The sequence below is a fragment of the Molossus molossus genome, unplaced genomic scaffold (assembly GCF_014108415.1).
Source record: "Molossus molossus isolate mMolMol1 unplaced genomic scaffold, mMolMol1.p scaffold_m16_p_20, whole genome shotgun sequence".
NCBI lineage: Eukaryota > Metazoa > Chordata > Mammalia > Chiroptera > Molossidae > Molossus > Molossus molossus.
This window is the reverse complement of record NW_023425356.1, coordinates 41,208,265-41,265,554: the sequence shown is the minus strand read 5'-3', so window position 1 is coordinate 41,265,554 and position 57,290 is coordinate 41,208,265. Positions and strand designations below refer to the sequence as shown.

The 57,290-nt window shown below is 38.6% G+C and overlaps 1 protein-coding gene and 1 pseudogene across 1 annotated transcript; both read left to right on the top strand.

Annotated features, from left to right (window-relative positions):
• Window positions 1-8,248: 8,248 nt before the first annotated feature.
• RNF2 (ring finger protein 2) lies at window positions 8,249-53,858 on the top strand. Its single transcript, XM_036273316.1, has 7 exons — window positions 8,249-8,330; window positions 39,966-40,054; window positions 43,379-43,539; window positions 44,145-44,360; window positions 49,360-49,632; window positions 50,670-50,841; window positions 51,367-53,858. The coding sequence occupies exons 2-7, from the start codon at window positions 39,968-39,970 to the stop codon at window positions 51,466-51,468; spliced, it is 1,011 nt and encodes a 336-aa protein (XP_036129209.1). The 5' UTR covers window positions 8,249-8,330; window positions 39,966-39,967; the 3' UTR covers window positions 51,469-53,858.
• Window positions 10,682-15,891, top strand: LOC118636989 (annotated as a pseudogene).
• Window positions 53,859-57,290: the final 3,432 nt, after the last annotated feature.

Sequence of the window (57,290 nt, the reverse complement as noted above, 5' to 3'; positions counted from 1 at the left end):
TAGGTCCTAGAAATATTTTAAAGGGTTGCTATTTGAGGGATCTATGATCATTGGTTGGTTCCTATTTAGCCTAAATTCTTACTAAGTAGGGTTGGGAATGTTTATGGAATGGTGATTGAGGTCTAGTAATAAGCCATTTGAATCCTCGATTTTCAAGGCCACTGTACCACTAGATCTCTAGAAACAGAGTAAAGAATTTTCAAGAGTTTTTCCTATGTGTTTTGGCTAATGATGCTTGATCTAGAACAGCTGTATTCTTTACCTCGGTCCTTCATTTAACAAGGTAGATATCTGCTGAAATGTTCACTCATTTGTTATTAGATTTTTATGTAATTGTGTCTTTGCTGCTTTCATAATAAAATATTTTATTCCATTACGAAACATTCAAACAATACAAAAATTAAGAAATAGTTTAGAAACTAAAAGTCCTCACAAGTTCTCCTTTCCTTAAATATATTCCCTCTTAATCATTTGGTGTATATTCTTTTGAACATTTTTGTGTTACAGAAATGGGATATAGGGTACATATTGCTGAGAAACTTGATTTTTTACTTGATAATATATCATTGATATCTTCCTACATTAGTACTTGCTGCTCTCATTATTTTTAACAGTGATGGGTATGAATATACCAAAATTCTTTAGCCAAAAGTGTGGGTTATATTCAGTTTTTACAAACACAAGCATTGCAAAAATTAACATCTATGTATATATTTCTTTGCGCACTTGTGTGAGTACTTCTGTAGGATTCATTCTTGGAACTGGATTTCTTAGGTTAAAAGATAGAGACATTTAGAACTTTGAAAGATAACTACCAAATTGCCCTCTTAAGAGGTTGTGTCATTTTTCATGCACATATCCTTGTTGATATATGCAATATCCTTGTTGATAAACATTGAGCAACAGTGAATATTTTGATTGCGTGAACATGGTAGGTAGAAAATTATGTCTGTTCAAATTTACATTTTCTAAATGATATTTTATGATTAAACTAGATACCACTTTGTAAAAATTTAAAGCAGGTATTTTTAGTGACTGCCTTAAAAATTGTAATTATTATAAGTACTTAAAGGCATACCAAATATATTCTAGGAGCAAAACAAATAGTGTGTATACATATATATTTAATACCTTGTGCCAATTGCTGGGGCCTATATATAGATGAATAATGACTGATGTTGAAAGATGAATAATGATCTAAGCAAATAGATAGGAGAGAAACATGCTAAACATAGTTTGAAAACTAGTCAAATTTCAAGTTCCAGTTGGAATATTAGGATTAATATATAGTATTTAAACTTTTATTCGTGGCATGAAATGTTAGTGTGTTTTGACAATAGTCTTTAAAATCAACATCCAAGTACAGTTCCTCCTGAAAGTACACCAATAATGAACTTTCCTGTTTGTCATCATTTTACTTTGGGAGCTGTGACAATATCACATGACATTCCTAACACGTGGGTTCTCCTGACCCAAGATCATTCCTGGAGTGTTCAGTATCCAAGACAGCAACCTTATTGCTTCTCTGTTCTTTTCCACTAAAGAACTCTGTATCCTCTGTGCTTGTTGATAGAGCTGGCTCTTTTTCTGTACCATGAATGGCAGGGTGTCTACAAGTTGTGTTTGTGACATCTTCTTATAATGCAGTTTGTTTTCACTATGTGTCAAGCTTCAAGCTAAAGGCTGGGTGAAAACATGGCCAAGCCTAATTAAAGAGCTAAGTCAGGAAATGAATAGATTGTCAGATAACTAAGAACTGGATCATGTGGAAGAAGGGACAGTGGTGTTGAGGTCAGACCCACAGTAGTCGTTCAGATTTTAGGAAAAGGTCAAACCAGAGCAGCTGATGCAATGAAGTACAAGGGGGCTAAGGATGTGTGAATGTCAAGAAGTCAAGGAATTGAAAGTCCACTAACTATGAACATCATACTGTTGAAGAACAGTTCACTTTGCAGCTACATTTATTCCATCTTACTCCCTATGTGGCAGACTTCATAATTCTTAAGGAAGCACAGTCCATTTGGATTTTATAAGCACGATCTATGAAATGTGTTTATTTGAAAAGTGATAAAACAGCCCTGGCCAGTTTGGCTCAGTGGTTCGAGTGTCAGCCCAAAGACTGAAGGGTCTTGGGTTCAATCCCCATCAAGGGCATGTACCTGGGTTGCAGGTTTGATCCCCAGCCCTGGTAAGGGTCGTTTGCAGGTGACCAGTTGATTTACCTCATTCAGATATGTGTTTCTCCACCCTCCCCCCCTCTAAGAAACAATGAAAAAATATCCTCCAGTGAGGATTAACAAAAAAAATAAAAATTAAATTAAAAAATGATAAAACAATTTTTCTACAGACAAGAATCCTTAGAATATCGCTCTTCCTGGATGTAACACATAAAACCCGAGTTTTCTAGGTTGACCAAAATGATTTTCAGGTTTACCTAAATCAGTGATTTTCAACCTTTTTCATCTCATGGCACACATAAACTAATTACTAAAATTCTACAGCATACGAAAAATATACTTTTTACCAATCTGACAGATAAAAAATAGGTATAATTTTGATTCATTCACCAGATGGCTTTTGTTGTGTTGTCTGTTGTCATTTTTTATTTGACTTTCAAAGAGAAAAGAGGTCAGTGACCCTGACTATCAGGTATTACATGTTGTTGTTTTAATCCTCACCTGAGGATATTTTTTCCATTGATTTTTAGATAGAGTGGGAGGGACAGGGGGTGGGGGGAGGGAGAGGGGGTGGGGGAGGGGGAGAGAGAGAGAGAGGGAGGGGGGAGGGAGGGAGAGAGAGAGAGAAACATTGATGTGAGACACATCGATTGGTTGCCTCCCGCAGGACCCCAACTAGGGCTGGAGATTGAACTGCAACTGAGGTACGTGCCCTGGACTGGAATTGAACCCTTGACTCTTTGGTCTGCTGGCCAACACTCTGACTGCTGAGCCAAACAGGCCAGGGCAGGTATTGCACGTTTTTTTTTTATCCTCACCTGAGGACATTTTTGCATTTATCTTCAGTTAGAGCAGGAGGGAGAGAGGGAGGAAGAGAGAGGGAGAAACATCCATGTGAGAGAGACACATCGAGTGGTTGCCACCCACATGACCCCAACCGGGGCCAGGGACAAACTGCAACAGTGGTACGTGCCCTTAGCAGAAACCAAACCCAGGACTCCCGGGTCTGTGAACCAATGCTCCAACTTCTAAGCCAAACCAGCCAGGGCAGGTATTGCATGTTTTAAAAATTCTTGTGGCATACCAGTTGAAAATCACTGACCTAAATTGTAACCTACTTTAGTATGCTGCTTAATGTACATTTAAATGGTTTACTTTTGTGAAGTACAAATTGCTAATGAGTCAGATGGACACTGCAGAGGTTTCCAGATCTTGATGTAGTCTAAAATAAAACGAAACTTTCTTTGTATTGGTAGGATTTGGCAGTTCTTTTAAATTCTTTACCAAAAAAATTTTTTCTAAGAACTGTGTTAGTTAAGAGATGTCTTTACCCTCCAGTCTCTCACCCACAAACAACATTCTGGCCCCACGTTTGCTTTAAATGGGAAAAACTGAAATGTCCACAAAGGCAGTCTGAGCAAGCTGTGACTCGATTGAAATCTTTTGTACTTTCCCTCCGGGATCTTCCAGCCTTCTTTCCCATCTGAGTTCTGGATTTCTATCTTAATTATCTACTCCTTGCTAGTTCCCAGGGTGATTCTTGGTGTTACTAGATCAATGCCAAGGCACAAGCTCCATCTCTTACAGTAAACACTTTGAAAGGAAAAACCTACAGAGTTTGAATGGAGTAAACTCTCTTCATATTAGAAAACTAAAACCATTCATTGTTAAATTGTACTTTATTTTGTGTTTGACATGTGATATCACAGTACTATTTCCCGTTTATGTACTCCATTATTCACTGCCAAAACACAGTCGACTATTCGTGCGACATCAAAATGAAAAATTTTATTCATTTTTTTGTCTTTTCAAACACATGCTAGTTCATTATTTTAATAAAATGCACTAACAGATGTTAGACAGAATGTGGCCACATCTGGGACATATAAAAATACCATTCCAAGTCACCATACGAGGGAAATAGCAATATTGTTTAGTTCTCCTCAAAAGTCTAACTAGCCCATCTTATTTAATCTGGTTTACTCCTTTAAACTGGATAGTTAAGAGTAGCAGCAATTATTTTGGTTGTCTTGGGAATATAAAAAGGAACAATGAGCCAAAACACCAAGGGAAGTGTCACAAAAAGAAATATACTGTGTTGAAACAAATAAAACTTAACTAAAGCTTGTGGCTAGCCCTATATATATTAGCTGAAGAGGTTGTAAATCTGGAGTTGTCTGCTTCCTGAAGCCACCTTGAATTACAAGTCTGCTTAGGCCTTTTTACAACGTCCCTACTTAACTTGACCCTTTCAAAGAAAGCATAACACATCTAAAGATACTAAATAAATATATGGTGATTAAATCCCAAGTTATTCCAGCTTCTAACCTACCTTTTGGTTTTTGTTTTGTTTTCTTAAAGCAAGTTTTCTAAAAAAAAAACAAAAACCTGCCAGGTTTCTGTCACTGGATCAGATTCATAACATCATCTTAAGCTTCTTGACAATTGACCACACTGAGGTTTGGAATAATAACTAGTGCTGAGAGGAAGCTCTGGAGATGTTTGTCTCACATACTGCTTACCAGTTGGAAAGAAAAAAAAATGCTGGAATTGTGTCTGCAGCGTGGAGCTAGAAGGCACATACAGCTTAATAGAAAGTATCTTGGACTTGTAGTCAGATGACATAGGTTTAAACCTCAGCTCTGCCACTTTGAGCTCAATGTGACAAAAGTCACATTTCCCTTGTCTATAAAGTCAGAATAATACCTTGGAGAATTATTGTGAAGATTCGGTGAAATAACAGATATAAAAGTGCTCTCTCCCCTGGCCTGTGTGGCTCAGTTGGTTGGAGCATTGTCCCATGCACCGAAAGGTGGCAGGTTCGATTCCCAGTCAGAGCACATACCCAGGTTTCAGGTTTGATGCCCAGTTGGGGCGAGTGTGGGATGCAACTGATGGATGTTTCTCTCTCTCTCCCTCCCTCTCTAAAATCAATATAGTTCTTTGAAAAAGAAAGTGCGCTCTAAAATGATTTATATACATAGCTTATCTATTGGTGGCCTGCAGTCTTCACCTCAGAGGAGCAGACAACAATGAGATATTTGGAGCACAGCTGAAAAGAAATCCATGTGGTGGATATAGAAGAGGCAGGTGTGAATTTCCATTTAAGACACACTGCCTAAATAAAGAAAGCCTCTGCAATCTTGATAGAAATTTCTGCTCTTAGGTAATAACAGTGAAAGGCAAACCAAACTCATTCTATTTCATATACACACTGGGATAAAAGATTCCTAGTCTTTCATTCTCTTAATACCTATTTCTTGAGCATCTACTATATGTGCCAAACATCGTGCTAGTCTCTAGGTATATACTGACAGGCAAGATTTCTGCTCTCAAGGAACTAATATCCTAATTACATAAGCTACACTAATATCTTTACTCCAAGCATTTGAAAAAGCGTAGGCACATAATAGATGCTCGATAAAAGTTGATTGAGCTGAACTAATCTAATTCTGTAGCATTACACATAGCAGACAGCAAGTAGAAAGGTGATTTTTGTGATCAGAGATGCCTACTTAATTCACTGTGTGATTAACAGGGTATTGCTTCTAAAGTTTTGAAGAAGAAAAAAATTTTAACTAGAGTTCATCTAGTCATCCACCTATTAGTGCTAATGCAGTTTTCTTACTTAAAATATGATTATCACTTCTTAGTACCTTTAACAGTGGGGCAGAATGTTAGTATAAAATGTTTTTCACAGTGATATCCCTAATGTCAAGTAAAAAAAATTAGCAAAAAAGAGAATAGGCTGGATATGTCAAGTCACTATTGACTATGGACTTGACTTTGATTTACTATACAATTAAAACAAAGGGGAAGAAAATGGAAAGTCCATTCTATTTACACAATAGTCAACTCTTAACAAGTATAGAGAGTTTATTTTTGAAAGCATAACTTTCTGGAAGCTACTCAAGAGATCCAGTGTTATGAAATAAAACTTCTTGGAGTTTTTTCACAATACCAAGGAGCTGAATGGGGAGGTCTGGGTGGTTGACTTTGGTATTGTTCATCACATCCCCACTTCTCCTAAACTTGGTTTAAAGACTGGGTTCAAGGATTCAGTCCCCTTGTAGATGGGGGAGGCTATGTAACTAGTTTTGGCCAATGAAATGTGATCTGTTTCCTTTCCAGGCTAAGGCTGAGAATAGCTCATGGGGATTCTTTAGTCACCTTCTTTCTTGCCACAGAAACTCAGTTGTTACATTCTAGGTGAGGCAGTTTCAAGATGGCAGACCCCCTGTCTGTCCAGACTGAGTCTGATCCATATGAAGCATGAGCAAGTAATAAACGTTTGTTGTGTTATGGCATGGAGATTTTGGACATGTTTGTTACTACACTATAACATAACCTTTCCTAATTAAAACTGTTAGGGAAAGCCCTTAATATTCTCATAGTGCCAAGTTTTTGAGTAAGAGATACTATAGGTAATAGGAGTTCCATAAGTTTGTCAGTAGTATCTTCCATATTAAGGATGCTAGCCTGAGGTCTAGCTCTTTAATCACATTTAATCCAGATATCCCTTAAGTTTTCCATTTTCCGACTAATTCTCCTGAGAATCTTTTTAAAGTACTATATTTAACTTTCATCCATAAAATTTCGGTGCTTTCTACAAATAATCACTTTTCTCAACATTAATTGAATTTCTTAATCTAACCACACATCATTGTTTTCATAAACATTTTGAATAGAGCAAAAGGTTCTGAATTATGAAGATCTTTAATTGAATTACACATGCAATCATAAACAAAGACGGGAGATGCTTCTGCAATTGCACTCTGTCTAGAAAGTGGACCCTTACCAGAAGGAAGCATTACTGATTATTTTTCTTTCACGTTGGAGGAAGGGTTTAACTTTGAAGGGCTTGTAGAATCTGAGAATTATAATTTCTTATTTAAAGCTATAGTAGGTGAAAGTTTCCAAGTCACTGAAAAATAATAATGCTTTGTTCTTGTTTAATGGATTGACAGGTAAGACACATAATGCATTGTCTCTAATATTTTAAACACTTAAATCCTCGCTCTCCAGGAAATCTCTGAACACACCAGCTGGAATTGATCTTTTTCTTTTCCAAAGTCCTGAGTAAATTCACATCACTTATTTGGCATTGCGTGTAGAGAGCTTTAGAGTTCCAGAGCTGGAAAGGACCTACGAATCCTTCAACACAATCCCCTCATTTTGCAAATAAGAAAAATAAATCCAGAGGAGTTATGTAATTTACTTAAGTCACACAGAGACCCACACATTGGAGGCTATAAATCTCTTGAGATTAGGGAACTCTTTCACTTCTTCAGTATATAGCTTATTTTTTGATGCATTTTATATATATTTTTGGTCGACTAGATTGCTGTGTTTCAGCTAATGCTTACATGTATTTACTCCATTAACACAGTCTCAAATTCGGGAGGTAATACTGGAGGAGGCCAAGGAGGGTAGGAGTCAACCAGCAGCCAGGTCAATAAGAGCTGATGAGAACAGTCAGAACGCTTACAGACGTCCAACAATATACTTGGAGAACTGAAGGTCATTTTCTCCGGGGTCACTGGACCTTGTAGGTTCCCTGTGCAGGGTGGAAAGCGTGCCTTTGTTGAAGGGGGAGGCAGGGGGCGAAGTTCAGGTGAAGTCCCGGAGGTGAATGCCCACGGAGCCCTTCGACCCGGCGCGAAGGGTGTAGGAGCTGGGGGCGGGCACGGAGGGCTGAACTCCGGCGCGAACCCCCGCCGGCCAGGGAAGCGGAACGGTGTGCGGAGGCCGGCTCGGAGCGCAGCAGGCGCCGGACGGAGAGGTGGCGCCGCCGCTGCCGGGCGTTGCCGGGGGCTGCGTGGGCCGAGCGCGCGGGGGCGGGGCCGCGGCGGGGCGGGGCGGGGCGCGCGGCGGGGCCTCCAGGCGGCACGCGGAGGCGCTCCCGCGCCTAGCACGTCCCCGGCCTGCGCCTCCGCCCCTCGCTCGCTGCTTCCCGCCCTCCCCGCAGCACTGGCCGAGCCGGCTTCCCCTCGGTCTCTCATGAATATTGAGTGGCCCCTGTTGGATTTCCCGAGCTCCATTGCGGAAGCCGAGGCTCGCCATATTGTGCGGCGGCGCCGGCGGCCGCGGCGGCTTGTCCCCGAGTCTCGCTCCGGCCGCGGTCCGCGGAGTCCCGGGCTGGGGCAGGAGCCGGTGAGCGGGGCGGGCGGAGGCGAAGGGTGCGGGAGCGGGGCCAGGCCGGGATGCGGGCGGCTGACGGCGGCGGGGCCGGGGGTGTGTGTCCGCGGGGGTGTGAGGGGAGATGGCGTCGCCGCCCCCGGCCGCTCTCCGGGCGGGGATGGCGGCTTCTCATTGTTCCCGTTTCTTCGAGGGTCTTGGCGGCGATGGTGAATCGGGCTTGTGGAGGCCCCCGTGGGGAAAGCTCAGGGATTCCCTCCTTCGCCCCGAACCCCTCGAACCCCTCGCGCCAGCTTCCCAGCGGGCGCGGCCCCGGCCCGCTCCTCCCCGGCGGGGCCCCTGCCTCTCTGCCGGGCGTGGAACGCGGGGTCTCTCCTCCCAGCGGCTTGCAGCCCGGAGCGGGTGTCCACCCGTGGGGGCGGGGAGGGGCGCTTTGTGCAGACGGCCCCTTCCCGCGGCTGGAGTCGGGGTTCGCGGGAGCGCTCGGGGGGCCCGGGAGACGCTGGCGTGGACGCATTCCTGGAGCGCCGCCAGCCTGCCCGCGGCCTGGGAGGATCTGCTGCTGCTCTGCGGACGCGTCGCCCGAGGAGGCGTGGGGGAGGGGGCGCTCGCTTCGCGCTGCCGGGAGCTGCCGGGTTGGGATCCTGTCCTGTCCGCGGAGCCCTGGGGTAGCCCGTGTGCCGGGGAGCCCTCCACCGGCTTGTCGGAATCCTTTCCCTCCTTCCGAAGCCGCCTCCCCTGCTCCCGGAGCTACTGGTGGTAAAAACTGGTCCCCGACGACTTGCAGGTTCATTCCCGTTACTTGTGGCTAGAGCCGTAATCCTGATGGCTCATCTCCTGGCAGGCTTTTGGGGTCCCTCCTCCAGGCCTGTCAGAAGTTTTCGAGGACGTGTGCCCTTACGTGGGCAAACGGTGGGAAAATGTCAGGTCGCCTTGCGGTGTGCAGAGAAATGTGCTGTGGAAAGGATAGGTTTGCATTCAGTTATTGTAGTACCGTGCTTTATTTCTGTTAAGAAATTTGAGACCTGGTTTCCCTGTTTTAGGACCGAGAATCGGGTTGAAAACTGGTGTATGAGTGATTCGTATTACATAATCGACTTGGTAGTTCCGAGATGATGGGCTGAAATATTTAGTGTAATGGGGAGGTAGTCTGCTTTCCCCGCTTGCCTTAGGGTATAGTTGTTGAATATTTTAGTAGCGTAGATGGGTGTTAGATCCCGGTTCTTAAAATGAATATTTGATCCTTTGATTTATAAAGAATTTAAATGGCAGCAACATGACTCTTGGTTATTCCTCCCCCCCCTCCCCCGAAGTTTCTACTTGTCACAATCAACAGGTATTTTTTAAAATCTTGATTGTACACTGAACTCACTTTTTAGTAAAATAGTGGGTAGTTATACAAGACTCCATTTTCCAGGGATAGCACAGCAAATATGGCCTCTCACTTCTAGGGATTTGAGTTATTTCCTTCAGGTAACCTTGTGGAGCCCACATTTGAGGTTATTATAATAGGTGTAGAAGTGAAATGGAGAATTTATGAAGGAAAACTGCCTGAGAAGCGTAGCCCCTTTGAGTATTTGAAAAATATGCTGATGGTCCTTAAATGTGCTGCATAGAAAAATTTCACATTAGAACCACTAACATAATGCAGACAATGCAGACAGGAGAATTTTGAGTTTTCCTCTGCCTCTGGGGAGCACTCAGACAGCTAGCTCCTAGGTTTGTGTGGATAGAAAGATAGAGCAGGTCCCCAAACATCTTTGGATGTCAGATCTGTCTCTTTAATCTGATTTATTCATGATTTGTGTTTATATTATGCAGTCATTGGAGTAAAGGTGATATATATGTCTAATGAATAATATATAACCAGATGTTTCAGTGACAGTTTCATTTCTATACATTAGCAAAGAGCCATAATTCTTTCCAGCCAAGAGAATTGAGTTAACATTAAAAAGCACTTTATTAAAATTATGACAGCATTTCTAGTATGACTTAAAGCATCTCATAATGTTGTAGCGGCTCATTTATTAAATCTGGAGAAATTAAACAATGCATCACAATTTGCAGTTTTGAAAAAAGGAAAAACACTTTGAGATTATGTATATTTTGCACACATACAGATCTGTGCTTGATTTTTAATTAGTATTCTTTATTACACATGCTGTGGGAGACATACATTGTCATCAGACACCACCAGTTATTTAATTTCTTGATTTTTTTTTCACTTCTCTGTAACTTATTGAATGTTTAGATCCCCATATAATTTGGGGTACAAAAGCATAGTAACATTTACCCTTTCCATTCCCTGCAGGTCCATATATCCTGTCTATTCCCCACACCCAGTCTTTTCATCTTTTCTACCTAATATGCCAAATGGGTTCTCTGGTGTGTCTTGTAAGGAGTACAGTTTGGTTGATTTTTACATGGATATACTGACTGGTAATGCAACTCTTGGCATTGAAATAGAAGCTGGGGTCCATAGGCAGGAGGTAGGTGGGCTGTTACTCAGCTTTATGCTGTGTGGAGGAACTCCTGTGGAACTGGATGTACATTTTCAAGTTTGAGATTCTTCTCTTTTGTCTTACAGATGTTAGGCAGCTGAAGTGGATTAGTAAATGTCTGAGCCTAGTGATACCTCTTGTTGGATGCTTAGCACCTACATACATTACTAAACATTCTTAGAAAGAGTCCTGTTTTTTGAATTGGCCTCCCATTTTATTGAGAAAATGGGTTTACAACATGTTTGCTGCTTCTACATATCCGTTTTGTTATACTTTTAAAAAATCAGTTTAAATACAATAATGAAAAATTATTTTTGAAATTAATCTCAGAATAAATTGTTTAATGAAGCCATCTTATTAAGTGAAGTAATAGATCATATGAAAAATATCGAAGCATTTTGGTCATTTGCTTTCAAAAGATGTGTTGATTGTGGGCTCTTTTGCAAGAGGGATTTCTTTTTGTTTCTGCTATAGAGTGGAATTGTATATTATGAATAGGTTAAATTCTGAAGTCAATGTGTAAAATGAAAATCACATGTAGGAAAAAATTGTGCTTGAAAATCTCTTCAGAATGGAAAAAAACATACCAATAAGTTCAGCTTAGCTTTAGTATTGGAACAGATTGCTGTTTCTTTTGTTAAACACTAGATGAAGTAGTTAGTTTGCATGTAGGGGCCATGTTGAACAGCAAAAATAAATAAATACATCTTTAAATACAAGAATTACACTCAGAATAGTATAATGCTCATACTGGGAGACACTTATGGGAACTGAGACCATTGAGGTACAGCAGATCAGCCCTACCGTCTCCTATTTTTCCTAGGATATGTGCTCTAATACAAGGAGGTGGGTGTACATGCTTGGAATAGCTTGCACTCTTTACATATTTCTCATTTCCTCTCTGTCTTTTCAAGTTGGATAGTTTAAATCACAAAAGTTAATAATTTTTGTGTTGCAGTTTAACAGGCACAAATTTAAAAGGTTTTGAATTATCCTTTATAAAATAGATTTTATCCATAGGAGTAACTCCAAACTACTTTTTCCTTCAATGAAGCATCAAGTAGGTATTGCAGAGGAGAGCGGTTAGAATCACTTATAATAGTGTATTGGTGTCCATCCAGTAAAGAAAACAGAAACCTCAATAGGAATTTCAAGTGGGGATTTAACATAGGGAGTTGGTTTAGATAGGTGTAAGAACGAAAAGAGAACATTACAGTAGTCAAGCTAAGAGCTCAGAGAAGAGGTTCCATGGGCCTGGTTCCGAACTTTTAAGGTCAGTGTTGTTCAGTGGCTGATATGGCTAGTTCTAGGAGTGTAGAAAGAAGCTGGGGCCTGGAACCAGTTGCTACTGCCAGTAGTTGTGAGGAAGTCCCCTCACCCCTCTTCCTTCTTTCAAGTCTTCATTTACTACTTCCACTGGCAGAGCCTCACAAGAAGTCCACTGGCTGAAGAGTACTTAAATATAGTTGCACAGTCTTAGTTACAGCACCATAGATCAGAGGCTAGAATTATGGTTTTGAAGTTGAGAATCAGTGACTTAATGACCTGCACAAATTGCTTAGGTTTAAAATACAATAATTTAAATAGGGAATCATGTCGTTACCTTGCCTGTTCAAAAAACATTTACAATCTTCTGTGTGCCAGACCCCGTACTAAGGATTAGGGATAGAAAAGTGAATTGAACAAGATTTCTGTCCTTGAGGAGTTTACAGTCTGAGTGGGGATGACAAATAAACTGCTGTACAGTGTGTTAAATGCAGTAACAGATGAGTGATGTGCTTTGGGAACCCAAAGGATATAGCAACCTACTCTGCCTAGCTAAACTTAGTGACTCCTCTTTCTTTTGTCTCTTGATCAAATCCAGTTCTGTTCTCTCTGACTCCTATTCTGCCCTGTGCTTATGAAAGTTATTTCTGAGATGGCTCAATTTTGTAATGTAATCATCATCATTATTAGTTAAGCATTTCTCTGTGCTATATTCATCTGGATTACAAAAATCGTCACTTCCTCTTCACTTTTAGCCTAGCCAAGTACTGTGCGTATAGATGTTCAAGGAATATTTATTTTTGTAATGGGTAATGGGAAATAGGAATTAAAATATTGATCATTACCTTTGCAGACGTTGTTTACTTCTTCCAAGGTCATAAAAAATAGTTTGGGTAGAGTGTCATTTGATTTACAGATATGAGAATTTAAAGAGTAAATAATTGCCCTGGCTCATGTGGCTCAGTGGTTGGAGCATCAGCCCTGGCACCGAAGGTTGGAGGGTTTAATTCCCGGTCAGGGGCATGTATCTGCAACTAGGTTTGATCCCCAGCCTGGGTTGAGGTGTGTGCAGGAGGCAACCTGATGGATGTCTCTCTCATCATTGTTTCTCTCCCCGCCCCTTCCACACACTTAAAAAAATAGGGGAAAAAATTCAAGTGAAGATTAACAAGGAAATAATAAAAAATAAATAATTGGTTAATTCAAACTTCATAGTACCAATAGCTGATCTAAAAACAGGACTTTGAATTTCTAATGTGCTATATTCCAGAGCCAACAACTTTGGCAGTTATTTTATTTGATGGCTAACTAAAATCCTCTTCTACATCATTTATTATAGTCTAATGTTCTAAAATCTCAGTTATTCTACGGGGAAAGAAAAGACAGAAGTCCCTCATTTTATTTCCTAAAATTAGAAACATCATATAGTTTCTTTTTACATTGTTCTTTTCAGTTGTCCATTCTTTATTTCCTTTTTTCCTACTCCCTGTATTGTTTACTGCTATCTCTATTAACTATTATAAAATGTGCAAACTGCAGTACTTCGTTTTGACTTCTTTTTAGAAGTGTTCTACTTGTTTCCCCCACCATATACACACTATGCTGATTTAATTTAAAATCAACCAGTTTTTCACTTTTCAAAAGATATATGCTTCCATGCCAGTAATTGCATTAAACTCTCACTGTTTATACTACTTACTATATAGAGTCTAATTCAGTCTGGGACGGCTGTCTTGGAATCTAGCCAAATGTTTTATAGAACCCTTTACTACATTACAAAAGGGGTAGTGTTGAGTGTAGTAGAAGGCAGGAGATGTCGTTTCTAGGTCTGGTTCTACTACTAGCAAGAATGTTGGCTTTTCTGTTAAAAAGAAGAAGAAGAAAAAGTACCCGGTGGATGAAGCAATCATCATTGACATGCTAACTAAGAGAAACAATGCACTGCACAGTGTCCACAGATCAAAGTGGTATATCTCCAGGGAAAAGGAAAGCCCCTGGATGAAGCTCTGAAGAAAGTCCTTCCAGGTCACTTCCAGGAAGTTGCTTTGGTTCTAAAAGCCTCCAGCTCAGTTGGATACTGATTAACTCTGTGCTATCATTAAGAGTGATGAAGACACTCTGAATGAAATTTTGGCATCAAGAACTAACATAAATTAAGAGTCTAGAGAGAAGTACTAAAGAGAGACCTGGCTAAAGATATCACCCCAGACACATCTGGAGATTATCAGAAGGCTTTGCTTTCTCTTGGTAAGGGTGACCGAGCTGAGGATCTTGGCATAAATGAGGACTTGGCTGATTTAGATGCCAGGGCATTATATGAAGCAGGAGAAAAAAGAAAGAGGACTTAGGTGAATGTGTTTAATGTCATTCTCACCACCAGAAGCTATCCCCATCTTCTCAGAGTGTTTCAGAAGTACACCCAGGTACAGTCAGCATGGCATGAACAAAATTCTGGTACTGGAGATAAGAGGTGATGTCAAGAATTGGTTTACAGCCCTGGCCAGTGTGACTTGGTTGAGCATCATCTTGTGCTCTGAAGTGTTGCTGGTTTGATTCCTGGTTCAGACACATGGCCTGGGTTGTGGGTTCGATCCCTGGTCAGGGTGTGTACTGGAGGCAACTGATCTGTGTTTCTCTCTCACATCGATATTTCTCTCTTCATCTCTCTAAAAATCAATAAAAACATTAAGAAAAAAAAAAAAGAATTGCTTAACAACTGTCATGAAGTGCACCACAAACCCAGCAATCTTTTTTGCTGAGAAGCTTTATCAAGCCATGAAGGGTGTTGGAACCTGTCATAAGACATTGGTCAGGAATATGGTTTCTTGTTCTGAAATTGACATCAATGATATCAAAGCATGCTATCAGAAGTTGTTTGGTATCTCTGCCAAGTCATCCTGGATTAAACGAAAGGAGATTGTGGAAAAATCCTTGTGACTCTGTGGAGGACAGCAAACATTCCCTTGATGATCTCAAGCTTTTTGAAATTTTTAAAATCATGTAACTGTATTTTCATTCCATATTGTAGACTTAAATAGGAAAGTTTCTTCCTCAGAGTTAGTCTAACTGCTTTATGACAACTATAACCTATAAATCATTTTTATATCACAACTTTGTATAACATAAGTTTATTTAAAAAAATATTTACCCCAAACTATAAAAACAACAAACAGGTGGTTCTAGTAACATTACCTGAGAAAAATGTTTATGTAACAAAATTATTTTACAGGGGAAAAAAAAGAAACAACCTTGCTGACCTTACAGGTTATTTGTAAAGACATAAGAGGTGGTTGCCCTGGCTGGTTTGGCTCAGCGGTTAGAGCGTCGGCCTGTGGTCCAGAGAGACCCGGATTTGGTTCCTGCTAAGGGCACGAACCTTGGTTGCAGTTTGACCCTGGCCCTGGCTGGTCATGTGGGTGGCAACCATTTGATGTGTCCTTTTTACGTCAATGTTTTTCTCTCTCTCTCCCTCCCACCTGAACAAAAAATGGAAAAGTGTCCTTGGGTGAGGATAAAAAAAAAAAAGACATAAGAGGCGGTGTAGGTAAAAGAGGTTTTGTAAACAGCAGAGCACATTATAAATATAAGGGGTGTAGGTAAAGAGAGAGAGAGAGATTGGTTGACTTATGGCGTGGATCCTGGGGATAAAATTTCCATATGTAAAAGAAAGTTGTTAGGGTGAAAATAGTGTGTGGGAGAAGTTGTGGATGTTCTGTAATCCTGCTTTGCCCATCTGGTGATAGTGTAGTATTCCCTCCTGCAACAGGTATGAGGTGATTGCTCATTGTGGTTTTGTGTTTCAGAGGTGATTTGAGCATCTTTTCATGTACTTGTCCATCTGTATGTCTTTGAGAAATGTCTATTCAGATCTTCTGTCCATTTTTTAATCAGTGTTTGTTTTTTTGCTGTTAAGTTATGTGAGTTCTTTACACATTTTGCATATATGATTTGCAGTTATTTTTTCCATTCAGTAGGTTGCCTTTTCATTTTGTCGATGATTCCCTTTGCTGTGCAGAAGGTTTTTAGTTTGATATAATTCCAGTTGTTTTGATGTTTTTGCAATATAGATATATATTAATTGCTAATAAGATCTGGATGTCCATTAGGGCAGATCTTATTAGCAGTTAAAATACATATTTAAATATATATATATCACCTAAAATATGCTCATTTTATAAAGAGATTTAGATATATTGACTCAAAGTCATGTTGATTTCCAGTTTATATGAGCTACATCAAATTTTTGCTGCTTTCGTGAACCTAAAATTTATGCTAATCTTTAGATTTATCAGAGCTATAAGACATCTTTCCATCCTTAATGTTTTTGTTTTCTTTTCCATGCTTCTTCTAAGACCCTGACCTTTGAAACTGCAGGAACTGTTTTTCCAGTTTTAAACTTTTGATCTGAGTTGCAGAAACCAGGGGACAAGAAAGTCCTAAAGAGAAAAAAAGATTAAGTCACTTAACCTTTTGGAATTGTTTCAAAATTCCCCAATGAGAATGAGGTCTCCTGAATCCCAGTCTGACTGCTATTATTCCCCATAATAGTTGATTTTCTTGGTTTGCAAGAGAAAATCTCTACCCCATGTGACAGAGGCATAGTAGAAACACATTCTTCACTCCTTGATTCTTATTTATTGTTGTCTTAAAACTGTAAGGTAAAATCTGTGCTTATTATAATATGGTAATAATGATAGGAGTTGAAAATGGAGGGAACCTTGCTTCCCCACAAACTCCAAACATCTGTTACCTTGTAGAACATAAAACTTTTACATAGCTATAATTGTAGCATATATGCAAATTAGTGGCTTCTCTCATCACTTTACCTTACAGATATTACTAGTCATTGAATATGGTATTAATTTGTTACTTTTAATGATTGAAGAAATGTCCTGTTATTGATGTTGCACCAGATGTCTCTATGTTGATGGCATTATTATTGTAATAGTAATAGTAACTGTATGTTTGGTACAGTGGTTAAGGGCATTGTCTTCCTAGTCAGACAGACATGAATTTGGGTTTTACCTCTGACACTTAAAAGGTCTGAGCCAGTGGGAGATCACATCCACAGCACAAGGCCAATGTAGAGCAAAATGGCTTTATTGCATGCGCCTGTGTGCAAGCAGGCTGAGTCAAAAAGGGTTCAGCCTGAATAATGGTTGGGGTGTAGGTTATATACTCTACTTTTAGCTTCTTACAGTTCCTGCTAGCATACTCTGCCTGGCCCATTGTCCACTTTGCAGTACTATCTGCTAGGTGATTCATTGCCTTGCGGATAATCCAGATAGTCTACTCAACCGAAGGCTGCGCAAAGGTCATGCAAGCAACACAATTTTCACAGTTTCCGCCTTTTGCAAGCTTTTACCTTTACCCTTTAAAACATTACTGACCCTTTCAACACTAACTGCGAGACCTTGAAGCAAGTTGCTTGTTTTATTTATATTTTGGCTTGATTTTCTTATTTATTAAATGAGAGCAATTATAGTACCTAGTTCATAGGGTTTTTAGAATTAAGATTTCATATAAAGTGGGAAATATTGTTAAAGTTACATATTATTAATAGCATTATTTTCTAGGAATAACTGGGTGAAAGAGTATGAATATTTTTATATATCTGGAAATCAGTTGTCTGGCTGCTTTTTAAAAGGGTTATTTTGGTTGCAGTTAGGAGAATGTGGAGGCATCAGCTTTCAGCTTTTTTATTTTTCTTAATCTAATTATTTGCTTTTTGTGTCAACTGCCTCACCACAAATTTTTCAATAGATTATTCCCTTACCAAAAATATAGATAGATCCCATGTTGGTATTTGTATTTTCAGTGACAAAAGGGAACATTGCTGTGGCTTCCCTACATTGTTAGTTGGTAAAGCTAACGTGTGTTCATCAGCACTTCTGCTGCTTCTGGCTGAAATCATCTACACTTCTCTTCCCAGGAAAGGATACCACTTTTCTTTTTTTTTATCCTCACCCGAGGATATTTTTCCATTTTTTTGTACAGATAGAGTGGGAGGGAGAGAGAGAGAGAGAAACATCGACGTGAAGGGACACATCGAGTGGCTGCCACCCGCACGACCAACCAGGGCCGGGGACAAACTACAACCGAAGTACGTGCCCTTAGCGGGAACCGAACCCAGGTCTCTCCGGACCGCAGGCCGACGCTCTAACCGCTGAACCAAACTGGCCAGGGCTCAGTATACTACTTTTCAAAAGTTAACTTCTGTTCTGGCATATGGGGCTTTGGACTGCAAGTCACTAGTTACTAGATTTCTTTTTTTAGCTTTGTCATTAATGATATGCTTATGTACATCTTTAAACTTTGCTTTATGCCTTAGTTGTATTTTACATATCCCTCTCAAAGATAGAGTTACTGTTCTGTCTGTGCCATTAAATCTGCAAATATTTATTGGGAGCCAACCACGTATGCTGATGCCATAGAGTCCACAGCAAATAAAACTGATTATTGCTACCACATCAATATGCTCTCATGTTTACAGTTTCCTATAATCTGGGTAAAGATGTGAAATGAAGTTGGTAGCCTCCCTTGCTCTAATTAGGAACTCAGAATTTTTCTGCTTTGCTCAGGAAATGATCTCATTGCTCTTTGTGTCTCTTGGTCTTAGGGCACTGGGAAAATTAAAATAGTCCTTCTCTAAGTATGTGGTTTGTTTGTGGTATAGAGTTGGTGTGTGTCTATTCAGGGCTGAGAGCCTCGATTTTACCAAAGTCTGAAGTCTAAACTAGTGAGTCAGTAGTTTGGTAGTAGGTCACTAGATTGAAATAATTTGATGGAGTGTACTAGAAACCCTTTAGGCAAGCAGGGTTAAGACAACTTTAGAAGTTACAGTCTAGACTGGTAGTTGAGAATCGGAAGTATAGTACCTAGTGTAAGGAATGTCTTGTCAGAGAGACAGATGATTTAGAAATCAGGATATCAACAAAAATGAAAACTTCTGATCAAATGGGGCAAAAAATAAAAGCACAAGAGAAACAACCCCATCCCCAGATGTAATTTTCTAGCACCAGGTATACCAGTTCAGAGGAAAATCTGTAGCTAGCTTATTATTTTATTTTTTTTATCCTCACCCAAGGACATTTTTCCATTTTTTGTTCAGGTAGAGTGGGAGGGAGGGAGAGAGAGAGAGAAACATCGACGTGAAAGGGACACATCGAGTGGCTGCCTCCCTCATGATCCAACCAGGACTGGGGACAAGCTGCAACCGAGGTATGTGCCCTTAGCGGAAACTGAACCCGGGTCTCTCTGGACCGCAGGCCAACGCGCTAACCGCTGAGCCAAACCGGCCAGGGCACTAGCTTATCATTTTAAATATAGATATGCAAACAAGCCAGATGGACATAGAGAAGTATAGTTTCAACAATTTTCTTCAAGACAAAGTGCAGAAAATCTTGGCTTTGGTTTGGAATGATAGATGTTTGAACTTGAATACACAGTATGCCTCTTTTTTACCTGCTTTGAAAAGATTGGAGGAAATGATTGGTTGTGTTTGGTTGAATTACTCAAGTTAAAAGAAGTTGCTAAAGGTAGAATACCTACTTAGGTCAAGAGGAAAGGAGTGTCTTTAGGTATTGTAGTGGTAAGGATCTTTTTAAGCAAGCTTTTGATCCACAAAATATTAGAGCTAAAAGGGCTCTTGATGCTACTTAATATAAGTTTTTATTTACAAATAAGGAAACCAGATGCTCAGATAAAGTGATTAGCCCCAGTTCACCCAAGAATTTAGAAGCAGAGCATTTTTACCATGTGTATATATTTGTTGAAAATTTGTGGCCAGTAACCAATATTCCTGTTATCAAATTGTCTCCACCTAGTGGCAACAGATATTTTGCAGGGCTGAGTACAAAAGGGAAAACTGTTAGGGTGAACTTTATTTGAACACTACTTTTGAAGAAGAGTCAGCCTGGTGGTAAGTTGTGTTGCCTTTGTAAAAGGAAAAGAGGAGACAGTATGCCTAATGCTTATTTTCATATTTCATAACTTTATTAAGGAATTTGTAAATTCTACAGTTATATCTGAGTTAGGCAGCACATCATTTATTGTTGACAGTGTAAGAAGTTGATTTGTTAAGCTTGTATTTTAGAGTTTTCACACACACACACACACAAACACACACACATTATATAAGCATATATGTTACATAAGCATATGTATATTCACATGTATAATTTTTTCTCTTTGTTATGAGTTATAAGATACCATGGTAACTTCACCAGTGGAGAGGAGATGAGCTAAACAAGAAATGATGCTGGGATCAAAATCAAGGTTTTGGCAAGTCTGTGTTCCTTCTGGAGGCTGTAGGGGAGAATTCATGTCCTTTCCTTTTCTAGCTTCATCACCCTCTTAACTTGTGAGTTCTTTCTCCAGCTTCATGGCAGCAGCATAGCATCTTCGTATTTCTCTCTGACTACTACTCTTGCCCCTTCATCACATCCCCTTCTCTTTTATCAAGACCCTTGTAATCACACTGGGCCAAATCCAGATAATCTAGGATAATCTCCCTATCTCAAGAGTCTTAATCACTTTGGCAAAGTCCTTTGTGCCATGTAAGGTAGCATATTCACAAATTCTGAACATTAGAATGTGGACACTTTTGGGGGCCCATTATTCAGCCTACCATTAAGTTGGAGACTTAATTCAGAAGGCCACCAAAAATTTACAAATGGAATATTTTAGTGTATTTTAAATTGGTGTTATATTGTAGCCCAAAGTAAATTAGCTTCTGTATAGTAAATTATGATTAATGTTTACTACCTTTCTGGAACAGTCTTCAGTTTTCCCCTTATTGTTAGAAATGTGGATTGGATAGGATAGGCTGACTTTTTAAAAAATTTTTTTATTACAACAATTGTAGCTATCATATACTCTTTATAGAATCCTATAAAATAGGTATATCATTTCAACTCTGCAAGATTTCATACTTTAATTTTTATAGTGTCTCTTAAGAGTAGTTGATATCACAAAGTGGAGGTTTACTGATAGATTTCTTTCTGTCTAGTAGTATTGCTGATGAGTTGTTTTTGAACTAGATAGAAATAATCCCTAACATTGATACATGGTGGGATAATTTTGAATAGTACTCTTCCTATAACCTGTGGTTTAGTTAGCAAGCCAAGTTTCCTTTAATTCTTATTATACATTTTCTTTTTACACTGCATGTTTTTTTCTCTTTTAGTTTTGATTACTATAAGCTGAAATTTCCCATCAGAATTTTTCATGCTTCAGATGTGTTTATTCTTCTGGATCATCTGCATGTATTTTATATGCAACAAGTACAAAACTGAATTCAGCTTCTCATCCCTTTCTAGAAAAATGCATACCATTTCTTGTTTAAAAACATTTGAAATTTTTTTATTGTGGTAAAAATATATATAACATAAAATTTACCATTTTTAAGTGTACATTTCGGTGGCATTAAGTACATTCACATTGTTGTGTAACCACCACTATCCATCTTTAGAACTTGATCATCGTCCCGAACTGAAATTCTGTGTTCAATAACAGTAAACTTCATGCCACACCAGCCCCTGGTAATCATTATTCTACTGTCTATGAATTTGATTATTCTAGGTACTTCATATCAGTGAAAGAATACAATATTTGTCCCTTTGAGTTTGGTTTATTTTACTTAGTATAATGTTTTAAAGGTTCACCCGTGTGTAGCATATGTCAGAATTTCATTCCCTTGAGAGGCAGAATAATATTTCACGAGATGTATATACTTACTACATTTTGTTTATCCATTCATCTGTTGACGAATATTGGGGTTATTTATACCTTTTGGCTGTTGTGAATAATGTTATTATGAACATGGGTGTACAAATAATCTGTTTAAATTTCTGCTTTCAATTCTTTTAGGTATATACCTATAATTGGAATTGCCAGATAATTCTATGTTTAATTTTTTGAGGGACCCGCCATACTTTATTTAAAAACTGCCATGCCATTTTACATTCCCAGTTTATTCATCAGTGCACAAAGGTTTCAGTTTTGCCACATCCTTGCCAACACTTATTATTTTTTGTTTTTTGATAATCTCCATATAGCCATTCTCAGGGGTGTGGTATCTCATTCTGGTTTTGATTTGTATCTTTCTAATGAATACTTGAGCCTTTTTTTCATGTGCTTGTTGGTCATTTGTATGTCTTTGGAGAAATGTCCGTTCAAGTCCTTTGCCCATTTTTGAATTGAGTTGTTTGGTTTTCTTGTTGTTGTTGTTGTAGTTCTTTATATATTCTGGATAGTAATCCTTTATCAGATTTATTGTTTGCTAACATTTTTTCCTATTCTGTGAGTCACCTTTTCAGTCTCTTGCTAGTATCCTTCAGTGTACAAAAGTTTTCTTTTTAAATAAAAGTCCAGCCCTACCCAGTTTTGTTCAGTGGTTAGAGCATCGGCCTGCAGACCAGACAGTCCCGGGTTCAGGGTTCAGTTCCTGCTAAGGGCACTCAGTTGCAGTTTGTCACCGGCCCCGGTTGGGGTTGTGTGGGTGGCAGCCAGGCAATGTCATCTCCCTCACCCCCACCACCGCTCTTTCTGAAGATAAATGCAAAAGTGTCCTCCGTTGAGGATAAAAAATAAATAAAAGTCCAAGTTGTCAGTTTTTCTTTTGTTGCCTGTTCCTTTGATGTCATATCTAAAATATCTTAGCCAAATCCTAATATCATGAAGAATTTCGTTTATGTTTTCTTTAAAGAGTTTTTATAGTTTTAGCTCTTACATATAGATCTTTGATCCATTTTGAATTACTTTTTATATATGGTGTAAAGTCAAGGTCTAACTTCATTCTTCTGCATGTGAATATCAGTTTTCCCAGCACCTTTTGTTGAAAAGACTGACCTTTCCTGGTTGAATGGTCTTGGTGCTTTGTTGAAATAATTGACTGTATATGTAAGGATTTATTTCTGGGTTTCTATTCTATTCCGTTGGTCTGTCTTTATGCCAGTACCAAACTAATTTCATTATTGTAGCTTTACTTTGTATTATGCTTCGAAATCAGGAAGTGTAAGTTCTCTAACTTGTTTTTCAAGATTATTTTGGCTATTTGGGGTCCATATGAATTTTAGGATGGGTTTTTCAGTTTATGCAAAGAAAGTTGGGATTTTGATAGGGATTACATTGAATCTGTAGATTGCTTTGGGTAGTACTGTCATCTTAATAATATTGTCTTCTGATTATGAACAAGGGCTGAGATGGGATATCTTTGCATTTATGTCTTTAATTTCTTTCTGCAGTGTTTTGTAATTTGCATTGTATAAATCTTGTGCCTCCTTGGTGTTAAATTTATTCCTAAATATTTTTTTTGAGACTTTTGTAAATAGAATTGTTTGCTTGAGTTCCATTTCAGACTGTTCATTGTTAATGTATAGAAATGCAGTGGGCTTTTGTGTGTTGAATCCATTCCCTCTCATGACCCCCCTTCCCCACCCCTGGCTCTGCACAACTTTTATGAATTCATTTATCAGTTCAGTATTTAGCATTTTTTGGTGCAATCTTTAGGGTTTTCTACATGTAAGATTGTCATTTTTAAACAGAAACTTTTCCAATTTGGATGCCTTTATTTATTTGTTTGTTTGTTTGTTTATTTATTTATTTATTTAATCAATCCTCGCCCGAGGACATTTTTCTATTTTTTGTTCAGATACAGTGGGAAGGAGAGAGAGGAAGAGAGAGAGAGAAACATCGAGGGCCCGGGACAAACTGCAACCGAGATGCGTGCCCTCAGCGGGAACCAAACCTGGGTCTCTCTGGACTGCAGGCCGATGCTCTAATCACTGAGCCAAACTGGCCAGGGCCTTTTATATATTTTTCTTGCCTAATTGATCAGGCTAGAACTTCTAACAATAATATGATGAAAAGAAGTAGTGAAAATAGCGCTGGCTGATGTGGCTCAGTTGGTTGAGTGTCATTCTGGGCATCGAAGAGTCCCTGGTTTGATTCCCGGTCAGGGCACATGCCCCATTTTCAGGTTTGATCCCTGGTCGGGTACATGCAGGAGGCAACTGATAAATGTTTCTCTCACATTGATGTTTCTCTCCTTTCCCCTCTCTCTAAAAGCAACAAAAACATATTAAAAATATCAATTTTTTATTTTGCTATCTCACTTTTTTTTAAGCATCGACCACTAGACAGCAACAAACTTGGGAGCTTGTGGCTTTATTCTCCTTTTTTCTCACTTATTATATCCTATGTATTTTACCTTTTAAGTATTTTCCAGCTCTCCCCCCTCCTAATATATACTTATTATTAACAGACCCATTTTATTTGGATTATTGTATAGTTCTTTAGCATTTAAAGTTTAGTTGGTTAACTTCCATCCTCCCCTGTTGCCAGAATTGATCTGTATCTCTCAAATGTAAATCTGATTTTGTCATTCTGCTGTGGACTTTTCCCAACACCTTTGTGTGGCATAGTAGGCCTCCCTAATTTGGTCTGAATTTAATTTAATTCTTTAGCCTCTGTTTTACTCCCAACCTCCCTCTTTTCTGATAACCTAAAAATAAAAAGCCAGAAATGAGAGGCAGCAAGCATTTATTTGGGATAAAAATAATTGCAATTCTGGAAACACAGATTCAGAGACTAAATAATGTCCTAATTACAAGGTGGGGGCAAGGAATTTTATGAGAAAAGGAAGGGAATAATTACATGAATAGAAGAAAGAAATTTCTATTGGTGTCAACAAACTAAGTTAACTTTTCAGTGCTACGTGGCTAATAATTGATTCTGTCTTAAGAAAGAGAGTCCATAAGCATGTTTTTATGTTCAGAAAAGGATGTCTCCTTTTCTGTTGGCTTTGCGAATGGTTGTTTGTAAGACAGTATTGGTTTTGCCCAGTCTAGAGCTTATTTTGCCCAATTCAAACGTTCCAGAGATTCAAGGACCAAAACATGCAAAGCACTTCTTCTGGAATGGCTAACCTGGCTCCATTTTTAAATGGCTTCACTTATATCAGCTTCTCACATTTCACTCATTTAATAGTGAACTACTTGGAGTTTCACAAACACCCCATGCTGAGTTGTGCCTTTGCTTATTATGTTGGTCCTTCTAGGCTGTTTGCCTTTCTTCAGTTGGTTAACTTCCACTTAACCTTAAATGCTCCTCTTCCAAGGAGAAGTCTCTTTCTCTAGAAAACCTTCGTGATTTCTGCTTCTCCTTTTGACCTCTTTTTTTTTTTTCAACCCTCACCCAAGGATATTTTTGTATTTATCTTCAGATAGAGTGGAAGGGAGATAGAAGGAGAGAGAGAAACATCGACGTGAGAGGGACACATCGACTGGTTGCCTCCCGCACAACCCCAACCAGGGCCAGGGACTAACCATAACCAAGGTATGTGCTCTTGGCCGGAATTGAACCCACGACTCATTGGTCTGTGGGCTAATGCTCTAACCACTGAGCAAAACTGGCCAGGGCTCCATTTGACTACTTCTTTGTGCTTTTGTAGCATTTACCAAGTTGTGCGGAAAACATGTTCAGGGCCCACTAGCCAATAAACTCTTGGAGGGTCTCATTTCCTATTATGTAGTAGCTCCCAGTAAATGTTCCCTAAACTATTAAACTCAACTGGTTTTCATTATAGGTCTGTTAGTATCTAATATAAGTAGACAAAGGGCCAAAAGGAAAACAAGGCCGTTGCTTGTTATAATTGGTGTTGACTAATATTAGACCTTGATAGGTGTATCTAAAACACTTTCGGGAAAGACTGAATTGGGCCATTAAAAAAGTGTCTGTGTCTGTGTGTGTGGGTGGAGGTGGTGAAGGAATAGTGTTAGAAGAGCTGAATAATAGTGAATGATGAGAAGTATTGTAAGAGGGCACAGATGATCTAGATCAGCGGTTCTCAGCCTGTGGGCCATGACCCCTTTGAGGGTCGAACGACCCTTTCACAGGGGTCACCTGAGACCATGGGAAAACACATTATTTCCGATGGTCTTAGGAACCGAGACACCTCTGTATCCATCTCCATGTGAGTCCACCCACATGCAGATACACCCACATACAACATGAGGAACTGTATTAAAGGGTTGCGGCATTAGGAAGTTTGAGAACCACTGATCTAGACTATCTAGGTCTGCATTTTAAATGGTATTTAAAAAAATCTTATCCCTGGCCGGTTTCTAGACTATCTAGGTCTGCATTTTAAATGGTATTTTAAAAAATCTTATCCCTGGCCGGTTTGGCTCAGCAGTTGGAGTGTTGGCCTGTCGTCCGGAGAGACCCAGGTTCAGTTCCCGCTAAGGCCATGTACCTTGGTTGCAATTTGTCCCCGGCCCTGGTTGGGTGTGTGGGTGGCGGCCACTTGATGTGTCCCTTTCGCATCGATGTTTCTTTCTCTCCCTATCTCTTCCTCCTACCCCATCTGAACAACAAAAAAAATGGAGAAATGTCCTCAGGTGAGGATAAAAAATCTTAGAACATTTATTTTTTCTGTAACAATAACTTAATCATATAGCAACTAGAAAACATTTATGTCCATTACCAATACTCAAAAACTGAAGACTGGGTAATGAAGATCTGGTAATTCACCTTTGAAAGGTTTCTGCTCTGTGTTGCACAACATGGGAAAAATATAATATAATCAGGAGTTGATCATATTATCTTTTTAAATGAAGCTATTAGGTTAGCAAAAATAATTTAGTTGAGTATTCCAGATGTTTAGTATAATTACAACTTTTTTGTTTCAATAAAGAACACATTTTTGTGTGTCTTTGCTAGGGGTGGGGAACCTTTTTTCTGCCAATGGCTATTTAGACATTTATAATATTGCCCTGGCCAGTTTGGCTCAGTGGTAGAGCGTTGGCCTGCGGTCCAGAGAGACCCGGGGTGGTTCCCACTAAGGGCATGTACCTCGGTTGCAGTTTGTCCCCGGCCCTGGTTGGGTCGTGTGGGTGGCAACCACTCGATGTGTCCCTTTCACGTCGATGTTTCTCTCTCTCTCTCTCTCCTTCCCCACTGTATCTGAACAAAAAATGGAAAAATGTCCTCAGGTGAGGATTAAAAAAAAAAAAAAAAAAGATATTTATAATATCATTTGAGGGCCATACAAAATTATCAACTTACAAATTAGCCTGCTCTATTTGGTCAGGTTAATTTGGTGAGGTTTGTGATGTTAGCAGGATTGATTTCGCGGGCCTTACACTGCCCATTCCCCACTCATGCGAGGTGCTTACACAAATTAGTGTCTGTTTTACAGCTGTAGTTTCAGATTGATTAAACTGCTGCAAGTGGTTTTCATGAGGTGATACTGCAGGCAATGTTATGCTGACAGTTGGAGTGCTTATTCAGAATTTATTATTGCTCCCTGGTTTGCCTAGTCTTGAATATATTTCTAAAAGCTTAACACCTGTATTCTGTAAGCAAGCAGAGTTTTGATTAAGGAACAAATCATGTGATCATTCACCTGTTGTGTAATACAATGAAAGAAGAAAAAAATGCTGAAGTTTGGAAGAATTAATTTGATGTGACATTAATTTATGTTTACAGGGGACAATAATCATGGAAGAAAAAGATCAATTTATTACAGAGAGAGAGAGAGAGAGAAAGCTTCTTGGTTTTGTTTCGTAGAGCTTAGGGAAGCAAATCTCAAATAAATGAAGAAAAATGCTTCATAGGAAATAGGATAATCAAAGTGATTTAAAAGTGATTGGGCCCTGGCCAGTGTGGCTCGGTTGGTGCAGCGTCCTGTACACCAAAAGGTGGCAGGTTCAGTTTCCAGTCAGGGAGCGTGTGGGAGAATCAATAGATGGTTCTCTCTGTCTCCCTCTCCCTGCCTCCCTCTCTCAAATCAGATTTTTTAAAAAGTGATTATATATCTGATATATATTTTACAGTCTAAAAAAACAAATTAAGGGAACAAATCATATACAGGATAGACAAAGTGTTTGCTATGAGGAGTGAGGAGTCGGTTACAATTACTCTTACTTTTGGCAAGTGTGGTAGGCTGAAAAATAGGCCCTCAAAAAATTCCGTATTCTAATCCCTGGAATCTGTAATGATACTTTATTTTGCGGGGTTTGGGGGTGGAGATCTTTGCAGATATCTTTAAGTTAAAGATTTTGATATAAGGAGATTATACTGGATTATCTGGATGGGTTCTAAATACCATTATATGCCCTTATTAAGAGATAGGCAGAGTTAGATTATTTCCACAGAGGCAGAGGAGGCTGTGATCACAGGCAAAGATTGGCGTGATGTGACCACACACCAAGGAATGCCAGCAGTTATTCCCAGCTGGAAAAGGCAAAGAACAGTCTCCCTTAAAATCTCTGGAGGAAGGACATCCCTGCCAACACCTTGAATGTGGCCTAGTGATACTGCTTTAAGACTTCTGGCCTCCTGAACTGAGAGAGAAATTTCTGTTTAAATCACCAGACTTGTGGTGACTTGTTACAGCAGCCTTAGGAAAGTAACACAGCAATCATTTTTCAAAGTGTCAGTGGACATTTCTAATAACCCCATTTTCCTGAACTCTTCTTGGGGGGGGGGTATAATTTATAGCTCACTCATATTAGATTGTAGTTGTATTTCAAATAGTCTGAACAGACCTGGCAATTTTTATGATTAAAACAACTGGTAAACATTTTCAGGCATGGAACTCTGAGGTTTTAACTAAAAATAAGTTATATTTCAAGCTTCTTTTTTGGAGGGAAAATGTTTTATCCAGTGTGGAAGCTCCCTCATGGCTGCTTTCTTATAGCTACACTCTGGTAAGAGCACAATTTAGACTTCTAAAGTTTTATAACACAGTATCAGCCCATTTGTTTGCGTGTGTGCTGTTTAACATCAGTTTTTCGTTCACCCATACTATAGGAGATGTACACTTGAGGTTCTTATTATTGAGAATTGAGTTATGAGTTCACTATACCCCAGCATGTGCCAGAATCTCACTTGAGACTTTGGTCTATTGCAAGACTGACCTAAGGATAAAGGCCATATAGGCTCTTTTACACTTTACCCCTATATTTTCAATGATCAGAGAACAGTGTGCTTGGCCTATATTGTCTTAATCCTCTCAAAGATGATATATGGAGAGATAATCCAAGAAACATCTATTTGAATGTCTCTGAATGTTCTACAAAACTATGGTTCTAGATGCCCTTCCTTATGTCATCTAGTACCCCACTTATAAAGAATCCATGGTTTCTAATGGAATTTGAACCAGAAATATCTCTATACAATATTTCTCCTTTTCCCTTTTAAGATTCCAGGAAGTACACTTAGTATTCAGCCACATATAGGTTACTAGCAATAAACAACTGACAAATCTGCCTTTTCTGGCAGTTTTTGTTTGTTATAGAAAAGGCCTTAGACAAGTAATCTTAGATTAGCCTACCAGTTGATTTTTTTAAATCACATGAAACACATTAATTAATATTCTTATGTTCCTTTCTAAAATAATTTATTCTTTTTGAAGGGGATTGATGTAAAATTTTTATTTTATTTTATTTTTTTTTTTATCCTCACCCGAGGACATTTTTCCATTTTTTGTTCAGCTAGAGCGGGAGGGAGAGAGAGGAAGAGAGAGAGAGAGAAACATCGATGTGAAGAGACACATCGAGTGGCTGCCACCCGCACGACCGACCAGGGCCGGGGACAAACTGCAACCGAGGTACGTGCCCTTAGCGGGAACCGAACCCGGGTCTCTCCGGACCGCAGGCCGGCACTCTAACCGCTGAGCCAAACCGGCCAGGGCAATGATGTAAAATTTTTAATAAATTAGGGAGTGGCTAAGTACTTTTTTCCTAGTCTTTTACATATGGGGTGGTGCTGGGAAATAAGAATATTTATTGAAATAAAGGAAATTCTATCCTCTCAGTTTTATGGCTGTTATTTATGGAATGTGCAAGGCATTTCATCTGAGTATCTCATTTAACTTTGCCAAGGACTCTGAACATTTTTGTCATTTTCAGATTAAAAACAGCCTTGAGAGCTGGAGAAATTTGCTTGTGGATTCATAGCCCGTAGCCAGTAACTGGCAGCACTGCAAAACTCAAGCAGATCCAGTTCCAGAAATCACTTAGGGTGCTTTGTATTTGTCTCATTTGTGAGCCACAACATAAGGATATCCCTAAAATGTGAAGTATTCTGCCCTTATTCTTGAGGAATTTATGGTTGAATGGATCTATTTTTCCTTCTAGGGGAGCTAGAGAATAGTTTTGGGAGCAAATGCATGGCCCATTTAGGGGATTTGAGGGTCTTTAGGGTCTCAAAGAGTTGGATGGGAACTGTCAATTAGTATTGCTTTCTATTTTTCTCACATGAAACCTGTTCTTTGCCACATCTAACCTTTGTAGACTTGACCATGGCTTTTTTTTAATACTCTCCTCAAACAATTTAAGGGTTGGTAGCTTAAGAGTGATTTAGAAATGGCACTTTAGACAACTTTTACATTACTTGTTTGCCAGATACTATTAAGTGAATATTTACTTAGAAACTGTTATAAGTGGTTAGGTCTCTTGACTAGTCTTCAAAAGACTAATCCATAATGTAATTGAACCTACCATACAAGTACAAATATTTCAGACACATTGCTTAAATATATTATGTTTTCAATGGAAAAACTTAGAATGGAAATTTTATTTTAGTTTTATATTTTTATTTAACTATAATTGGTATAAAAGATCATATTTTGCGTATACAGTATAGTGAATGAACATTTATGTACCTTACAATGGAATCACCACACTAAGTCTAGTAATGATCTGTTACCATGCAAACTTACCACAATATCATTGATGAGTGGACATTTTAGTTTCTAAGTTGGAGACTTAACATACTTTTTGTTAGTCTTCTTTTTTTCTTTACAAACAGATCTGTGCTCTTCAAAGGGGAGCAAGGTTTTATTTTTATTAATTTTTTTTGAAAAATTTTTTTCTTTGATTTTTAGAGAGAGGAAGGGAGAGGGAGAGAGAGAAATATTGATGAGAGAGAACATCAGTTGGTTGCCTCCTGCATGCCCCCAACTGGGGATTGGGTCCACAGTCTGGGCATGTGCCCTGACTGGGAATTGAACCTACAGCCTCTTGGTGCATAGGTCGCCTCTCAACCACTGAGCCACACCCAGCCTGGTGAAAAAATTTGTTCGTCTTCTTAAACCCTAAATTACAGGGTAGTGTTAGGAACCAAATTCTGTATTTTAGAATGATAAATATTTAGTAGGTATATTTATTCACATTATCCTGAAAGTAGACACAAAATTTCTGGAACAAGGATAGGTTAATCATTACAGCAATATCTGCATCAGTTACCCTTTTCCCTGAGTCGTCTCCCCCCCCCCCCGCCCCTCTTTCAGCAATGCAGTGAGAACCAGATGTTCATTTGATTGGTGAAGAACCTAAAAAATATGAATCTGGGAGACGGTGTACTTGTTACTCACCTTACCTCCTGAGAGGTGGGGAGAAATGTTTGCTCCCTAATGTAAACACATTCCCCTTAGTTGAGAAGGGGAGGATCTTGGCTTCTTAATCTTTGGAATGTAAGTGAATTTTTCTGGTTGGGAGAAGATCAGACAAGTCTCAAAATTTAAGCCCCCTGGAATTTCTCCATAGTCTCATAGTCTCATCCCTCTTGAAATATAAACACATAACTTTTAGAGAGATCTGTTATCTATTCAGTTATCTTTGTGTTTTAAGACTTATCCTTTGAAGGACAGATTTATTTATTTTTTTGCTTAGAGCCCTAACCATGCAAGAACATAAAAATATTTTTTCTATGCATAGAAAATACACCCAACTGATAAATCTTTCTTTTGTTTTCCCTTTCACATGTTAATTTGAAGTGACTTTATTTTTGTTACGAACATGTGAAACACTGTTAAGATTGCCTAATTTGAGCTCCTTTGATTTAATCATTACCATTGTTCAGTTCTTCAGCAAACATTTATTGAATAGCTGCTATGTGCCATGCACAGTGCAAAGTAATGGGGTGTTAGGATTACTGTTTTAATTGCTAAAATAGGATCGTGATAAGCATTTTGCTCTACAACTTGCCTTTTAAAAAATCTTAATGTCTTTTGTGTACATATGTTGAATACCATGTCATACAGCTACATAGTATTCTCTACTATAGATATATAATTAGCCATATTCTTATTGACAGACATATATAGACTTTTAGGATTTTCTTGATATAAATAATGCTGTCAATTTTTGTACATATATTTATTGCATATTTGCATGTTAATTTTTGTTGTTAATCCTCACCCAAGGATATTTTTTAATCGGTTTTTAGAGGCGGGGGGAGAGGGAGAGAGAGGGAAACATCAATGTGAGAGAGACAAATCAATTTGTTGTCTCCTGCATTACCCCAACTGGGGCTGGGGATTGAACCAGCAACCCCGGCACATGCCCTTGATTACCTTGACTGGGGCCAGAGATCTAACCTGCAACCCTGATACGTGCCCTTGACCAGAATTGAGCCTGAGACCCTTCAGTCCACAAGCTAATGCTCTAATCATGGAGCAAATTGGCCAGGGCATACATGGTAATTTTTGTTGGATAGATTTCCTAAGAGAACTTCTCATCATGAGGTCAAAGCTTAAGCTTACTAAAATTTTTGACAGATGCTACTCTGAAAAGCGAAGATTTAGCCAGTACAGTACTATGAATATTATTTTTTGAGTTGGCTGAAGAGTGGATACGTTCTTTGGTGTATTCTCTTCATTAGCATCTAATTTTCAGATACTGTCTTTTCATTCATAACTTTATTGAAAAAAATTTTTTAAATCCTCAACGGAGGACATTTTTGCATTTATCTTCAGACAGAACAGGAGGAGGGGAGGGGAGAGAGAAACATCGATGTGAGAGGGATACATCGAGTGGTTGTCACCCACACAACCCCAACTGGGCTGGGGACAAACTGCAACTGAGGTATGTGCCCTTAGCTGGAACTGAACCCAGGCCTCTCTGGTTTGCGGGCTGATGCTCTAACCGATAAGCCAAACCGGCTAGGGCTTATTGAAATTTTAAAGGCTAAATAAATGGGATTATTTTAGAGTTAAAGGTACCTGTTTGTGTTAAAATACACCTTGTACTGAATTCTAGGAGCTGATGTGTCTACTGTTACACTTCTAAAGAACATAGATAAAATACTGACATAAATTTTTTCTTTATTGATTTTAGAGAGAGAGGAAGGGAGAGGGAGAGAGAAACATCGATGAGAGACAACATTAATTGGCCACCTCCTGCATGCCTCCCACTGGGGTTCAGGCCCACAACCTGGGCATCTGCACTGACTGGGAATCGAACCGGCGACCTCTTGGTGCATGGGTTGATGCTCAATCACTGGGCCACACCGGCTGGGCTCCATTACTTAATTATATGTTGATCAGAGCTAATAAATTAAAGAGTGCGGAATACAGTTCCATAGAGATTTCCATTATAGTCCTATGTGGCTTGATTAAATCAGTCTCCATGTCAAGGAGTACATTTCTAAAGCCAAATACTGTATATTGTGCATTAAATACCAAATCACTCTGTCCTGCATTAAATACCAAATCACTCTGTCCCCATAACCATGCCGCTGTACACTTCAGTGATTTGAGAATTCCTGTTTCTGCACATCTAACACCGGATAGTCAGTCATTTTAATTTTTGTCCATATCACAGACCATAAAAAGAGCATATTAATAGGTAGCATTGTTTTGATTTGCAATTTAGTGATTATTAGTGAAGCTAAGCAAAATTTAATTTTATTGGCCACTAGTATTTTTCTGTTAATTACCTGTTCATCATTTTGCCTGTAGTGAGTTGTTTTTTATATTTTTAAATTTTATTATTTTTATTTTATTTTATTTTATTTTTATGCATATAAGTTCTTTGGTTTATTTCTTCCCACCCCCCAACCCCTTTCCCTTTGAGGTTTGTCAGTTTAGCAACCAATTTGTACTTCTTAATCCCTTCACTTCTTTCACCCATTCCTCCAAACCCCCTCCCATCTAGTAACCAACAAAATGTTCTCTGTATCTATGAGAATGTTTCTGTTCCGTTCATTTTGTTTGTGGATTCCATTGTTGATAGATATGTATTCATTGCCATTTTGTTTGTTCATATATTTTATCTTTTTCTTCAAAAAGACCCTTCATCATTTCATATAATAATGGTTTGGTGGTGATGAACTCCTTTAACTTTTTCTTGTCTGGGAAAGTCTTTATATGGCCATCGATTCTAAATGACAGCTTTGCAGGATAGAGTAATCTTGGTTGTAGGTTCTTGCTTTTCATCACTCTGAATATTTCTTGCCACTCCCTTCTGGCCTGCAAAGTTTCTTTTGAGAAATCAACTGACAGCCTAATGGGAACTCCCTTGTAGGTAATAGCTGCCTTTCTCTTGCTGCTTTTAATATTCTCTCTTTGTCTTGAACCTTTTGCATTTTGATGATGATGTGTCTTGGTGTGGGCCTCTTGGGGTTCATCTTGTTTGGGACTCTCTGTACTTCCTGGACTTGTATGTCTGTTTCCTTCACCAAGTTAGGAAAGTTTTTTGCCATTATTGTTTCAAACAGGTTTTCGATTTCTTGTTGTCTCCTCCTTCTGGCACCCCCAAGATGCGAATGTTGGCACGCTTGAGGTTGTCCCAGAGGCTCCTTACACTATCCTCATTTTTTTGGATTCTTTTTTCTTTTTGCTGTTCTGATTGGGCATTTTTTGCTTCCTTATCGATGGTTTGCTCCTTGGATTTACATACTCTATTATTGAAGCTGTGTAAATTATTCTTTATTTCAGTTAAAGCGTCCTTCGTTTCTAACTGTGCATCGATCATTTCTGACTGGTCCTTTTTTATGCTCTTGAGGCCCTCACTGAGTTCATTGAGCATCCTTATAAGCAGTATTTTGAACTCAGCATCTGTTAGGTTGCTTATCTCCATTTCGCTTAGTTCTTTTCTTGGGATTTTGTTCTGTTTTTTCGTTTGGGACCTGTTTCTTTGTCTCCTCATTTTCGCTGCCTCCCTGTGTTTGTTTCTGTGTATTACTTAACGAGCAGTATGGAGCTAGCTGAGACCAGATGCTGCTCGTTTGAAAAAATTTAGGAAAACCTGAAGCAGGATCCAAGTCAGGCCAATCCTATTGTTAAGCAAGTACCAACAGCTTGGGTGGGCCTGAAAGTTGGGTGGGGCGGGGCAGGGCTACCAGTGTGAGCCAGGTTGCTGGAGTCCCAGATATGGTGGCTGTCTGCTGCCCCAGGGAAGGGCTCACCAAAGGAACAAAGGCCTCTTACAGCACGTTTGTCCCGGACAAAGCCCCCTCTCCAGCCCTGCTCCAGTGCCAAACAGCTCTTCCCTGTATGTCTCTGGTTCCCCTCGAGCTGCCTCCCCTCCAAGCTTAGAGGGAGAGAGTCCGATAAGTCCGTGCGTGGGCCCTTTAAGGAGCTGCCTGGGGCTCCAGCCGGGTCAGCTTCCCTGAGCCTCAGTTCCTGCTGGTTTTTCCAGCCAGAATTTATGGGGATTCTCTTCCTGGCACTGGAACCCTGAGCGGGGCACCTGGTGTGGGACGGGGACCCCTCAATCCTCAGGAAGGACCTTCCCAGCCGAGGTGTCCTCCTGATTTTTATCTGCCACACGTGGGTGTGGGACCAGCCCGTCGCGCCGCCGCCCCTCCTACCAGTCTCGATGCAGCTTCTTTAATTCCGTAGTTGTAGGACTTTCATTCAGCTTGATTTCAGGTGGTTTTGAATGATGGTTGTTCTGTAGTTTTGTTGTAACTTGGATGTGGTTGTGGGAGGACGCGATACTGCGTTTACCTACGCTGCCATCTTGACCGGAAGTTGAGTTGTTTTTTAAATTACTTTGGGGGAGGTTATGCATATTGGCCTTTGTTTATAATATATTGCAGATATTTTCTCCCTATCTGTTGCTTATCCTTTAAATTTTCTTATGACATCTTTTCTTGTTTTAATACATTTCTGAATGGTTATTCCTGGTTTATAGGAGATATATGGCTTTTGGGGGGTATGTTTTTCATTTGATTCTACTAGATTTTCTAGGTTATGTTATTTGTAGCTGATATATTTTTTTGGGGGGGGTACATACCCTTAGCTGCTAGGGCCTAGTGGGAACTGAACCTGGAACACTCTGGTCCGCAGGCTGACTCTCCAACCCCGCTGAGCCAAACCGGCCAGGGCTGTAGCTGATACTTTTGTCATTTCTTTTTCCAGTGTTTCTCTCTCTTTTTTTTTTTCAATCCTCACCTGAGAATATTTTTCCATTTAACTTCAGATAGGGAGGAGGAGAGAGAGAAACATTGATGTAAGAGAGACATATTGATTGCTTGCATCTCACACGACCCCAACCAGGGCCAGGGACTGAACCACAACCGAGGTATGCGTGCCCTTGACCGGAATTGAACCCACGACTCTTTGGTCAACCAGCCAGGGCTCTCTCTCTTTTTAAATTTTTGGTGGAGTTATTTAAGACTTTCACCAGAATGTTGTAGGGCAGTCTTGTTTTGCTCCTGACTTTTTAACAAATAGGAATCTTCAAAAATCTTGCTTTTGTGAACAAGTCCATTTGTTTTTGTATTTTGTTGTTTCTATTTGCTTTATGCTTTTATAGTGATCATTTCCCCCTTTAGGTTTATATTCTAATTTCTGTGTTCTTTTTTTTTTTTTTTTTTCAATCTTTATGGTTTTATTATTTAAAAATTGTTATATTTTTAAATAAACAATTTAAAAATGAGGGAGATTTTGCCCGGCCGGTGTGTCTCAGTGGTTGAGCGTCGACCCATGCACCAAGAGGTCGTCAGTTCAATTCCCGGTCAGGGCACATGCCCAGGTTGTGGGCCAGATTCCTAGTGGGGGGTGTGCAGGAGCGGCCAGTCGATGTTCTCTCTAATCGATGTTTCTATCTCTCTATATAAAAAATCAATCAATAAAAATTATTTTAAAAAAAATGAGGGAGCTTTCTCATTACACATCTCATATTTTTCAATAAGGTAGTATTTTCATTTTACTCACTTATGAAGAACTTATTTTCGTTTTAATTTCCTTTTTACCCATTCCAATATGGCTTTGCTCCTCTACTTAACTCCACTTGATTCTTGGGAAGAGCACCATTGTGGCCTCTCTGTAATCTCTCGTGTTTTTACCCCTTTACTTACCAACCACACTAACCTTTCTGTATTTTAACATGTCTGTTCCTTTGAAAGTTATTCTGTGACACCCCTATCTTAAATAGCTCCTTTTCTTCTTTTTTTTTTGTGGTACGTGCCCTGAGCGGGAACCGAACCCAGGACTCTCTGGTCCACAGGCCGACGCTCAACCGCTGAGCCAAACTGGCCAGGACGCTCCTTTTCTTCTTATAGAACTCAGTGCTCTTTCTTTGTATCTTTTGTATAGCACTTAAGAAAATTTTAATTTATTGTATGCATATTTGTCTTGTTTACTGCTCTTATTCATAGCACTTCATACAGTGCATGGGGTGCAGTAGATAATCAATATTTGAATGAGTAAATGAATGATAGATAATCTTATGAAAGAATTAGGTTGAGGAGAAATGGGCCTCTTCTTAGGCAGATCAATTCTGGTAAAAGTGCTTCAGGAAAATTGATAATCAGGAAATTAAATTATCTTAAAACTAACCAAGTTCTATATATAGCCCCCAGAAAGCTTTTATGTAATTGAGGAGAACATATACATACTCCACTTTCAATATCCGTAGTTAAATCATATAAGAACAGCATTGGTAATCAGTAATTCTTCCCTTTTATGTATCATTTAAGGTTCCTTTTTTTTCCTTTCTAAATGCCCTATCTCAGTCATTTATTTAAGTTTCATTGAAAAGCAAGCTCATTACAAAGTAGGCTCATTTATGGATATAGGAGAAAATATTAAGATATATTAAGTCATTTAAGTCACTGGGATAGGCATGTAAGAAACTATAATACAAAACAAGGAAGTCCCAAGCATGGGACATACTTTGTACTTTGCATCTACTTTTTTCTACTCAACCAAGTATAAACCTTTTTCCTCTGACTTCTTTCAGGATTTTTTTCTTCATCTTTACATTTCTATGATTTGAAAATTATATGCTGAGGTGTAGGGTTTTGGGGGTTTTTTTTTGTTTGTTTGTTTTAGCATTTATTCTGCTTGGTAATCTGCGCTTCCTGGAACTGTGGTTTGGTATCTGACTTTCATTTAGGGGAAATTCTCAGTCATTATGGTTTCAGATAGTCTCTGTTCTTTTCTCTCTTCGCCTTTTGGTATTCCCACTATACAGAAGTTAAAAATTTTGTAGTTCTCCCACTGTCTCTGGATATTGTATTCTGTGTGTGTGTGTGTGTGTGTGTGTGTGTTTCTTTTTTTCCATCTTTGTTCTTTTTGTGTTTCAGTGTTCGAGGTTCTGTTGGTATAGCCTCAGGTTCAGAGATTGTTTCCTTTACCTTATCCAGACTACCAGTAAACCCATCAAAGGCATTTTTCATGTCTGTTACAGTGGTTTTGAACTTCAGTATCTCTTTTTGGTTCTCTTTAGGATTTCTGTCTCTTGGCTTACATTGCTTATGTGTTCCTGTGTGCTGTCTCCTTTATTCATTAGAGCCCTTGGCATATTAATCATTGTTGTTTTAAGTACCTAGTCTGATAATTTCAGCATCCCTGCCATGTCTAGTTCTGACATGTGCTTTGTCTCTTCAAATTTTGTTTTTTACCTTTTGGTGTGCCTTATAATTTTTTTTAGATAGCAGGACATGATGCCCCGTGTAAAATGAACTGGTATGAACAGGCCTTTAGTAATAATGTGGTGAAGTGTGGGGAGAGGGGACAGGCTCTATAGTCCTATAATGAAGTTCCAGTCTTTCAGTGAGCCTGTCCCTTTGGACTGTGTGCAGTTTACAAGTGGTCTTAGTTTTTTCCCTCCCTCTCTCTCCCCAGTAGGTGGGGACAGGATGGCTAGAACAGGCAGGAGTTGGGTAGTTCCCTTCCCCAGGTCAGTTAGGTTTTGCATAATAGCCTTGCAGGTTAGGTTCTGGATAACCAGTTTTTCCTGAGTGCAGGGCTTGTTAAGAACAGAGTGACCATTTGGCTTAGCAGTTGGAGGTCTGCCTCAGACCAGTGAGTCGTGGGTTCAATTAAGGTCAAAGGCACGTACTTTGGTTGCGGTTCATCTCCAGCCCTGGTCAGGGTCATGCGGAGGCAACCAGTTGATGTGTCTCTCTCACATCAATGTTACTCTCTCTCTCTCTCTCTCTCCCTCCCTCTCACTCTATCTGAAGATAAACAGAAAAATATCCTTGGGTGAGGATTAAAAAGAAGAAGAATATGCCCTGGCCGGTTTGGCTCAGCGGTTAGAGCGTCAGCCTGTGGTCCGGAGAGTCCCGGGTTCGGTTCCCGCTAAGGGCACGTACCTTGGTTGCAGTTTGTCCCCGGCCCTGGTTGGTCGTGCGGGTGGCAGCCACTTGATGTGTCCCTTCACGTTGATGTTCCTCTCTCTCCCTCCCTCTCTATCTGAACAAAAAATGTCCTCGGGTGAGGATAAAAAAAAAAAAAGAATAGAGTGACCAGTGGCTTAAAGTGCTAGAAAGCAGATTTTGTCTCTTTGATAAAAGTTGAACTAGATGACCATGCTGTAGAGTCTGAAGTTTTCCTGATTTAATTCAAAGTTTTATGACTATGAATTTTTTAAAAAGTATTATTTTTGGTTAAGACAGTTTAATTAAGTACTTTCTGTGTGCCAGCTTTTGGGCATTCAGAGATCAGTGATAGTAGTCTCTCTTGCTTTCTAGGAGCGCATATTTATAAAATGGAGAGATTCTTTTTAATTTTTGAGGAGCCAGTGTATAATTTGTATCTTTTTTATTCTCAGGATTTACAGTTCCTAAAAACAACTTTTGAAATATATTTCCCTTTCAGACACTAAAATTGTTTTTCTTTCCTTTTTATTCCCAGCAATGTCTCAGGCTGTGCAGACAAACGGAACTCAACCATTAAGCAAAACATGGGAACTCAGTTTATATGAATTACAACGAACACCTCAGGTAATGTCGACTAAGGTAATTTAGGGAAATATGAGACATGTGTAAATTGGGATACATTTTTAGAAAATGAAAACTCGAAAGAACATAACTGATAACATATACAAGTAGTCTTGGCTTATGTGTGTTTGGTTGACACTTTATTCGTTTACTCAACAAATAATTTGTGTACTCTACCAGGTCCTAAGCTAGGCACTAGGTGAAGTGGTGAATAAAACATGTAGCACCAGCCCTTAGAGTTTTGCAGATATTAAATAAATATCCATAGAATTACACATTTGAAAGGTTGGGTAAAGGAAAAGTCCTCAGTGCTGTAATAAATAGGGGAAGTAGGGACGACTATTTTGAGAAGGTAAAGATGGGAAAGACTAGGGAGGAGGAAGCGGGCTTGAAGGAGATAAGCATACTTAAAACTGAACTAATTTTAAGTTTTTGATGCCTATAACACAGGCAGGCAGAGATGCCAACTAGGGGATCTGGGCTAAATATTAACTTTTAGAAATTGTTAGCACATTTAAAGCAATCTGAATGGATAAGATCACGTAGAGAGAGAGAGAGAGCCCAGAACATCATCCAGAGGAGCTTCAACATTTCGAAATTAAGTAATAGACAAGTAGCCAGCAAAGGTGACAGAGAAGGAACAGCCAGAGGAAAGTAAGGAAAAATAGAAGAGGGGGACAAAATCTAAGAGGAAGTAGTGTTTGAAGGATGAGGATGCGGTTATTGTCTTCAAACCTGTTGAGAAGATGAATAAGATGAACATTACAAAAAAATACATTATATTTGGTAATATATACTTGGTGGCTTTGACAAGAGATTCATTTGAGTAGATTGTGCTGCTGTCTTGAAGGGGGGAAAGTGAAAGTGCATAGGCAATTCTTCAGAGAAGTTTGGCTCTGCAGAGGAGCAGAGACATGGAGTAAAAGCTAGAGGGGAACACAGAAGTGGGAAGTTGTAAATTTTGTTTTCTTTATAAGATGTGAGAGCCATGTTGACCCCTTCCCCTATCTCTGACCCCCCGCCCCAAAGTGCATTATTCACATTTCTATGCAGCAACTCTGTGGGGATACTATTGTAGGCTGATTTAGTAGAGGAGAGATTGCGGAAGTCAGAACACATAGAATAGTCAAATCGGTGACATACTTGAGAAGGTAGGAAGGAATGTACTTTTGACAGGAGGAGGCACACTTTCTCCTTATAGCAAGAAAGAAGATGATTTATAAATATTTCATAGAGAAAAAATGAGAGAGTTTTTTTAAAAGTGAAATTTGAAGTAATGTATTAAATGTTCAGGTGGAGAAGGTCTGCAGATAGAAGAAAAGGTACAGTAGTGTAGTGAAAGGAGAAATGAGTTTGTTAAACCAATTGCTGAGCAGTGTCGAACACCCATTTGAGGCTGGTGAAGGTTTTAGTGAGATGTATCAGTCTGGTTGTGAGATTCACCCTGTTTTCTCCCCTCGGTGCTACATACCTGCACAGGTACAAGCATGGAGAACATGGTTGGTTGAGTATCCAGGGTTGGGATATTGCTGTGCAAGTTCTTTCTAATCAGGAAGAGGAGGACAGACTTAGTAGCTGAGTCATCATCATTCTCTGATTATTTCCTCATCAGAGGTTATAATTCCTAAATCAGAAGTTTGTGTATATATTAAATTAAGTAAAATAAAATGTAGACAGTGCTTTATGTAAAGAGGTTGAAATGTAATAGACACTTGATGGTAGTTACTGTAAATGTAAATATATTTTACTTGCATTCTTTATGGACAATATCTGTAATATCTATGTCTTTCCTTTGGAGTCATCAATATTTGACCGTGTAGAAAAAACAAGTATGGTGGAGAGGCAGTGGAAACAAGGAAGTGTCATTAGCATATGGGAAACACATTATTTCTACTTGCATCTTCCTTTTCAATATTAATTATTGGACCTCTCTTGTTATTCCACGGTAGCCAGTAATGGTGGCTTTAGAGCTAGGTAATTTATTCTCAGGGCCACCTTGTAGGAAGAATGGGTGGTGGTGGTGGAGAAGAGTAGGAGTCAGTAATCTCTCTCTAGCTGGGAGATGATGTGTACATTGGAACTCCAAATGCATTTTCTCACTGTAACAGTTTTTAGACCTGACAAGTAGGAATGCTAATACTTGTTATACTTCAGGTGTACTATGGCTTAAATCAGTTAGCCCAAGAACCTGACTACTTTATGTAAAATTTCGTCTGTGGACATACATGATGGCATGAAATGTATGGTTTACAATAGTCCCATCTTATCCATGGGGATTCCGTTTCCAGACAACTAGTGGATTCCTGAAAACATAGATAGTACTGAACCCTTTATATACTGTTCTTTTTTCCTGTACAAACATACCTATGGTAAAGTTAAACTTACAAATTAGCTAGTCTCACGGCTAGAAGATTCCTTCTTATAGCCCTTAGTAACCTCCGTATATGGTATTTTCTTTCCTTATTAAGAACTTTCACTTTTTTACTTAAAGAAAGCACTTTATTGCGTCTCTGTTATATCTGAATTGCCAGCATCACTAATCTTGTGCTTTGGGGCCATTAAGAAGTAAAATAAGGGTTATTTGAACACAGGCACTTAGATACTGAGACAGTTGATCTGATAACTGAGAAGACTTCTAAGTCAAGGGTAGCATATACAGTGTGGATATGCTGGACAAAGGGATGATTCACATCTCAAGTGGGATGGAACAGAATAATAAAAGATTTCATCATAATACAGAACAGTGCATAATTTAAAACTTATGAATTTTTTATTTTTGGAATTTTCCATTTAGTATTTTTGGACTGTGGTTGACTGTAGCTAACTGAAACCTCAGAGAGTGAAACCACAGATAACAAGGGCCACTGTGTTATCAAAATGGTATAATTTGCGATGGAAGAATTCTTAGGTTTTATTTAGGCCTAACTTCCTCATTTTGCAGGATAAGAAACAATGTTAAATAGTTATTTAGAGCCATATAGCTAGTTAATATGGCTACTAGAACCTAAGGCATCTGATTCCACATTCAATGCTTTTTTAATTATACCAGCTAATTTACTATTAGTTGTCTTTTGAATACATTATTAATATGTTATCTTTAGCATTAAAATAAGAGCGTTTACATAATGCAGAGTTGGGGGAGTGAAGGGAAATGGGGAAAATTGTACCGGAACAAGATTGGCTGTGAGTTGACAGTGGTAGTGGCTGAGTGATGCGTATGTAGATGTTCATTTTTGTAATTCTCAGTACTTTTGTATATTTGAACTTATCCATAATAAAAATACAGGTAGCATTTAACATTTAAATTTTAAATTGCCTCTTTTACAGGAGGCAATAACAGATGGCTTGGAAATCGTGGTTTCACCTCGAAGTCTGCACAGTGAATTAATGTGCCCAATTTGTTTGGATATGTTGAAGAACACCATGACTACAAAGGAGTGTTTACATCGTTTTTGTGCAGACTGCATCATCACAGCCCTCAGAAGTGGGTATGTTGAAATGAGTAATATTAGGTACTTCAGTTATACCAGGACAGTGCTCTATTGGTTTTGAGAAAAACATTCTCTAGGAGTATTTATTTGAGAATTGGGAAATTTTCTAAAGTCTAGGTTTTAATTATTTGAGAATCTTTGTTTTGAAATAGTTGACTATACAATTTTAAAAGATTTATGGAATGTGCATTTATTTTGAGAAAATTACACAGCATGAAACCATGGTTTTTCTACTTCTTAGGGATACAAAATATCATTATGAATTCTGTTTTAATAAAAGAATTGATAACATGTAAATTAATATACAGTATAGGTGGTTATTTTTTTTCTTGTGTTTCATGGGTATCAGAAAGGGGAATTTATATTAGGAAAGAATTGATTTCTATTTCTAAATGGTTATATATAAGTTATTGTTGGGAATATTCAAATTTTTCTTTAGGCAATAGTATAGCATACCTGAGATTTCCAAAATCTTGTTTACCTACTAAGATTTTTAAGAAAATTAGAATAAAGATAATAACTATTCCAGAAGCTAGATATTTTTGTCTGTAGCCTAAAGATACTGGCATTGTTTACATTGTTTTTTCTCTCTTTTTATTTAGCAATAAAGAATGTCCTACATGTCGGAAAAAGCTAGTTTCCAAAAGATCACTAAGGCCAGACCCAAACTTTGATGCACTCATCAGCAAAATTTATCCAAGTCGTGATGAATATGAAGCTCATCAAGAGAGAGTATTAGCCAGGATCAACAAGCACAATAACCAGCAAGCACTCAGTCACAGCATTGAGGAAGGACTAAAGATACAGGCCATGAACAGGTATATGGGGAAGATGACCAGAAAGGATGGCCATTATTTTCAAAACTTTAATTTACTTAACAGCTTCCATTTTGAAAAAGAGAAAATACAGTAATAAATAGTAGTTCTGTGTTAACTACATTTTCATGCAAGTGTGATATATGCCTCCAGGTATCATTTAAATGTTTTCATTTAAATACTAGAACTTTAGAAAACCCTCTTTTATAACCACTTCTCCTCCCACTTACCTGCTATTCTGTTTTCTCCTCTTCTTTTTGTAGCAAAACTTCTTGAAAGAGTTGTCTATGGCCCTGGCCGGTTTGGCTCAGTGGTTAGAGCGTCAGCCTGTGGTCCAGAGAGACCCGGGTTCGGTTCCCACTAAGGGCTTGTATCTCGGTTGCAGTTTGTCCCCGGCCCTGGTTGGTCGTGCAGGTGGCAACCACTCAGTGTGTCCCTTTCATGTCGATGTTTCTCTCGCTCGCTCTCTCTCTCTCTCTCTCTCTCTCAACAAAAAAATGAAAAACTGTCCTCGGGTGAGGATTAAAAAAAAAAAAGAGTTGTCTATGTTTACAGTAAATCTCTACTTCTCCCATTTCGTTTTGAACCCTCTGTAGGCAGGTTTTCATTACTCATATCACCTTTATTAAAAGTTACCAGTGACACCTGCCTGGAGTGGCTCAATGTTTGGGCACTGACCCATGCACCAAGAGGTTGCCAGTTTGATTCCCAGTCAGGGCACATGCCCAGGTTGTAGGCCTGATCCCCAGTGGGGGCCATGCAGGAGGTGGCCAGTCGATGTTCTGTCTCATCGACATTCTTTCTCTCAAATCAATAAAGAAAAAAAAAATTTTTTTTAAAGAAAAATTATTTTAAAAAACTGTTAGCAGTGGTGTCTACATTGTGAAATCTAATTGCCGATTCTCAGGCTCCATCTTACTTAGCAACATTTAACAAATTAATTTCTCTTTGAACAGTTTTCTTCACCTGGTTTTCAGGAGACCATATTTTCCTGGTTCCTTTCATATGTTATTAGCTGTTTCTTATGCATAGCCCTAGCCAGGTAGCTCAGTTGTCTGGAGCATTTATCCCAGTGTGCTAGGTTTCCAGTTTGATCCCTGGTCAGGGCACATACGGGAATCAACCAGTGAGTGCACAACTAAGTGGAAATAAGAAATCGATGTTTCTCTCTCTCCCTCTCCCTGCCCCACTCTCAAATCAATAAGTAAAAATTTTTTTTAAATATGAGAGCTCACTAGTAAGTGAAAGTATTTAAAAAACTTACCTAAAAACTTGCTTTAGGTAAAAACTTTGGCTACCCTTAACACTCAACAGCACACTTTTTTTCTCACGTTCCATATTCCATTCTGTGAATAAGTATATTTTTATCTTTCTCTGTATTGTATCTAGATGAGTCTAGGCCACCACTGTCTTTCATTTGAAGTACTGTAAAAGCCACATGATTAGTCTTTATACTTTCCCACTCTTACCCTCACATAATCTATTCTCAGCACAGCAGCCAGAGTGATTTTGTAAAACTGAAAGTCGAATCATGGTTCTTGTTTGCTTTGAAGTCTCTAACAGATATTAACATTCAGGTTAAAAGACCTTAATGATGGCTTCTAAGACCCTACATAATCTGGACGCCTTCTCATCCCATTGTCTTTTCCTCTGTGACATCTCCTAATATACTCAGGCCTCATCATTTTCCAAAGTAGGAGATGCCAATAGAGTCCCATCCATATTTAGTAGTTCTCATCTTGGCTGAGTCACTTGGAAAGCTTTTAAATTTAGACCAAGTAAATCAGAATCTCTGATTGGGGTCCAGGCATCAGTATTTCTAAGGTTCCAGGAGTGGTGTACAGTTTTTAACCACTGCATAGAGGTTAAAAGATGGGCTCCATTCTAATTATATTAAACTGACCTGCAGTTGTACTTAGGTAAAGCATTACACTAAAAAAATGCTTTTCAATTACAGTGTACATTTAATATTGTTATATATTAGTTTTAGGTATATAGCATAGTGGTTAGACAGTCATATACTTTACAAAGTGTCTCCCCACCCAATTATTTCCAGTACCCACCCACTTATACCATACATAGTTATAAAGTATCAAATTTTGAATGCATTTATTTTAAGAGTTACACAATCCTGAGAGTTGGAGAGACTTTAATGGTTGTTTAACTTAGTTTTTTACCTGGAGAAAGAATTCTCTTTGCAAAACCTTTTATTTACGGCTAGTCTAGATTTTGTGCACACATTTCTAGTGGTGGGAGTAAGTGTTAGGAGCTCCTTTCATTTGTTGACAACTTTATTACAGCTTTCTTTTTGTTTTTTAATCCTCACCTGAGGACATTTTAAACATTTTTTTGTTGAGGGAGAGAGAGGAAGAGAGAGAGATAAATATCATCGTGGCTGCCTCCCTCACGACCAACCAGGGCCGGAGACAAACTGCAACCGAGGCACGTGTCCTTAGCAGGAAGGAACCCCGGTCTCTCTGGTCCGCAGGCTGACGCTCTAACCGCTGAGCCAAACCAACCAGGGTATTACAGCTTTCTTACTCTTCTTCAAACTCATCAAGCTTGCTTCTGCCTCAGGACCTTGGTACTTGATGTTCTCTCTTTCAGGAACCCTCCTCTTCATGGCACACTCGCTCACTTTCCTCAGGAGTCTGCTCCTTCCCTCTTTCACCTCAGGACTCTCTACTTCCTTAACCTCCCTGCCTCTTTTTTCTCTACAGCACTTTTCATTGACATTTATCAATTATCTACTGCACTAAAATAATATAAACCCTCAGAGTGTAGAGACTGTGTCAGTATTATTGATTCTTATAACACCGGGACATGGAACCATGCTTGGCTTAAAGTAGCTGCTTAATAAATATTTCGAATGCATGGATATATTTTTTTTAAGTTTTTTGTTTATAGTGAAATAAAATTAGTTTCTTGTGTGCAGCAAACTTGGTCTGTTGTTGTCAAAATACCTTAGTTGGATTCTATACTTAATTTCAGATCCTGCTTTTTTCTACTATTCAAATAATTTCATATAAATATACATTTTTATGCTCCTCTGAAGGCTAAATATTCACATTTCTAATTGTTCCTCATGTGACATTCAGGTCTGTCAGTATAATTCTTGAAATGCTACCTCTAGAATAGTCTGTGGTATTACAGATATGATTTGACAAATGTAGAGTATAATAGGCTATTGATGTCCCTTATCCAAACCAGCTTTTTTTTTTTTTGAATCCTCACCTGAGGACACTTTACCATTTATCTTCAGATAGAGTGGGAGGGGGAAAGAGAAAGAGAAAAACATTGATGTGAGAGAGGCACATTGACTGGTTGCCTCCTGCATGACCCTGACCAGGGCCGGGGACCAAACTGCAGTTGAACTTTTGCTCCAGCCACTGAGTCAAACCGGCCAGGGCCCAACACCATTCCATGAAAGCTACCTAAAATGAATTAATCCAGCTCTGTCACTTCAAACTTTTGTTTTGAAAAGCGTGGGATAAAAATAAATGAATTAGGACAAGTAACCCTGCTAGTTACTTTATAGTCAACTAAAATAACTTTTCTTTTGCTTTAGTTGTAAATTTTAGGAAATATTTAAGTAAAGCCCTTACATTTCAATGTTGAGTTTTTGTTTGTGTTATTGTTTTGGCCTGTTCTTTTTTTTTTTTAATTGTGATTAACATAAAATTAACCATCTTGACAATTTTTAAGTAGATAGTTCAGTAGTACATACACATTGATGTGCAACCAGTTTCTAGAACTCTTCATCTTATAAAACTGAAACTCTGTACCCATTAAACAATAATTCTGAGTTTCCTTCTCTTCTCAGCTCCCTAGTAATCACCACTCTCTGTTTCTATGAATTTGACTACTTTAAACATCTCATATAAGTATCGTCATAGGTATTTGTCCTTTTGTGACTGGCTTATTTCACTCAGAATCATGTCTTCAGAGTTCATCAATGTTGTAGCATGTGCAGGATTTCCTTCCTTTTTAAGACATTGTTATCCCATTGTATGTGTTCTTATCTTTTTGAATCATAGTTTTGTTGTTTTATATATTAGTCATCCCTTCTCAGTTTTGAAGTGATCTATATATTTTATAAGCAGTACTTTTTTCTTTTTTGAGGGAAAAAAAACTAAAGATTTCTTGAGCATCTTTTTTAAGCAGTGAGCTATTATTTTCTTGCTCTGGCAATAAACATTTGATGACACTTTTTAGAAATGTATATCATTCTTTCATATTCCTTTTTCATCATATATCTCATTTTTTCTTTTATATACTGGTAGAGAAAGGGACAGTGTTTATCATATCCTAGCTCTAGTTCTGGTGTTTACTAGCTTATAGCCATGGGCCTTAAACCTCAGTTTCGTCAGTTTTCTGAACAATAAAATGATGATAATACCTTGACAATGGTTTTGTCGAGTAAATAAGATATATATGCAAAATGCCTTTCTCAGTTACTGGTTTTTAGTATTTGAGATTTTTAGAGAGCTGCTTCTGTATTTAGATACCATCTCATTTTCCTCATTAGAATGATTTTGCAGTTCATTGGCAGACTTTGGGTGAGGTCAACAGATTTTCTTACCATTCCTCTTAAATTTTGATTCTGTAAGAATTTCTAATTAAAATAGAGGCATAAATATATTCCCTCAGAACTTTCTAATTTTTATATCTGAATCATGCCTTTCTTTAGATTTAAAATCTCATAACAAAAAATGTATCAACATATAAATAAGGATTGCCAATCATTCCTATAGTCATTAAAGAAAATTACTGAGTGAATACAAACATTTGTTTCAGTTATTTAAGTGTTTGCCTGTGTATGAGTGAGGTTCTTTAGGACCTTTCAGGGACACGAGGGAAGTAAATGCCATTATCTAGCTTGGACCAAATTTAGTTAAGATTTTTTAAGAATGCTAATGTTCAGTAAACGTGCTTCAAAACCAATGTATTAAAAAGGCCTAAATGTAAATTTTCTGCATCCCTCTTTTGTTTCCTTAACTAGATTACAACGAGGCAAGAAACAACAGATTGAAAATGGCAGTGGAGCAGAAGACAATGGCGACAGTTCTCACTGTAGCAATGCATCCACACACAGCAACCAGGAAGCAGGGCCTAGTAACAAACGGACCAAAACATCAGATGATTCTGGGCTCGAGCTTGATAACAACAATGCAGCAGTGGCCATCGATCCAGTAATGGATGGTGCTAGTGAAATTGAGTTAGTATTCAGGCCTCATCCCACACTGATGGAAAAAGATGACAGTGCACAGACCAGGTAAGTGTGTGGGTTGGTTTTAGATGATCTGAATTCAGAAAATTTAATTGGGAGTTTAAAGGCAATTTTGTATAAGAAGTAAGTACAATATTTGTCATCCAGTTGACTTGCAGGGTTCATTTGGATTTTTTTTTTTATCCTCACTCGAGGACATTTTTTTTCTATTTTTTGTTCAGATAGAGTGGGAGGGAGAGAGAGGGAGAAAGGGAGAGAGGGAGAGAGAAACATTGACATGACAGGGACACATTGAGTGGCTGCCACCCATATGACCAACCAGGGCCGGATACAAATCGCAACCGAGGTACACGCCCTTAGTGGGAACTGAACCCAGGTCTCTCTTGACCGCAGGCCGACACTCTAACCGCTGAGCCAAACCGGCCAGGGCCATTTGGATATTCTTGCTGCCTAGGTGGTTTTATTCCTCCATGTTTCCCATCCACACTTACATATCTGAAAGGAATGACCTTCCTCTGTAGAGGAGGAAAAAGGATCGTTTAAATTTCTTAACAATGGTACTGGTGTGTCAGTAGGCTCCATAATTTATGCTGGTGTGCTTGGCCACTTGACCACTGTATCTCAGCATGCCACCTGCCATTGAGTACAGATCAGCATCAGATATTTGTTCATTGAGTAATTGATGAGAATACCAAGCTTCAAAACACAAGATTAGCACTTTTATGCTGAGTCTTAAAACATCAGAAATTGATGAATAAGAAATTGGTCATATTCTTACTACTGTTGCTGCTGAACACAGCAGAATTTTGATCATTGGGGTTTAGGGGTGTGTTCTTTTTCCTCAGTACTGTGTGTATATTTGTTTTATTTTTGTCATTTTATATCATATTTTATAGATGTTTTTGTGGCCTGGTAGATAGTCTACTTACAATAAGAAATTTTTAGATAATAGATGAATAAATTTTTGATACTATTTTGTCAATAATTAAGACATTTACATTTTATAGAAATGTATTAGCTCTATAACCTAAGTACATTTTCATCAATCTAGAAATTAAATTTCTAATAATTGATTTTTCCAGATATATAAAGACTTCTGGTAATGCCACTGTTGATCACTTATCCAAGTATCTGGCTGTGAGATTAGCTTTAGAAGAACTTCGGAGCAAAGGAGAATCAAACCAGATGAACCTTGATACAGCCAGTGAGAAGCAGTATACCATTTACATAGCAACAGCCAGTGGGCAGTTCACTGTGAGTATTTAGAAACTAGGAGTGCATTGACCATCTGAGAGTGGGAGGTTGTGGGGTGGGGCCTAATAAAATGGTACAGGACAGGATCCTGACACCCCAAGAGAAAGAGAACAGGGTAGTTAACATTTTTTGTTGTTGTTGATCCTCACCCAGGGATTTTTTTCATTGATTTTTAGAGTGGTAGGGAGGGAGGGAGGACGAGAGAGAGAGAGAGAAACATCGATGTGATGTGAGACACATCAATTGGTTGTTTCTTGCACACACCTGGATGCAGGCCAGGGATTCAGGATTGAACTTGCAACCCAGGTATGTACTCTTGACTGGGAATCAAACCCGACACTCTAACTACTGAGCCACACCAGCCAGGGCAGGGTAGTTATTTAACTCTTTGATATGTTTTATGAATAGTATAAGTGACAAGAAGTTTATCCTAAGATTTTTTTTAAGGTGGACTTCTATGTTCCATCTCACTATTACTGTGCTTTGAGCAGTTTTCATAATTATTTCTCTCTGTTTTTGTTTTAGGTATTAAATGGCTCTTTTCCTTTGGAATTGGTCAGTGAGAAATACTGGAAAGTGAACAAACCCATGGAACTTTATTATGCACCCACAAAGGAGCACAAATGAGCTTTTACTAAAACCAATCTGGAGAATGAACTTTTTTATAGCCTATTTCTTTATTATTAAAGATGTATCATCATTACTTTTATGGACAGTATCTTGGATATGTTGTTCAGCTTTCTTCCTGAGCCAGCCTTGTTTACACTATTAGAATCTTTTCCCCTTAATTTAAGATTTCCTTTTTGGAAGGGATTGCAGTTATTCAGAACTTATTCTTTCCTTTTAAAAATATATCTAAGTTGTATGTCTTTACAAAGTATGGTTTCATTTGGAGTACCATTTGACCCAGGAACTTTCATAGTTCTGTATTCTTTTTTTTTAATCCTCATCTGAGGATATGTTTTTATCAATTTTTAGAGAGAGCAGAAGGGAAGGGGAGAGAGAGAGACATTGATCAGTTGTCCTATACTGTCCCGCCTGGAGGTGGAATCTGCCACCTAGGTATGTGCTCTGACCAGGAATTGAACATGCAACCTTTTGGTATACGGGACAACGGGACAGTGTTCTAACCAGTTGAGCCACCAGCCAGGGCATGGTTCTCTATTCTTAAGATTCAGTTGGCCATCCCTTTTCCTCCCTTCAAAAGTTTAGGCCTTACAGAATGTGAAATAATATGTATTTTGATGTTTTTTCCTGGAGTCTTGTATATTTATAGTTTTCTATATAAGCTGTAGTATCTTATGAAGACCAAGGCTCAAATTTACTGTGTTTAAAAATCAATTCTCATAGGATTATTGTTTTCATGGTATTTTTTTCCATAATATCTCATTTTTTAAAAAAAGATTCCTTATGAACTTAGTGTCTATTGTCATGCAATGTTATTTTTTTCCTTTTTTCTCCCCTCTAATTTTGGAATTTCTGATTTTGGGAAAGAGAATCAAATAAAATCTCAAGTTCAGTGAGAACTTGGTTCATTTACAGATTTCACTGAAGAAAGTAATATTATATTGGTCTTATGTAGTCTCCAAGTATATATTTAAAGAAGTCTTTTTTTGTATTAGTTTTTCTGTCACTTCAGTTCCTTTATTATGTATGTTTGATGATTTTTCCTATTAAAATACCAGAGATATGGAGATATTTTGCACTTTAGCCTTGATGAAAAAGTACAAGATATGTTCAAAGCCTCCCCAATTCTTTTTAAGTGGTTAACTATGTAAGTGAAGAATAACGTGACACACAGAACTAATAGTGGGGAAAAAATGTTTGCCTTTGTTTGAAAAGTGTTTCGTTTTTGGGTTGCCGTATATAGGGTTATTAAGTTGGTGCTCTGCTTGTTACACTCTGGAGAAGCAAGTTAACAGAGCTTGAGCCCTGCCTTGATATGCAGTAAAAGGTAATTCTGTAGAAGAATGTTAGCCAGAGGGTAAGTCATTCTCTTCTTAATTTGGTTTTATATTGAGGGACAGTGTTCGTCGTTTGGACCCAGAAGGCTTTATGATGGCAGGTCAGAAATAAGATGGACTTGTGTGTTATTTCTCATCCCTGTTCTGATTACAGGTATGTTTCCAAGTTGATATCACAGTATTTACAAAGACCTGTTTGCATTGAGAAAGTAACCCTAAAGGGTTTATGCCAGGGGAGACTAGTCCTCTAAAACCATTGTAATTAAAACCTAACTAGTCATTATAACTATTTCTGTCATTTTTGACAGATTGGGGCCAGCGTGAGGTTTTAAATCTTGAGCCCAATTTGAACACTTGACAGCGTATTCAGTTTTTTACCATTTTACTGAAAATATTTAAAATTTGTTTTTATAGTTCTTTTGGTAATCTGTGTCATAAAATTTGAAAACCACCAAAAATCAAGGGAAATTTTGTATTCAATTACTTTTTCTGGTGTAATGTTACAGTGTATAGACTATTAATGCATGTCCACTCAATATAACCTTGGTTTTACAATATAACTGTTTAGATTTTATTGGTGACATTAGATTAGTGGTTGCATTAAATAACTAAATTCCCATTGTGATTATTAATTGAAATTTTGTCTTTAAGCAAAATGTTACTTGTGAATATAAGCTTTGTGCTTAGAGAATTGTATGTGTTTTTATCTGTCATTTTGGGGGGATGTAAACTCTGTATCATTAGTGAATTCATTTGGATGTGCAGTCCTTTGAAAACTATAGCTATAGATATTTGATAGGTAGTATACATATTTGATAAAGTATTGAGTGTGATGGTGTATGTGTGTGTGTGTGGGTGTGTGTGTTGGAGTGGGTGCTGTTTATCATCACTACCAACCAAGATTTTATAAAGTATTATCTAAATAAATTCTGTAACCACCATCTCAGCTGAGGAACAAAAGGCTCACCAAATGTGGTGAGGCCTTTAGATACATTATCGTTTAATAATTTATTATGGTAAAATATGTAACCAAATTCACCATTTTAATCATTTTTAAGTACACAGTTTAGTGTCATTAAGTACATTCACAGTATCGTGTAACCATTCTCTACTATTTCCTGAACTTTTTTTTAATCTTCCCAAACAAACTTAACTTGACTGTTCAACGGTAAATCCCCATTTCCTCCCTCAACTCTAGCTGCTGGAAACCTCTGTTCTTTCTCTCTTCAGATTTGACTGCTTTAGTCACCTTATGTAAATAGAATCATACAGTATTTGTTCTTTTTGTCTGTCTATTTCATATTTTATGTTTTCAGGTATCATCTATGTTGTAACCTGTATCAGAATTTCATTCCTTTTTAAGGTGAATAACATTTCATTGTATGTATATACACATTTTGTTCATCTGCTGATGGACACTTAGATTGATGGACTTTTTTTTCTGTTGTGAATAATGCTGCTATGAACATTTTGTGTACGGATCTGTTCGAGTCTCTGCTTTAAATTCTTTTGGGTATATACCTAGGAGTAAAGTTGCTGGATTGTATGATAATTCTGTTTAAGGAATCACAGTTTTCCAAAGTGGCCACACTATTTTACATTTCCACCAGCAAAGTACACTGATTCCAAGGTCTCCATCTCCTCACTAACACTTGTTTTTGTTTTTAACAGCTATACTAATGGGTATAAAGCGTTATTTTATCGTGGTTTTGATTTGCCTTTCCCTAGTGGCTTGTGATGCTAAGCATCTTTTTATGTGCTTATTGGCTATTTGTATATCTTCGTGGAGAAGTATCCAAGTATTTCGCCTATTTTTATTTATTTTATTTTTGTTATTGTAGGAGTTCTTTATATATTTTGGATATCAATCCATTATCAGATACATAACTTGCAAATGGTTTCTTACTCTATGGGTTGCCTATTCACTCTCTTGATAGTGTCCTTTGATGGACAAAAATTTTAAATTTTGTTGAAGTCCAACTTGCCTATTTTTGTTGTCGTTGCCTGTGCTTTTGGTGCCGTATCTAAGGAGGCATTGCCAAATCCAGTATCATGAACATTTTTCTCTGTATTCTTCTAAGAGTTTTATAGTTTTAGTTTTTACATTTAGATTTTTGATCCATTTTGAGTTTTGTATAAAGATTTAACTTTATTTGCATTTGGGTGTCCAGTTTTCCCAGCAACATTTGTTGAAAAGACTGCCCTTTCTCCCTTGAATTGTCTTGGCAGCCTATTCAAAAGTTAATTGACTGTATATGTGAGGGTTTATTTCTGGGTTTGATATTCCATTGGACTACATGACTGTCCGTTTGCCAGTACCATACTGTGTTCACTACTGTAGCTTTGTAATAGTTTTACATATCACTTTAAACCCTCTGAATCCTGTGAGGAAGATAGTATTTTCCTTGTACATTTGAGAAAACAGGCTCAGGATTCTGACTGGGATAACTAAACTTGAAATAATTGAAATGCCGAAGAGAAAAGGAGTCATTTTTAAAGTCCCCATAACATTTCTGTTTAGAAATACTTGCTTTTTTAATCTTAGAAACATAATAAAAAGGATATATTCATTAGTGTGCAGTTGTTATAACTATAAAAATAGCTTTCTTGAAATGCTTCTGAATTAAAGTAATTAAGGAAATTAGGAGGGGGAATCAGTGGGTGAAAAAGGAAACATCTGTAACAAAACAATTAATTCAAAAAAAAAAAAAAGAAAAGAAAACCCTCTATTCAAATGAAAAAAAAAAAAAAGGAAATTAACTGAAAACCTGCTCTCATAAGAGCAAGGAGAACTATAGAAGTTGTCAAAATTAGTCTTTTAAGAACTCTAAAAATTAACAAAGGCTTCTAACAATCTAAAAAGTGTTTATTCAGTAAAAACTAACAAGTTTTGTACATTTTAAATTGCCCTATCATGGTTTTCCCAGATTCAGAATAGACTTGAAAACAATAGCCTTGTAACTATAGTAGCTGTGAAAACGAGCAGTTTAATAGCCTGGGAAGGGGGTTGAAGCACCCCCAAAAGCCCATTCCAGGGAATTGCCACAATTTGACCTCTTTGGTGTCTCACTGAGAACCTTTCTCAGATTCTTTCTGACCTGACACCTTTCTGTACAAGCAGCCCCATTGGCTGCAGAAGCAGCTGCAGGGTTAACACAGCAGCAGGCAGGATACCGCTTGGGGCTAAAAAGAGGCTGGCTGAGACACAAGGAAAAGCTGAGGGACGGCATGCCTGTGGCGGGTTTGTAAGAGCTCCAAGATGCTCCTTGGGATCCAGAGGACCACAGGCACGTGCAGGGCGGGGTGCGCGCCCAAGACAGAAAGCAAGACTCCAGGCGAGGCCGAGGCGATGCCGAGGCTCTTCCCACAGGAGTGAAAGCGAAGGCAGTTTAAACTTCATGTGGGAGTGTTGAGGGCGTACTTCAAGACTTTCAGAGTGCTTCACTGCATTAAGGACGGGAGTTATTTCAGGGCACTGATGGTATTTTCTGTCCAACCATTAGCTGACCTTATTTCAGGGCACTGATGGTATTTTCTGTCCAACCATTAGCTGACCTTGAAGCTAACAAAGCAGAATACAGGGTGTGCCAAAAAAAATTGTATGCACACAAAAAAATGTAATTAAAAGCCAGTGTTTATTAAAATACATTTCTTTTTCAAAATGTAATAGAATCCACAGACACCCTGAATACATTTATGGGGGACACCTGTGTACAGTGGTCACAGCAGAGAATGTTGACTTTACAGTCAGTCTATTGTAAACCAACGAGACAACCAGACTCAGACTCCGAACTGGGTTCAAATTAAGAGAGCCTTATTAGCTGCGGGGCGACGGTCCCATCCTACACGGGACGGAGCCCAGGGGGAGGGCTGCTTATATAGTTGTCTTAGCCCCTGTGAAGGAATTGGGCTGAAGGTTTGCGGCAAGCAAGCTCGTACAGAAGCAGATACCTGCGGTCAGCCGTTGCACCTGAGGGATGAATTAACTATACTATATAATGGTTAACTCTGGCTGATGTATGTCTCCTTTCTTGCTTAATGGAATAATTTTTACTGTATGTTCACATAGCACGTGTTTGTCCTTCACATTCCCCACTGGTCTGAGGGTTAAGTCAAATCCTTGATTGTAAAGTGTCTTCAATTTCTTCTGCCGTGGGCTGGTCTCTGGTAAGGAGTGCTCAGGACCACGAGCCTAACAGTCTGTAATCTTTCCCTAATAAATTGCATTAAGCGATTAATCAGGTTAACATTAACAGGAGGAGAATTAAGGGGCCCGAAAGGGCAGTGAGCCATGGGGACCAGCTGAATAAGTCCTCATACCAGTTCTTGGGGGCTGAGGCTGACGGCTTTTTTCTTGTTCGCTCAGCTGCTTTCTGAGCAGGCTTACGCTTTCCCTAATGACACCAGAGTGGTTAGCATAAAAGCAAGAGGTTTCTCCTAAGGCTAAACAAAGAAACCTGTGGAATAATGTTAGACTACGTGTCT

Bases quoted from the DNA above. Each gene is read 5' to 3' on its own strand.
- RNF2 (XM_036273316.1), top strand. From the start codon at position 39,968: ATGTCTCAGGCTGTGCAGACAAACGGAACTCAACCATTAAGCAAAACA. The intron at 40,055-43,378 runs GTAATGTCGACT...CCTCTTTTACAG, and splicing joins AATTACAACGAACACCTCAG to GAGGCAATAACAGATGGCTT. The intron at 50,842-51,366 runs GTGAGTATTTAG...TTTTTGTTTTAG, and splicing joins CAGCCAGTGGGCAGTTCACT to GTATTAAATGGCTCTTTTCC.